The sequence below is a fragment of the Globicephala melas genome, chromosome 7 (genome assembly GCF_963455315.2).
Source record: "Globicephala melas chromosome 7, mGloMel1.2, whole genome shotgun sequence".
In the NCBI taxonomy this organism is placed as follows: Eukaryota; Metazoa; Chordata; class Mammalia; order Artiodactyla; family Delphinidae; genus Globicephala; species Globicephala melas.
Window position 1 is genome coordinate 109,844,178 of NC_083320.1, and position 71,479 is coordinate 109,915,656.

Consider the following 71,479-nt stretch of genomic DNA (forward strand, 5'->3'; position numbering starts at 1 on the left):
TTGTTTTCCATAGTAGCTGTACTAATTTACAGTCCCACCAACAGCACACAAAGGTTCCTTTTTCTCTACATTCTGACCAATATTTACCTCTCGTCTTTTTGATAATCACCATTCTCACAGTTGTGAGGTGATATCTCATTGCGGTTTTGATTTGCATTTCCCTGAACAACTTTTCGTGTACCTGTTGATCTTCATTATATCTTCTTTAGAAAAATATCTGTGTAGGTCTTTGCCCATTTTTAAATTGGATTATTTGGTGGAGTTTTTCTTAATTTTTTTGCTATTGAATTGTATGTGTTCTTTATATAATTCAGATATCAACCCCATATCTGATATATAATTTGCAAATACTTTGTTTTCCGTTCTGTGGGTTGTCTTTTCATTTTGTGAATTGTTTCTTTGGCTGCACAGAAGCTTTTTAGTTTGACGTGGTCTCACTTGTTTATTGTTAATTTTGCTTTAGGTGTCATATCCAAAAAATCATTACCAAGATCCCTGTCAAGGAACTTTTTTCCTATGTTTTTTCTAGGAGTTTTATGGTGTCTGATATTACATTTGGGAATACTCAATGGGGAAGACAGTCTCTTTAATAAATGGTGCTGGAAAAATTGAATTTACACATGTAAAAGAATGAAACTAAACCCCTACCTTACCCACTTACAAAAACTGACTTGAAATAGATTAAGCATATATACTTTTAACATGTCAACAAGTCTAAAAGTAATCAGCCCCGCACCCTGTCCCAGGATACTAGGAGGACCTTAAGAGTGCTTTCGCTCTAATCACCCCCCTTCTGCTTAACTTATTTACTTGTTGCCTGTTAGCTCTTTCATCCCTCCAGCTTTCCTGGTTCCTGCTGCACTCACAGTGCCTAGAACATGTTCTGACACATGGTAGGAGCTCAGTAGAATGCTGAATGGGCATGTTATTATTCATCCTTTAAGCCCATTTATTTTATATTTCCCATGTTAGTCATCAGTGTTATTACTGTTTTATATCCTTATTGAGTGACTGCTGTTTGTTCTCTTCATTAAAGACACAGCAAGAAATTTGTCAATGAGAAGAAATGCATTCTCTCCCAAACTAGGGTAAGACTTATGCTTTGATGAGTCCTTCGTCGGGTCTCAAGGTTACTGTGTCTTCCAGTTGTGGTTTTTTCATTTCAAAAAGCACCTGCTGTTCAGGGCCCTTCGAGGATTCTAGGCTGGAAGAGAGTCCGCTGTAGTGTGCCGGTTTGCCTGTCTGTCACGGGAGGATGAGCCTTCAGCGTAGGTGCCAGGGACTCTGGGACAGGGCTTCCTGTTCTCCCTGTCTTTCTCCCGTCATCCCTCTTGCTACTGGATGGTTCCCGGGAGCATACAAATGTGCTGTATTCTCCCATCTGGGAAGCAGCCCTCCCTGATGCCGCGTCTTCCTCTAGATCGTGCCAGAGATGGGGCATGCTTCCAGCCGGAGCTGGCAGGGCTGCGGGTGGACTGGCTGCATCGCGGGGTGTTTGGTTTTCTCTCTCTGCTCTGCAGGGATCTGAGGCTGCTCTGTGGGAAGCTTGTGTTCCTGAGTAGGAAGGATCATGGCTGGGGAAAGGCCCAGGCTTCTTGGACCATCATTTGTCATCCTTGAACAAATTAAGGGAGCTTGGGACATACCTTCACCTGGATCAAGATCTACTTTCCCCTGCTGCATCCAGACCTCTGGGGTCTGCAGGGAGGGGGGCTCACCTCGCAGGCACACAGCCTTTGTGGGAGAAGCCCAAGGATGCGTTGAGGGACATCGAGACCTAGGTGGCCTAAGGCCGGTAGAGCAGTAAGACGAGGGGGCCTGGCTCAGAGGGACATCAAATCCCAGGGCAGGGATAGAAGGGTCCGGAAACAGGCTGTGGACAGCTCTTGTCCCTTTGACCGGTCACTGCTTCAGGTGAAGCCTTATGTCACTGGCACCAAGTCTCCAGGGTCTGCAGCACGCCAGGGCTTCACTGTGGTTCCCCTCAACTTAGCAGGCTCAAAAAGCCAGGGGCTTCCCTTCTAAGCAGTGGGTGCCCATAGTAGGGACAGCTCGCCAGGGGGCTGCCTGACCCCCACAAAGGGGCAACTGGATAACTCTCGCCCTCGGCAGGCGTGCCCTGTGAGCTGCGCTCAGCCTCCCTGAGTCTCACCTCCTCTCCCATCCCATGGGGACGCCTCCTCCATGAAGCCAGGACAGTGAGTAGAGCATGTGTGCCAAGTGTCAGGGGAGAGCCTGGTGCACGCTGAACACTGTCTAAGGTCTGTTCTCTCCCTGTCACCATGTTTGCTTGCGATCTCAGCTGAGTCAGGGCCTTTGTCTGATCATTTGCTGAGCAGAGTTAATAATCCACATTCTCCTAACCTCCCAGAACTACCGAGAGAAACACGTAAAAGGGTGGACTTGTTTTCCAACAAGGCCCAGCATCTCCAGTTTAGCTCCCAACCTGTCAGGCTGAGTGGGATTGCTCCTCTTCTACGTTCGGAGCCCTTGGAATCCACTGTGCTCTTTACGAGGTGACAGTGTTTGGCTACTAAGAGTCAGCCCGTGTGTCACCTCCCCTTAAGAGTTCCCCACCTCTCCCCTCAACAGGAGTAGGTGAGGCCCTCCCCGTGACCCCCCCTCCCCAGTCCCCATGCCACCTTCCACACCAGAGCTCGTCACCCTCTGCTTTGCCTTCTTGTCTGCCCTCCTGAGCAAGGTCAGGGTCCAATTCTGACCCAAGTCTTTGGATACAGTACAGGTCTGACCAGAGCCCGTGATGCCTTCTTAAACAAATAGATGCATGAATGGATAAATGAGGTAGAAGACGAACTGTGAGTGGCAGCCAGCTCACGGAGGGAAAGCTGAAACCGTGGGCTTACAGCGGGTGGGTCCTCTCTGGGTGTGAAGATGCCCCAGGGATTTCAAGTTTTCAGCTACCCTCGTGCTTAGCCCGGGGCAACCCTGAAAGCCGCCCAGGTCCTGAGTGGAAGGCGGGCTCCTGGGCTCACACTCAAACTCCTGTCCTGCTTTGGTCTCCCTGCTCTCACCTGTTTTGAGTCTCCTCTCTGTAAGTAGTGACATTTTGCACGGACTGGAAGTTCAATGTTGAAAATAACATGGGCTCCATGTTGGGTTCATTACTATTCCTTATCACCATCAGGGCTGTTTCTGATACTGACTCTAATTCCTCACCACCCATTCATCCCGCACCCTGCTCACTGGCCTTGCTACCCAACCGCCTTCACTGAACCTGGCCTTGAGCTCCCGTGTCGTCAAACCCAGGCTGCCCATCCTCTTAGGAGCGTCACACTAAGTGACTGGCTTCCTGGGAGCCGTCCCCCCTCTTGGTTCCTGGGGTCCCACTCTGCCTGCGTCTCCCCTCTCCCTTCTCAGACTCTCTTTGCAGCTGTGCCCATGTTCCCCTGGAGCTCACCCATTACCTTGGTCCCAGCACCACAGCAGGCGTGTACTTGTGAGCTGGCCCTTCTCTGGGTCACAACTCAGAGGCTACCCCTGACTTCTCAACCTTGACATGCCCCAAACTCAACTGCTAATTTTTCCCTTGAAATCTGCCCTCTCCTGGTTTTATTCAATTCTGTAGACAGCACCCAGGTCCTCAATGCCGACTCTTAGAAGTGGTCTTGATTCCTCTCACCCTCTCACACTCTACATTTGACCCACCAGCAAGTCCCAATGCTTCTGCTTTCACCTGGGCCTCAGATCTGTCCACATCTCCCCATTATTGTCTGGGTGCCCCCATGAGGTGTAAGCTCCATTTGTTAAACAAATGCCTGAATCTCATTTCACCTACCAAGGAACTCTGTGAAATAGGAAGGGTAGAGTTTAGAAATGAGGGCCCAGAGAGACCTGGGACGGGGACACTGCCTCAGGCCAGAGCCTCTGTTCCTTCTGCAGTTTGCACCACCTTCCTGGTAATGGGCTCAGCATAGGAGCACAGGTTTAATCTCACCCCAGGGTACAAGTTCAGACACAACCCACCCTACATTCTTAAAGGCTGTGAGGCTTTAACTGTTGTTTGTGCCGCAGTCTCCTTGACTGTGGTTCAGGAATGTCTGTCACACTTTTAAATTTTTTTTTAACATCTTTATTGGAGTATAATTGCTTTAGAATGATGTGTTAGTTTCTGCTTTATAACAAAGTGAATCAGTTATACATATACATATGTTCCCGTATCTCTTCCCTCTTGAATCTCCCTCCCACCCTCCCTATCCCACCCCTCTAAGTGGTCACAAAGCACCGAGCTGATCTCCCTGTGCCACGTGGCTGCTTCCCACTAGCTATCTATTTTACGTTTGGTAGTGTATATATGTCCATGCCACCCTCTCACTTTGTCACAGCTTACCCTTCCCTCTCCCTGTGTCCTCAAGTCCATTCTCTAGTAGGTCTGTGTCTTTATTCCTGTCTTACCCCTATGTTCTTCATGGCATTTTTTTTCTTAGATTCCATATATATGTGTTAGCATACGGTATTTGTCTTTCTCTTTCTGACTTACTTCACTCTGTATGACAGACTCTAGGTCCATCCACCTCACTACAAATAACTCAATTTTGTTTCTTTTTATGGCTGAGTAATATTCCATTGTATATATGTGCCACATCTTCTTTATCCATTAATCTGTCGATGGACACTTAGGTTGCTTCCATGTCCTGGCTATAGTAAATAGAGCTGCAAGGAACATTGTGGTACATGACTCTTTTTGAATTATGGTTTTCTCAGAGTATATGCCCAGGAGTGGGATTGCTGGGTCATATGATAGTTCTATTTTTAGTTTTTTAAGGAACCTCCATACTGTTCTCCATAGTGGCTGTATCAATTTACATTCCCACCAATGGTGCAAGAGGGTTCCCTTTTCTCCACACCCTCTCCAGCATTTATTGTTTCTAGATGTTTTGGTAATGGCCATTCTGACTGGTGTGAGATGATATCTCATTGTAGTTTTGATTTGCATTTCTCTAATGATTAATGATGTTGAACATTCTTTCATGTGTTTGTTGACAATCTGTATATCTTTGGAGAAATGTCTGTTTAGGTCTTCTGCCCATTTTTGGATTGGGTTGTTTGTTTTATAGGGCCGTTGTGGGGATTACGGGAGCGAATATGCAGAACACCCTCCGTTCTGTCAGCACACTGACCGCCCCAGAGTCGGGTGTTTTATCACCACAGTTGCTGTCCGCTGCGGAGTCTGGCACTAGACTTCTCTGTAGAGATGTCTACCCTTGCTGGCTTGCTTCACTTCCCTTTCACTTCTCAGCCCACTCACGTATGGTTCTACCAGTTCTCTGCTAGGAGCTGCACCTGGGGTCATCAGAAATGTCAGTGGCCATTAGTCCTGTACACTGGTCCTTGCATCTTACCCTGTCTCACAGAGCACTCAGCTCCGTCCCTCCTGAGGCAGCCCCTCTCCGCTGTGGCCGGGATACTCCCAGCTTTTCTCCACCTCTCCCTCTCCCTCCCTCCCTCCTTCCCTCCCTCCTGCTCTCTCTCTCTCTCTCTCTCTTGCTGGCTCCCCCGCCTCCACTGGACCCTAAGGACTGGCCTCTGTCCCCCTTCCTGGCTCAGGGTCTGTTCTTCTGGGAGACCTCATCTAGCCACATAGCATCACCCGCCAGCCATTCACCACCCTGTCTGCAGCCAGCTCTCCCCTTTACTGCCCAGCCTGCTCCTCTAAGCTCCAATCCAGACCTCCTTGTGGGGTCAGCAGTGCCACCACTGAATATGTTTCAACTGAGCTGGACTTTCCCCTGAAACTGACACCTTTATCTTTCCCCAGGGACAGGACACTGTCCTCCCTGCCCCAAACCCAGGAATCCTTCTTAACCCATCCCCTCTCCTTCTATACTCCATCACTTCCTATGCCGTTTTGCCTGCTTCATGGTTCCCAGACTATCCACTTTCCCCATCTCTCCAGACCTCCCTCTAGTCCAAACATGTAATTTCTCACCTGGATGGATTACTTTGCCATTCTAATCCATTCTCCACAAAGCAGCTTATTCAAGCCTTTAAAAACTCTCCTCGATCGTGTCACTTTGTGACGTAGAACTCTTCAATCCTTGCTGGTAGCTCTGCTGATAAAATCCCAGGTCCGTGGTGTGTTTTCTCACGACGGTGCCCTGGCTCCCTGAGTCCACTCACCACCAGGCTTTTCCTGCTCCTTGAAAGTCCCGTGCTGCTCCCTTCTCCAGGCCTTTGTCTGGCTGGCTAGCCCAGCCTCACCTTGCTGTGCTTCCCAAGGTCACGTGCTGTGCCCTCAGACTAGGCCAGGGATTCTGTTCTCTGAAGCATGTCCATGATACCTTAAAGAGCTGTACCTGTGATTTTGTTATTTGCCTGAGGCCACACCCTCCAGTCTCTTGGTTTTAAATCCCAGGGAAATACTGGTGTTTCCCACATTACCCTCTCCTCTGGGTATCTTTCCACCCACCTGAAACATCCACTAGTATGTCCAGCAGGTACCTCAACAGGGAACATGTCTGAAAAGCAAATTCCTGATTCCACCTGGGCCAGACCTGCCCCTCCTGCAGTGTCCCAGTGCAGCCCTCCATGCTCAGGCCACCCCTGACGGCTACTCTCCTGCTTTCACACCTGGATTCAGTTCTCACCTGTTGGCTCTACATCCAAATTCCAGGACATTTGACACTGACAGATACTCCGTTTTTTAGTATTGCCCTTGTGTGAACTAAATGTTTGTGTCTTCTCCCAAGTCACATGTTGAAGCCCTTATCCCCAGTGTGATGATGTTTGCAGGGGGGGGTCTTTGGGAGGTAATTAGGTCACAAGGGTGGAGCCCCCAGGATAGGATTTGTGCCATTTTAAAAGAGGAAGACACATGAAATGTCTCTCTCTGCATGCATTCACCGAAATGATCAGGAAGAGAGCCCTGATAGAGATCCAGACTATGCTGGCAGCCTGATCTTGGACTTCCAGTCTCCAGAACTGTGAGGAATAAACATCTGTGGTTTAAAATCATCCAGGTCTATGGTATTCTGTTGTCGACTGAAAAAAAATGCACAGCCTAAAAGTTGAGAATTATGCTTTATTTGGCGGACAAAACTGAGGACTTAAGCACAGGATGCAGACTCTCAGATGCTCTGGGAGTCTGAGCAGTTGCGCCCGAAAGGAAAGGGGGGAACCAGGATATATAGGAGTTTTTGCAACAAAGACCAGGTCGTCAGAACATCAAATGACTACTGTTAGTTAAAGAAAACCAGACATCTCAAGTTAATGAATTTAGCGCTTTTCTACGTATGGGAAGATGCAAGAGTCTGGGCTTATTGAAATCATTCCTTTGATATGCACCTTAGCTCTCTGGGGCCAGCATCCTGTGATTTCTCATCCCTAGTCTCCTCAGGGTGCACCGTTGTCAAGGGGTGGCTGCAGCGGCTGACTGCTGGATGGTGGGCATCCTGTTCCACGCTGAGGTCCCTCAGGGCTCACCTTGGGGGAGGCTGTAATGTGATGGCTTGATGGCTGCAACACCCTTCGTTTACTGATATGTCAGGCAACATGTTTTCATTGACACTGTTATGGCAGCCTGAACTAACAGACATCCCTCTTCTACGTGACAAAATTATTTTCAGTAATAATCGTGAAATAAAGCAAATAATAAGGTCCAAGAAATGAAGTGCAGAGTGCAAATTTTCTTAAACTGAACTTTGTGTATATAATCATATAAAAAATTAGTGAATTTCAATAAAGCAGAATCAGCCCAAAGAGGTACAGTGCAGACAAGATATCACAAGATGCCACAAGATATCAGTGATGCAATGTTTTATTTCCTTTATTAATTCTTTGGTTTTAAGACAATCACTTAACAATTATAAAAGGCTAAATTTCAATTTAAAATATATTATTTACAATTGGTAATAGTTCGTGTATAAATTAAAATATGTTCTTGTAAAACAAAAATGTCACACCTCACAGTTTGCACTGTTTTAAATACATTTTAAACACAAAAAAACCATATTTTAAACAGAAAAAACTATCCCAAGTGGTCACAGGGAATGACAGAGTTGAAGGAACTCACATTCTGTGGCCTTGTCTTCGTAATTGCTGTGCTGTCAATATTTGTTTCAACTCTGCAGTTTAAACTCAGGGTCTGGAGCCCTCATCTGGGCCCTAAGTGAGCTTGTGTGGTTGGGAACCATGGAAACTTATGCGTGACCTGTTCCCAGAAGTTGGGGGCAGTCAACCTTGCAACTGACAGTTCTCTGAATTAACCTCCTCGTGGAACACATTGCTGACTAAAGAATACATCATAAAATGTGCAAATTTGAAGTTTACGGCTGTACTAATAAAACGCAATAGTAAATGCAGCATTCTTTGAAAATTAGACAAATAAAATATTATTGAAGGAGAACTCTTTTCTCAGTGATAACATTTAGAATTGCCCATTCTTGGATGTTGAATTCTCTCAGGGCGATGCACCCCTTTTGCCTTCACTGGGGGCAGACTGCTCCCACACCGGGCCTCGGCACCTGCCTGCAGGCTCAGACTCCCTCTCACAGTCCACCCTGCCCCTGTGGTGGTCCCAGCCCTGATCTTTCACCTGATTCCTGTCACTGTCACTGTGTGGGCTGAACCGTGTCACCCTCCCACTTCCCTCCTACAAAGTTCACACGTGGCAGTCCCCACCCCAGAACCTCAGAATGTGACCATATTTGGAGATGGAGACTTCAAAGAGGTAATTAAGGTAGAATGAGGTCATTGGGGGTGGGCCCTAACCCAATATGACTGGAGTCCTTATAAGAAGAGATTAGGACGCAGACACATGCAGAGGGAAGACCACGTGGAGACACAGAAGACGGCCGTCTCTGGGGTTTGCTCTGGCGGCCGAGTTGACCACTACAGTCACCTAAGAGGGTCACGTGCTTCTGTCCTCACCCCTCTGCGGTCCTTCCCCATCACAGCAGCACAGTGATCCTCCAGGTCGGACCATGTCCTACCTCTGCTCCGCCCCTCCAGGTTCGCCTTGCCCCAGGCTCTCTAGCAGGCTTCTGACTTCCTCCCCAGCCCTGGCTTCCCCTCCCCCTGCTCCCTGCAGGCCTCAGGGGCCTCTGCCCTTTGCTGGTTACTCTGCAGGATACCTCCCGCTCAGGTGTCCACACCACAGCTCCACCACGACCTTCTCTCTTAAAAAGCCACCTCCTCATGGGGCATTGCAAAATTCATACTCTCCATCCCACACTTCCTCTCTCTCCTGCCTGCTTTGCCCCTCTTATTAGCACACAATCTCACATTCCTGCCTGCCGTATCTCACCTGGTGGCGGAATGAGGTCACCTGTCCTGAATTCCAGAGCCTAGGACAGGGCTTGGCACAGAGTACGTGACCGGTAACCATTCATCGATGGAAAAGATGAACACGTGAATGAATGTCCAGCCCCTTGCAAGCCCGTCTGCCAGAGCAGGGAACAGCCCTGACTGCTTATTAAATAGCTCCATCCCTGGGGCCCGGGCTAACAGCTGGCACATCTAAATTTTGAATTCAAATGTGCTGATTCCCTTGGATTTCACCACACTCTCTGAGCAGACTTACAAATACAGCTAAGATGGCAGAATTAGTCCCCCAGGACTTGGCTCTGTCAACTGGGAAGTGAAATGGGATTTCAGAGCAGGGGTGGAAATAAGAGGCTTGGGGGGCTTTGCCAGGGATACAGGGTTTGAGGAAGCTTCTGGAAGTTAATTCACCCACAAAGCTATCTATTATGCCTAAAGTCCAGACCCAAGGGTGTGGGGGTGGGGCTGTCTGAGCCGCTGTGCATTTCCCTTGGGACATGCAGCCTGGGGAGAGGCCCACACAGCTCACTGATTCACCAGCCACATTTGGACACCCCTCCCCAGCCTGGGGCCTGGATGGGAGACAGGATTCTATCAAGAGCCAGTTGTCTCCCCCCAGTCCAGGGTCTTTATCGGTGAGTAACCCTGAAACTCGCCCCCTCCATGGGGTCCCCCACCCCTCCCTGGACCTTCAAGCTTTGGCCAGGCTAAGCTGCCAGTGGCCTGGAAAGGCTCGTTGGAGAAGGTACAGCTTTCAAAGCTGTCAGTTCAGGCTTCCCAGAAAGGGCTTTGAAGTCTGACACGCCGGCCCCTCCCTTGGCTAAGGACTGGCACGTTCTTTCCTCCCCTGCCTCAGTTTGCTCACCTATAAGCTGAGGAGGGCCATGCCCACCTGGCAGGTGCATGTGAAGGTCCAGAGCAGTGTAGAGAAGCAGCTGTCCTGGAGTCAGTTAATGTGGGGAAGCAGCGCGACCTAGGACAGCACTGAGGGGACACAACCCCAGAGGCTCCAGTCCTGGAGTCCAGGCAGGACACTGAACAGAGAGGCAGAGGCACTGGCCACCGGCCTTGCTGCCTCTGCCTTCCTGCCCAGCAGCTGGGCCTGAGGCCCGCAAGGCAAGCCCGTGGGCCGTTAGACCCAAGGGCTTGAGAGCAGCCATCCTGAGGCAGCTGACGGCAGGGATGGGGGGGGGACCTTTGTGTCTGCCAGTCCCCTCCTGAGGCTGGGGTCACTCTCCTCACCAGGGGCCTCTGTTTCACCAGGCAGTTTGTCCATTCCAGTCCAACGGCCCATCATCAAAGAGCATTTCATGCAAACTGCTGAGTGTGTGGGATTTATCCAGGATGTGCTTTCTTTAAAATAGTATCAGGGTCTCCTTTTGTTAATTGCAGAGCCATTACTAAGGGAAGGGAAAAGGGCAAACTTCCTTTTCTGGGGGCAAAATCTACTAGAAGTGAAGAGATTCTCTCTTGTAGGTGATGGGAAGCTCACAGGGATGGGGAAATCTCAGAGGGGACCCCAAATGGTTCTGCATCACTTTTGGCTGCACTTGACCATCAGAATGGCCTGTCCGAGCCTGAGGAACACTGATGATGTCCAATCAAGGCCACAGTGATGTGGTGGAGGCCTCTGGGGCCAGGACCTCAGAGAGCCACGAGGGTGACAAGTGTCTCAGTTTGCCTGCCCAAGGTTTAGCTGGACGTTCTGCTCACTCTAGAACAGTGTGGCCTCTGCACCTCTGCACGCTGATCCGTCATCCTCTCTGCTGCCACCTACATGCCCTCTGACCCTGTCACACCTTTGCCCTTCCTGACCAGGTGGGAGGTCAGGGGCCAGGTTTCCAGGGGACAGTGTCAAGTAGGCCTGTGGTGAACCCATTTGTGCCCCCTGGCCCTGGAGTGCTGCCTGGGGCTGGGGAGCTGGCAGCCAGGGGTTAAATGGCTTCCGCGTTGACCAGAAGGCAGGGGGTGCAGTTTCTAGGGAGCGAAGCCACTCCTCCTGGGGCGTGGGGCACAGGAAGCTCTTCCAACGTCTTGGGAGAAAAGTTGTGTAACTACCTTCTGGGTTAAGGAATTATTTAGTCTACTTCTTCCTTTACTGGCCAGGCCCCGTGCTGGGGGCTGGGAAACGCTGACGCATAGAACGCTGTTCTCCTCCTGGGGTTCTGGGGTTCAGGTCTGTGGGAGGGACAGGCACTTAGCAGAAAGGACACTGTGAGGGCTAAAGCCCCTGAGGGAGAAGGGAGGTGCCGTGTGTGAGTGCGTGTGTGTGCACACGTGCATGTGTGTGAGTGCACGCTCTTATGAGGCACGCGGCCCAGTCTAGGGGGCGGGGAGGGAGACAGAAGAGGGCCCCAGGGAGAGGGCAAAAGTCAGAGCCAGGGAGACACAGGGATGGCCTTGACCGAGCTCAGCCATCCTGGGAGGGTCCCGAGTGGCCTCAAGGAGACACATGAAACCCAAGAAACTTAGAGTCCATTGCAGACTAAGACTTGGGGCTGCCTCTCACTCACTCTTATGCCTTCATTCTCTCTTTCTTTCTCTCATTTTCTCTCTCACTCGCACCCACACACTCTCTCTCTCTCTTTCACTGTGAGGCAGGCACCCAAAGGTTTTCCACATCCTCAGATGTCACCGTGAGACGAGACGTGTTAAGAAAGGGGAAATTTTGTGCCTGGAAAGCGATGGAGCACCCTTCATTTACTAACAGTGAAGAAACTGGGTACCAAAATCTTGCTAACTGCTTTGATGTACTAGACACAGAACTCTCTTTTTGTACGAAAACATTTCGGTGTATATTTTGAAAACTTCTACGTGAAAATTAAAAAAAATCTTATTCAAAAACCCACACAACTGGGCTTCCCTGGTGGCGCAGTGGTTGGGAGTGTGCCTGCCGATGCAGGGGACGTGGGTTCGTGCCCCGGTCCGGGAGGATCCCACGTGCCGCGGAGCGGCTGGGCCCGTGGGCCTTGGCTACTGAGGCTGCACGTCCGGGGCCTGTGCTCCGCGACGGGAGAGACCACAGCAGTGAGAGGCCCGCGTACCGAAAAAAAAAAAAAAAAAAAAATCCCACACAACTTTTATCAAAGTTATGAAAACATGGGGTTTAAAGAGTCTCACAGCCCAACAGGTTTTGTTATGCAAAGCAGCTGTCTCCTTGCCCCACCCCATTGTTTCCTGCTCCCCAGAGAAAACCAATTTTCAACAGTTCTTTTGATGTTATGTTCCCAATTCTAAATAAAATGCTTACATGACTAACTTTTAATTTTCCAGTTCTGGGCATTATTCTTTTACTTCTTACCATGGAAAGTGGGGAATTATTTTTCATTCACACTCATTCTAGGCAGCACCACACACATATTCTAACACGTTCCTTCCCCCATTATCAACAACATAGTTACAGCCTAATTCTGCACGGATTCTGCATGGATTGAGAACACAAAAGTTCCCACACTCCTAGGAAAAGACCCATTGTTCTGTAGCCATGGTAACAAATAACAGCGGGGGGGGGGGGGTTAAACTTTTTCAGTGGAGAGACAACAGCTGACTTCAAGGAACATGCTTTGCAGCCAACCAATCAGTGTCAGCTCCTAGCTGAAACTCAGCCAATCAGAGATGGACACAGTCAATTAAGTGGCCTCTGTGTGCCAGCCAATCAACCGTGTTGTGTCTCATCCAGTCACCTTCAAGTGATGCCGAATGACATCATCCCCAGTCTGGATGGATGGCCAGTCCTCGCACTCCTGGCTCCGTGCTCTGGGAGACTGCCTGAACAGCAAAGCCCTCCTTTTCTCAAGTGAGCCGTAAGTTCAGCTTTGCATTATATTTTAGAGTTGAAGGATAGCCTCATCGTCCTTGACGAGACGAACATTCATTATTTACAGTGTGACTAGGTTAAGGCTTTTCACAGGCAAGCCCTTTCTTGCGTAACATTTTGTTTTACCTGGAGTTAATGATTGCTTTATGTTTTTCATTTGCTTAGTTTTCTTTTCCTTTCCGGCATAACATTTGTTTTGTTTAGTTTTACCTGGGGTTAATGATTGCTCTATATTTTTCATTTGCTTAGTTTTCTTCTCCTTTCTTGCATAACTATTTTGCTAGACCTGGAGTTAATAATTGTTCTATATTTTACATTTGTTTGATTTTTTTCTGTACTTGTCTCTAATTCATCCCCAAACTCTTCTCTATTGTCCATGCTTCTTCCCTGTTGGCGTAAATTTCCTCTCACTGTGTTCCAATACATTAGCTGTTCTATCAATTTTGTTCTCCTGCAAAGTGTCCCTTAGAGCTCCTGACCTCCCCAGCTGCTCTGGCTATCCTGGCCCTGCTGCTAGATCATCTTAGGGTCTCCTTCATGGCCCACCTGGGAACCCCTTTCTGTTGTCTGTCCCATTGGAAGGGTGATGCCTCACTTTGGAGAAGCCCATCCCCTGAGGGCTTGCTGAGGAAGGGTGCAGGGGAGGACAACCTGAGTACTTGCATGTCTGAAAAAGTCTTATACTCTAACTCCTGATAAAACCAAACTACTGGTATAGAATTCTCTGATCAAGATTATTTTCCTTTAAAATTTTGAAGGTATTGCTCTATTTTTTTCTGGTTTGCAGAATTACTAATAAGACACTTGTTGCATTCTGACCCTCAAACCACTGCATCTAACTCATGTTCGCTTATTTTTAGATCCTCTCTGAGAGCTTGTAGGATCTCAGGTAGTCCTCAGTATTTGAAACGTAATGATGGCAAGCTCATTTATCCCACGTGTTCCCATTCCTTCAGGTTGACCTGTTGCAAGTTCAAGCTCATTCACCAACTTCTCTTTTTCCTCCCTCCCCCCAACCCCTGCCCCATACTCTGAGGTGCCCCAGACTCTGAAGTGCTGGGGTGGAGTTTTAGAGCCGGTGGGGAGGGGGCATTGCAGCAGGCCCCTCTGCTGAGTGTGTCTGGCCCAGCCTTGGTCCTGGTGATTGCCATCTGTCCCTGCCGGCATCTGATGGTACTTCCATGTCCTCCTTGGCCTGTGGTCACTGATACCCAACACTTAACTCTGTGTCTCCTTCTGTGAACTCTGAGGCCACCGGCCTGTTGATCCTGTAACAGACACAGGACACTGGGTGGGGGGCTGCTTTAGGCCTCTCTGCCACCTCCTGGGGTTCCCACAGGAAATGGGATGCACATTCCCACAGCTTTGGGGGTAGCCTCCATTTTCTGGGGGTTCTATCATCCCTGATTTGGGAAGTGACCTGGGGTGGGGGCGCTGCAGGGCAGGAGGTCTTTAGCAGCACCCAGCCCTGTTGCCTTCTTCCCTGCCCTCTCCTCCCCCAGCCCAGGAGCCCCCATGGTTCTGTACGTGTGTGTGTGGAGGGTACCTGGTGAGGTGGTACCTACCCATCCTATCACTCATGCAGGGACTCCATCTCTTTTTTTAAAAAAATAATTAATTAATTCATTAATTTTTGGCTGCATTGGGTCTTCGTTGCTGCATGCGGGCTTCCTCTAGCTGTGGTGAGCGGGGCTATTCTTCATTGCAGCGCGCGGGCTTCTCATTGCGGTGGCTTCTTTTGTTGCAGAGCTTGGACTCTAGACGTGCGGGCTTCAGTAGTTGTGCCTCGTGAGCTCTAGAGCGCAGGCTCAGTAGTTGTGGCGTATGGGCTTAGTTGCTCCGCAGCATGTGGGATCTTCCCAGGCCAGGGCTTGAACCCGTGTCCCCTGCATTGGCAGGCAGATTCTCAACCACTGCGCCACCAGGGAAGCCCCAGGGACTCCATCTCTTATGGGTCAGACCCCGTTGCTCCTGGAGCGCTGTCTCTGTCCTGGGCTCGCGCATCCCTTTGCGACACTGCAGAAGGCTGCCACATGGTCTCTCTGCTCCTACCCCTGCTTGGAGCAGCGCCAAGGGGCTTTTTTTGTTTGTTTGTTCAACTTGTAGCCCAGGTTGGTCCCTTCTCCTCTCCCTGTCTTCCGATGACTTCCCTCCAATGCTCGTGTTCAGTGTCTACTTGGCTTCTGTCACCTCCCCTGCCCTTCCCCTTGTCTCCTTCCTCCAGTGCACTGGCTCCTTGGCTGCCCGTTAAAGCTGCCAGTCTGGCCTTGGGGGCTTGGTGTTGAATTCCCCGCGGGGACGTTCTCCCAAGCCCTTCCTACCCACTCATTCATGTCCCTGCGAGTTGTCACCAGAGTGCATCCTTCTCAACCCTCCCAGAGTTTCTCTTCCCCTTCCAGAGGACAGTGGAAGGGAGCCCATGATACGGAGAGTGTGGGATCGTGTGTTATTTCACGAGGGTTTCGCACTGGCTGCATGTGGGCTTCAAGGCAGAGACTCCCCTGACCGGTCTTCTCATCTCTAGTCCTGACTGAGCTGACGTGGGGCAGGCACTTGGTAAGTTGTTTGCATGAATGTGAACCCGGGGCTCAGCACTGACTCACGCTGCCATCTTCTCCATTCTGCCATGGAAACCCTTTGCTGTGAGTGGGGCCCACACCGAGCCCTCCAGGCTGTGTGCTGAGCCGGGGAAACACACACGGGCCAGAGAAGAAACATTCCTTTACCAGAGCAGCCTAAATTCAGTGTGTGCTAATTAGACCTCTCAGTGTCACCCTGTTTCCTCTAAACCTCTGAACCAGGAGGGGTCCTTGGTTCCATCCCCTCCCATCCCCAGCGAGGCTCTGCCTGTCTGCTAACCTGTTCCCCCGGTGTTCTGCCGTGGAGAGCGGGGAATTAGCAAAGTGCCAGGCACCCGTGCCCAGCCCCCTGAGTCCCCTTCTCCTGGCCCCGCCCAGCCTGGCCTTACCTGGACCTTCATGCTCTTCTAGTTTTATTTGAGGGCTTTATCTGCAGTCACGCAGGCTGCCCTGTCCCATGTGTGGGAGCCAATGGGAATACAGGGAATTAAACTCCCCTAAGTGGCCCTCAACAAGTGAGTCTCAGGACTTCTGTATAACTTCTCCAGCTCCCTCACCCTGAGGTGGGATGAATCTGAGGCCTGTGTTTTACACTGTTTCCCAACAGGAGGAAGCTGGTGGTGTGCTGTTAAGTGTTTATCAACCAGTTCTTGGGGGTGGGGGGGGTGGGGGGGGACGAACCGGATTTGTAGTGTTTGCAGATTTCCATGGTGTGAAAACTCCCACCATGACTAATATCAGCCAGCACGTGACATCACTGAACGTGAAGCTGGGAGGAGATGCACCCCATGAACCAATGTGAACAAAAGAGCAGGTGTGAACCCAGGGAAGATGTGAGCAGAGGGCAGGTGTGAGCCTAAGGGCAGGTGTGAGCCTGAGGGCAGGTGTGAGCCGGCTCCGGCTAGCCTGGGACCGAGGTCTCGTCAGCACATCTTCCTGCCTTCCCTTTCCTGTCTCCCTCCCCTCCTGCTGGGATCCCTGCTCCTCCCAAATAAATGATTTCCACTTGAATCCTGTCTCAGGGCCTGCTTCTGGGGAACTCAGTCTAAACAGCCAGAGTTAGCTCCAGAAGGGACCGTGGATGTTGTCCATTTTTAAGACGAGGAAGCGGAGGCCCAGAGAGGGGAGATGACTCCCCAGGGCCCCAGGCTGGGTAGCAGCAGATCCAGCTTCAGAATTCCCAGGGTCAGGGGTCATCGTCAATTACCATCTCAGCAATGTGGAGTTGGGGGTCACACCCAAGAGTGCATTGCTGTCACGTGTCTGTGCCTGGAGACAACCCCTTTGCAGGGAGGTACTGGGCAGTCCTGCAGCCCAGGGTCACGGAAGGACAGAAGGGGAAGAGTAGGGGCTCAGGGGGTGAGGCAGGCAGGGTTCAGAATTCTTGCTGTGCCTTTCTAGGGTGAGCCAGGATGTCACTTTTACATCAGCAGCCTTTCCATCTCTGTAAGGTAGTGATGGTGATTCTGACCTAGAGAACCTCCTGCACAGTAGGTCCTCAGTGAGTGATGATGTGGAGAATGGTGATGAGTATGCCAGGTAGAGGCAGTCACAGTGTCCCGCCATAAACTGGGTTCCTCATCTGCACAGAGGGAGCAGGGAACAAGCCAGCAGCTGGCTGGGGGCGTGTGTGAGGTGACCTGAGGGATGCAGGTGGGCCCTCCACTGGCAGGCACCCTGTGGAGCCCCATGAGGCTGCCACGTCCAGCGTGCTCCGGGGGCCAGGGCTGTCCCGGGCCCTGAAGGTCATGACTGTCTCTCCACATTCATTCCTCACCCAGCTCCTCCCAGGAGAAATGGGCTCAAGCGCGACGTCACCTCAGTCATGGAGCTGTCGCAGCTACAGATGTATGGTGGTGCCGTGGGCTGATTACTTCTGCAGGTAAATGCTGGGAAGGGGTGTGGAGGATGGGGGTTAGGCTGGATTTCTGTACTGCACATTTGCAGAAAATAATATTATATTTTTTGAAAGAATTTTCGTCCAATTCCCCATGGCTGGTTCCCCTTTGTTCTTCTATTTCTTGGTGAGATGTTATGCAATGATTGGTTAATTTGAATTTTTGAACTTTTATCGAGGATAATTATCAAAAGTTAGCCATTGGAATTAGTAAGACTTTTTTTTTTTTCAATCAGATGGAGTGACAGCATTTTGAGATGAGGCCATTCTGGACAGAGAGGCAAACTCTCCTGGGAGCTCTGCACTGAGGTGAGAAGGACTCGGGTTCCCCTTGTAGCCAAGGGCCCTCCCATCACAGGGACTGTCCCCACGTTCTGAGGACTCCATGTGCCCCAGCCTGCTCTGCAGGTCAGTGCATGGCAGAAGATCAGCCCATGGTGGGAGGTAGGTGGATTCGGGCTCGCGCCCTGCCTGCTCTCACTGCAGTGTGATTCGATGCCTTTTGGTTTCTCTGGGACAGTCCCCTTTCCTGTTGGGTGGGCTGTGTGTCCACCTTGGGTTGTCATACAGACTCGGGAAATCACAGGCTACAGCTCCAAGCTCCATGCTGACACAGGGTGGGCACAGGGTGTCATAGTTCCCTCTGCCTCTTGTCAAACTGCCTGATCGCAGTTTTTATTGAGCACCTATTGTGTGCATATCCCTCTGCAAGCCTGGCCCCTGTCCTCTGGGGACTTGGATTCCTTCCCTGGCCCCTTCCTGCATGAGGAAGAGTGCAGGGTGATGCTGACAATAACCCACCTATAGGAGTGACTCCTACCTGCCAGGCACTGTTCTCAGTATCTATGTGAATTACTTCATTTAACCTTCCCAGTAGTCTTTCCCCCATTTTACAGGCATGGAAGTTGAGCATAGGGAGAGTAGGTAACTCATGTGAGGCCCCAAGACCAGACTGATTGATAATGGGGGGGAGGGGTTGTTGATAATGGAGGAGGCTGTACACGTGGAGGAGCAGGTGGTTTATGGGAAATCTCTGTACTCTGTGCACAAAATTGCTATGGACCAAAGACTGCTCTAAAAAATAAAGGCTATTTTTTTTTTTAATGGCTGGCGTCTTGCAGTGCCTGGTCATGGTAGAAGTTAGGCATAAAGCAGAGGACCTGGGGATTTAACTCAAGGGCTCTAGGAATCCATGGAAGAGTCCACAGCAGAGAGGTCATGATGGGATTTGTTCTTTAAGCAGATGCCTCTCATCAGCAGGCAGGGAACACTGTGGGGCCCTGTTTGGCTGGGGTGGGGATTTCTGTGTTCCTGTGTGGGGAAGATTTTGCAGAAAGCGTCTGCCCTCCCATTCCTACCCAGCCCTGCTAAGCCATCTGAACCCTCTGAGGTATCACTGGATGACCCTCCCAAAGGACTTCATCTCATACCCACTCCATTCTCTAAATGAATTTTTCTCCAACCATACAACTTAGTTTGGAAAGTCTCATAGAAAAATATTTTCATCTATTAATTATGTTCTCATGGGTTCCTTGGAATGCAACAAGAGATGAGAATCCTTTGAGCTCAGCATCTTGCCTTTTTCCTAAAATTTCCCCTAGATTTAGGAGCCCACTTAACAGAAGGTGTAGTCTAAATATTCCTATTACCCATCACTTTCCCATCTGAAGAAAACTAAAAACTGGACAAAATATAAAACAATGGTTTTCCAGCACTGGACTGTGATCCATGGGGAAGAGTAAAGAAATGAAGTGAACCCTAAGACACGTCACTTACTGCCTGTAGGGAGTTTCAGCCACTGTTCAGGGAAGTTGAATCCAAGCAGAGCCTTGTGGTCTTCCTGAATTGAAGAGACAGCTGGACCTGTGAGAGGCTAAGGCAACTGGAGTTTTCAGGGCAGGTTTTGGAGAAGAGATCTATGGAGGGTCCTCTTAGGTCTTGAGCTGAGTACTGGTCAGCGTATTGTATGTCAGGAAACAACCTAAGTCCAGGGAGGGAAAGAGCCACTTGAAAGGAACAGAAGGAACAACCCTCAGAGGGGTTGGGGATAGTTTGTGTTCCCACCAGCTGGTGGAAAACCTTGTAATTCATGGGGAACTGGATAGAGTACCTAGGAGGGTATATTCTCTGAAGTTAAACAAAATTAGCCCTAGAATAATGGCTGCTCTAGTTCTGCCTAACAAATCTTAAAGGTAAGCCTTGACAAGGTCTAACTGCTTCCAGGTAACTAAACTGTATCTTAGACAAAAGTTCAAGAATATTTAAAAATAAAAATATTCAATAAACAGAAAAGTAAAATTCACAATGTCTATCTAGTCAACAATTACTAATTATTCATCAAAGCATGAAAATATGATGCAGGACAAGAGAAAAACTAATACAAACAGAACTGCAAATGACACAGATAATAGACTTATTAGACAAGAGCATCAAAAAGGTTATAACTTTGTTCCATATGCTTTGGTAGGTGGAGGAAAGATTGAGCATGTTAAGTAGAGGTACAGAATATATAAAAAAAGTCAAGATTCTAGAGGTAAAAGTGAATATATCTGAGATGAAAAATACATTGGACAGGATTAATGACAGATTAATGCTAAAAGACTGATGAATTTGAAGAAATGGCAGTAGAAACTATCCAAAATGAAACAGAAGGAAAAAATCAGACTGAAAAAAATATGAACAATGAACTGTGGGAAAACTTCAAGAGACCTAAACATGTATAATTGGAGTCCCCAAAAGAGAGGAGAGGGGGAAGGACAGAAAAAATATTTGAAGGAATAATGGCTGAAAAATTTCCAAGTTGGATGAAAGCTATAAACCCACAAGAAGCTCAATGAACCCTAAACAAAAGAAATAAGAAAATTACACCAAGGTATATCATAATCATTTTGCTTAAAACCAGTGATAAAAAGAAAATCATAAAGCAGTTGGAGCAAAAGACCTGTTATGTACAGAGGAACAAACATGAGAATGAAAATAGACTTATCACTGGAAACAATGCAATAGAGAAGACAGTGCAGTGACACCTTAAGAGTGCTGAAAGAAACACCCTTGTCAACCTAGAATTCTATGCTTGGTGAAAATACCTTCCACAGTTAAGGTGAAATAAACTTTCTTGGAATGGCAAAAGATGGAAGAATTTATTACTAGAAGACCTGCACTACAGGGTATATTAAAGAAGTCCATCAGGAAAAAGGAAAATGATTCCAGATGAAAATGTGGATCCACAAAAAGAAATGAAGAATATCAGAAATTGTAAAGATGTAGGTAAATATAGAATATTAAAAAAAAAGCTTTTAAAAGGAAAATTGACAGTTCAATGTAAAAAATGATACCACTGTATTGTGGGTTTTATAACACATGCAGAAGTGAAATATATGACAAAAGGAGCAAAAAGATGGGAGGGGGAGAAATAGAAAAATGCTGTTCTAAGGACCTTTTACTATACATGGAGTGCAATAATATTACTTAAGAGTAGATAGCATACCATAAACTCTAAAGCCACCACACACAAACACAAAGAGTTATGGCCAATAAATTGACAAAGGAGGTTAAATAGAATCATTAAAAATATTCCATCCAAACACTCCCAAACTCATTCTGCAAGGCCACCTTCACCCTGATATCAAAACCAGACAAAGATGTCACAAAGAAAGAAAACACAGACCAGTATCACTGATGAACAAGGATGCAAAGATCCTCAACACAATACTAGTAAACAGAACCCAACAGCACATTAAAAGGATCATGCACCATGATCAAGTGGGTTTTATCCCAGGAATGCAAGGATTCTTTAAAATACGCAAATCAATCAATGTGATAAACCACATTAACAAATTTGAAGCAGAAAAACCATTTGATCATCTCAATAGATGCAGAAAAAGCTTTCAACAAAATTCAACACCCATTTGTGATAAAAACCTTCCCGAAAGTAGGCGTAGAGGGAACTTACCTCAACATAATAGAACCCATATATGACAAACCCAAAGCCAACATCGTTCTCAGTGGTGAAAAACTGAAACCATTTCCACTAAGGTCAGGAACAAGACAAGGCTCTCCACTCTCACTACTATTATTCAACATAGTTTTGGAAGTTTTAGCCACAGCAATCAGAGAAGAAAAAGAAATAAAAGGAATCCAAATTGGAAAAGAAGAAGAAACACTGTCACTGTTTGCAGATGACATGATACTATACATAAGGAATCCGAAAGATGCTGCCAGAAAACTACTAAAGCTAATCAATTAATTTTGTAAAGTAGCAGGATACAAAAGTAACGCACAGAAAACTCTTGCATTACTATAGACTAATGATGAAAAATCTGAAGGAGAAATTAAGAAAACACTCCCATTTATCACTGTAACAAAAAGAATAAAATACCTAGGAATAAACCTACCTAAGGACATGTATGAAGACCTGTATGAAGAACAGTATAAGACACTGATGAAAGAAATTAAAGATGATACAAACAGATGGAGAGATATACCATGTTCTTGGTTTGGAAGAATCAACCTTGTGAAAATGACTATACTACCCAAAGCAATGTACAGATCCAATGCATTCCCAATCAAACTACCAATGGCATTTTTCACAGAAGTAGAACAAAAAATTTCACAATTTGTATGGAAACACAAAAGACCCCGAATAACCAAAGCAGTATTGAGAAAGAAAAATGGAGCTGGAGGAATCAGGCTCCCTGACTTCAGACTATACTACAAAGCTACAATAATCCAGACAGTATGGTACTGGCACAAAAACAGAAATATAGATCAATGGAACAGGATAGAAAGCCTAGAGATAAACCCATGCACATATGGTCACCTTATTTTTGATAAAGGAGGCAAGCATATACAATGGAGAAAAGACAGCCTCTTCAATAAGTGGTGCTGGGAAAACTGGACAGCTACATGTAAAAGAACGAGATTAGAACACTCCCTAGCACCATACACAAAAATAAACTCCAATGGATTAAAGACCTAAATGTAAGGCCAGACACTATAAAACTCTTAGAAGAAAACATAGGCAGAACACTCTATGACATAAATCACAGCAAGATCCTTTTTGACCCACCTCCTAGAGAAATGGAAATAAAAACAAAAATAAGCAAATGGGACTTAATGAAACTTAAAAGCTTTTGCACAGCAAAGGAAACCTTAAACAAGACGAAAAGGCAGCCCTCAGAATGGGAGAAAATATTTGCAGATGAAGCAACTGACAAAGGATTAATCTCCAAAATATAGAGGCAGCTCATGAAGCTCAGTATCAAAAAAAAAACAACCCAATCCAAAAATGGGCAGAAGACCTAAGTAGACATTTCTCCAAAGAAGATATACAGATTGCCAACATACACATGAAAGGATGCTCAACATCACTAATCATTAGAGAAATGCAAATCAAAATTACAACGAGGTATCACCTCACACCAGTCAGAAAGGCCGTCATCAAAAAGTGTACAAACAATAAATGCTGCAGAGGGTGTGGAGAAAAGGGAACCCTCTTGCATTTTTGGTGGGAATGTAAATTGATACAGCCACTATGGAAAACAGTATGGAGGTTCCTCAAAAAACTAAAAATAGAACTACCATACCACCCAGCAATCCCACTACTGGGCATATACCCTGAGAAAACCATAATTCAAAAAGAGTCATGTACCACAATGTTCATTGCAGCTCTATTTACAATAGCCAGGACATGGAAGCAACCTAAGTGTCCATCAACAGATGAATGGATAAAGAAGATGTAGCACATATATACAATGGAATATTAGTCAGCCATAAAAAGAAGCGAAACTGAGTTATTTGTAGTGAGGTGGATGGACCTAGAGTCTGTCATACAGAGTAAAGTAAGTCAGAAAGAGAAAAACAATACTGTATACTAACACATACATATAGAATTAAAAAATATATGGTTTTGAAAAACCTAGGGGCAGCAAAGGAATGAAGATGCCGACATAGAGAATGGAGTTGAGGACACAGGGAGAGGGAAGGGTAAGCTGGGAAGAAGTGAGAGAGTGACATGGACATATACACACTACCAAATGTAAAATCAATAGCTAGTGGGAAGCAGCTGCATAGCACAGGGAGATCAGCTCGGTGCTTTGTGACCACCTAGAGGGGTGGGAGGGAGATGCAAGAGGGAGGAGATATGGGGATATATGTATATATTTAGCTGATTCAGTTTGTTTTAAAGCAGAAACTAACACACCATTGTAAAGCGAGTTTACTCCAATAAAGATGTTTAAAAAAAAAAAGAATAGACTCCTAGGGAGGGCGCTGTAGAAGGTCAAACAGTGATCCAATGCCCTGCAGACCGCAAGCCCACATACAGTAGCTGGTGCTTCGTGGTCAACACTGACTTGTCCTCATTACTTCTCCCTTATTTCTTACAATAACCTCATGAGGTGGTTAACAGTTACTCCCCTTTACAATGAGGAAGTTCAGGCCCAGACAGGTGGGCCAATGTGTTTCTAGCAGTACAGAGCTACGAAGTGAGGGTGCTGTCATCCTAACCCCACAACCAGAGTCTCTGAAGCATCTTGGAAACAACTTGCAGGCAGAGGCTACACAAAAGCAGAGGGGATGGGTGTTCATGGCTGGAATTGTAATTCATGGTTTAGGTATACGTATGATTTTAAGCACTTAACCAGACTCTCCTTTGTGGTCAGCATTTATTCTCTGGCCGAAGAAACATTCAGAGTGGGTAGTATTTTTGTAAAGAAACAGTGATTGCTGGCAGCCTTCATGGGTTCATTAAAAACAAGTCATGGCTTGATGACATTTAGTTTCATTGGGCAGATACACTAAGCCATAAGACCCAGTACTCTTGAATAAAGGGCATTGTGAATTCTATAAAACATTTGGCATCGTTTTTAAATATGCTACTGTGGACAAAATGGGAACAGGGGTCTGAAGGAGGGTGACTGCAATTAGATGGGCAGAAAGTGGGTTGAGCTCCGTGCCCTCAGCCTGAATGATGAGCCTCGTTGGGTGCAGATGCATTTTCTATACTGTGGCTGCAGGCTCTGGGGCTGTAAGAATTCATTTTAATCAACGACCTAAATCATGGCAGGCTCATTTATGCTGTGCAGATGGAAAAGAACCTTGGGGAGAGAGCTCTTGTGTTGAATGAGAGGTTCCAAGGAGTACTGGGATGGTGACTGCACCAGGAAGGTGGGTCTCAAAGGCACAGTTGTAGGCCTGCTGTGCCCACAGGGAAGCCAAGCCATGGTTTGTCATGGGACTTGGACGCAAGGATTATGATGTGAAGTTTAAGCTTTCACAGAAGGTTCATGGTATTTTGTAATGAGTCCTACTACTTAGACTACAGACACCCTCCTCAGGGTCTCAGAGGACTTAATCCAGAGAGCTTCTGATGGATCTTTCTTCTTTCACACTCACCACCAACCCACTTTCCCACTAGCTCACTCAAGTGTGCCCCATCTACCCATCTACTGTCATTCACCAATCTGCACACTCATCACCCATCATCCAACTACCTATTCATCTATCTACCCAATCTTCATTCACCCATCCATCCACTTACCCACCATTATCCATCCATCAGTCCGTCCCTCCATCCGCCCATCCATCCATCTTCCCACCCACCAACCCACCCACCTGTCCATCTACCCATCCTCCTAGATACAGTATCCAGCACGTGTCTGCTCTATCTCAGGCAGTGTACCGAGTGCTGGAGAGCTAACAGATAAATGAATGCAGTTCCTACTATTAAAGAGCTCATAGCCTGTTTATGGGTGGGCGTGTGTGTGAGTGGGAAAACAGAGGACAGAGAGTCAGTGAGGGCATTATAAAGTGTGGAAGCAAGGTCAGGCTGAGGATCTGGGCAGTTCAGGGGCTCTAGAGGCCCCAGACATGACGATTGCCTGATAAATGTCATTCTCTTATCCCCGAGGCCTGGTGTTCTTCAATTCTCCCTCTTTCTACCATCCTTGCTTCCCCTTGAGCCACCCTTCCCTTTTCTAGAATTATGAGAGCTGACAACAGCCAAGGGTTGGAGGAGAATAAATGAATTTCCGGCTTGTATATCATTGCAGAAGCACAGACTACTCTTTGCAGGTTTCACCCTGACCAGTAGCCATTTATCAGGATAATACATTTATTTATTGCTTCTTGACCATTTTGCATTGAGATATATGTGCAAACTTAAAGCGCCAATGATTTGCTTACAAACATAGAAGGTAGGAAAAGAAAATGAAATTGGGCATATTAGATTATTCGGTATTGAATTCAGCGTCGGCAGCCTCCCATTTTTCTCCATCTCCCGCTTTTTGTACAAATCAATTTACATGACTTTTGCTGGAAATATTTAGCATCAAAATCTACGGGTAAATCCCAGCAGTGGTAATCATTCTCGTACCAGCAGGCAGTGAAATGTGGAGCAGCGTTGCTGCTGGGCTGGTGCCCGGGTGGCTGTACCGCACAGACCTTCCTCCCATCCCTCATGCCCACAGACACATGCACACGGGCAAATGCGTGCACACACACGTGCATACATGCACACACATACATGATGCACCAAAGTCACTGTATTGCGATTGGGGGGATTAAAAGAATGAGTCATTGACGACTAGTGAAGGTCAGGCTTGTCTGCAAAACCTGCCGGGGCTTGGGGAAGTCACAGTGTGGGGGGCCTCTGGGTTCTTTCCTAGGAGGCTGCAGGGGGATTGACACCCCGTCTTGGGTGTATGAGGATTTGAGCTCCAGCGTGGAGATGCACGTGTTCAGCAGTGAAGCTCTCCTAAACCTACCCCACCACCCGGCCCCCAGGGATGCGCAGGCCACGCATCTAGTGATGAGTGTGGGAGGGCGGCCACTGTTCAGGCAGCTGTGCCGACAGACCCCCCGCCCCTACTACCCGCAGCACGTGCGGCCAGGGCTCCTTGTTCCTCTCCGTGGGGCCCCTGCACCCGCTCCTGGCAGCCTTCCTGCCTTCCTCCAAGTTCAGCCCCTCAGCTTCCTTACCCCTCCCTGAGTGCCCTTCTGTTACCAAAAGCTCAGCCTCTCTGTTCACCGGGGCCAAATCAAATCTCAGAGACAGAGTTTTGGGTGCAGTGGGAAAGAATAGCTTTATTGCTTTGCCAGGCAAAGTGGGCCACAGTGGGCTGCTGCTCTCGAAAACTAGGTGCCCCACCTGGAGGATTTGATGAGGGGTTTACAACAGTGGTTCAAAGGTGGGGTCTCTGACGAGATTGGGGGTGAGCAGGGCTTCCACTCCCTTAATCTCATCTCAGGTGGCTGGTCTCCTAATCTTGAGGAGTTTCTCTGGTCCCTTTAATCTTGCCTCAGGTGGTTTCTTGGCTGCTACCCCCTTGATTAGCAACTGTTCGAATCTGCCCTTTGGAACATGGAGGCTGGAATCTTGCCTACGGGAAGTGGGGGACAAAAGGGCCTCTGTGCCCGGGAGCCCCTCAGGGCCCCTATCGGTTTTAATCCTTCTACCCAAAGTGATTTCTCTTCTAACCCAGCCTCCATCCAGTCACAGTATCACATGACCCCTATTAATTTTTTATCTTTTTTTAAAACTCGCTTTCATAGGTAAGTTTACCTGGCAGGGTAGAATGACATATAGGCCAAGACATGGAATATTTAGGCTCTCAACGTTCTAGCTGGCTTTATCTCTACCTGGTTTGTAGCTCTGTGCAAGGCCCTATGTGGGTCTCAGTTTCCACATCTGGTAAGTGGGGTAATTCTGGCCTTGCTTACGTCATCAGGTTTTTTGGTTGGTTTTCTTTTTTTAATTTCTAAAAAATTTTGGATGCATTAAGTCTTTGTTGCTGAGCGCGGGCTTTCTCTAGTTGTGGCGAGCGGGGGCTACTCTTCGTTGTGGTGTATGGGCTTCTCATTGTGGTGGCTTCTCTTGTGGAGCATGGGCTCCAGGCGCGTGGGCTTCAGTAGTTGTGGCATACGGGCTCAGTAGTTGTGGCTTGCAGGCTCAGTAGTTGTGGCTCACGGGCTCTTGAGTGCAGGCTCAGTCGTTGTGGTCCACGGGCTTAGTTGCTCCATGGCATATGGGCTTTTCCCAGACCAGGGCTTGAACCCGTGTCCCTTGCATTGGCAGGCGGCTTAACCACTGTGCCATCAGGGAAGTCCCATGTCATCGTCATCAGGTTTTATAAGAATCGCAAGAAGGAATGAATGTGAAAACAGTCTGCTAAGTTAATCCACATTCTAGAGCAGTGATTAAACATGGACCTGGCAGGGGCCCCTGTCTTCCACCCCATTTACTGGCTGTGTAACTCTGGCAAGTTGCTCAGTGTCTCTGATCCTAGGATTCCTCCTGGGTCACACTTACTTCAGAGGGTTGTTCTGATGAGGGGTGGGGGGCAGTAACCGTTAACTGTGACCTGGTAGCCTCATGCTTGGCTCAGGGCCTGCTGCATTCTCAGCCTTTAGTGGTTGGTAGGGATCACTCTGCAGTTTTAAAAGGTTACTAAAGCATGTGGAAGTTGGATGATTGAGAAAATGGGATTTTACTTTATGAATCAGGAAAAGTTCTGAAAAGCTGGAATCTTTCCTAGGGCTCCCAGAAGAGGGGAAAAGGGTCCGTTTTCTACGTGGCATCTCCTGTCCTCCTCTGGGGCAAAAGGAACACGAGGGAGGTAGGGGAGATTCTCAGAACCAGCCACCCAGAACCTGGGGTCCCACGGGCCTGCACCTCCTCCCAGGGCTCCCCTGCCCATCCTCTGGCTCCTGTTCCCCAGGTGCGCCCTGAGCAGGCAGGTAGTGGTGCAGGGCCCAACAGTCCCTCCCAGTTGTCCTGTAAGCAATCCCCCCACCCCAGCTGGGTCTGCGACCATGCCTCCGCCTCTCCCCCCCTCCCACCCCTCCTCCCCCGTGGCCCGCAGGAAGCGGGTCTAATGAGGGGCCCTTGGCTGCCTGCTGGGGTGGGCAAAACTGCTCTGTCAGCATTTCTTCAGCTTCCAATAAACCACAGAAAAGTTCCCTGCAGACAAAAGCTCGGCACTGAGGCCCTCTGCTTAGAAAGTAGTTTCCTCTTGAAGTTAGAGTGAAGTCAGTTTCCAGGGCTGTCCCCCACCCCACGGTTTCCTTTTGGGAAAGGATGTGGAGGGCTGAGGAAGGAAGAGGGCAGGAGACAGCCACTTGGAAAGTTCAGGCTTGCCCTCCCTTCCCTCCCCTCCCTGCCCCCTCCCTCCCCTCTCTCCCTCCCTCCCACTTACAGGGTCTGTGGCTGCAGTGGTGTTACGGTTTAGAAACCTGCAAACTCCACCATCACACCTTCTGCCAGAGTGGAGTGTGGTATTTTGTTGGTGCAAAGTGTTCCAGGCCCTGAGACGGCACACCTGACATTTGTGGACATGTTGCCACTTGGTTCTGGCTCGAAACCATGGAGTTTTTGGAGTCCGGTGGACCTGGATTATGTTTCCAGATCTTCCTCTGAGTAGACTGGGGGCATGGAGACTTTCACATCCCTGTACACAAGTGTGCACGCAGTTGGTGCCCAATAAAGGCATGTGTCTCTGTAGCTTCTCTACAGTGTACAGGGGGCTCTCACACACATCCTTTCTTTGGGGCACTGCCCAGCCATTAGGAAACGACCTATCAAGTCTGAGGTAGCGTCCGAGATAAACACAGTGGGACATTGGTTAAAGCGGTGAGAAGGTGAGAAGGTTTTCTTGTGTTAGTGCTGCTGTGGGGCTGGTGGGGGGAACGGGGGGCAGCTGAACTTCATTCTGACCTAGCAGAGGTTCCCAGTGTTCTAAAACGGGAGTAGTGGGGGCGGGTGAGTGGGGGTCTGAGCAGAGTCAAGCGAAACACTGTGAGAAGCAGGTGAGAGGTTGGGCGGTGTTGGTGCCGTGTCTGCTGACTGGCACACATCACGCTGGGACAAGGGCCCCAGCCTGCCGGACGATTGCGTTTCAAAGGCTTGGCTGCAGGTCCTTGAGAAAGACACTCCAGGGTGGTAGGAGATATCAGTACATATACATCTCAACAGAAGGATGGATGGAGGAAGGATTTACAATTTTAAGCTTTCTAAAGAAACTAGGGGTTCAGGAGTCCACAATCAGGTGTTGGCTGAAACAAATGGCAGATCCTTTGGCGGCCTCAAGCTGTCTTCAGTGGCATTTTTTAGGGGACGTGGCCTGAGGCTGCTAGAAGCTGTGTTAGAGTTTCTTCAGGTTTCCTAGTGTGGGTGTGGGCAGGTGGAGGAAATTGTTTATGTTGAAAGTTGCAGTTCTCCTCGGCCCAGGTGGAAGCCTGGTCTCAGAAGGCTCAGAGGACCCTGGCTAGAGTCAGTCAAGGAGGGAGAAACAGTGTCAGCAGGAGGCCAGGAGTTGCTCTTCCTCCCATTTTACTGCGGAGCAGACGGAGGCTGGGGGAGACCCACCCCGGTCACACACAAGTGATCAGGGTACCACCAGGGCCTATGCCGGGTTTGCGCCTCTGGATGGAAGCAGATGTGACAATTCCATTTGATACTCCAAGGAAGGGCAATGAGCGTTTGTCCACCAGGCCCTGAGCCTCCTGTGCCCCGTCCTCTGAGTCCCGAGGAAGGGCTCTTTGCTCCCTTGTTTATTCCCTGGGTGGGTTTGTTTTCCTCGTAGTGGGGAGAAGGCAGTGAGGTGGCCCCTCTAAGTCACAGGAAGGTGGCTCTGTGCTCACAGCGGCCTCTTCCTTCGGAGCCCTGGTGTGGCCTCCAAGTTTTCAGGCTAGGACAGGCGGGACGGGGCGTGGAACATCCTGAATCCTGCCCTGGGTGGTCCCATCACGGGCCAGATCCGGGGTGTGTGCTAGGGCTCTCGCATCCCTCTCAGCCTCCAGGGCACTGGGCTATAGTGCTCTCTGTCTGGTCTGGGCTGCCCCACCTCACTGGTGAGCAGATGGCCATGGAGCTGACCTGTTTCGGAAGAAGAACGCAGGGCGCAACTGGCTCCAGCACGCCGGGGTCTCCTGGGCCTCTTTGGCGACAGCTCTGTGTGGTGGGTGCCACTGTGGCTGGGCCCAGGTACCCGCCTACGGGAAGCTCTGGGGTGGTGAGGGGTGCAGTTTCCTCCTCTGTGTCTTCCAGCATTGCCCTAGAGTTCCTCTGTGTCCTGTTCTCCATCTGAAAAGCTTTCTCCTTGACGCTGCTCACGTTACACCAGCTCCCACACAGCTGGGGTGTCCAGTGCAGGACCAGACGTGTCTGCTGGAGGGAAGTGGCCCCCGATGGGGGCGCTGAGATGGCCAGCTGAAGTGGGTGTCAAATGGGAGTGCTGGATGAAAGCAAACACGGAGGCTGTGCCTGAAAGGGGCTGGTCCAGTGGGGAAGAGTGGGGTCCCAGCCACAGGAGGGTGGGACGGGCAGAGCAGAGGGGGCTGGGAGCCAGGGCAGAGAGTGAGTGCTTGGGTAAGGCAGCTCAGAAGTTGGACCCCAGGGCTGGGCTAACAGGGTGTCAGGCTGTCACCAGGCCATGGTCCAGGGTCAGGTTCTCAAAGATGACCGGCTGGAGGGAAATGAAGGACGTCATGCCTCAGTCAACAGAAGAGCAGGTGGTTCAGACGCTGGAGGTCCTGGCTGGCAGGAGCTCCCCTTGTTAGAGGTCTCGTCTGGTGCTGAGCCCTTTCCTGCTCTGGGTCCACTGACGGGTTGTTCTCTGGGCTCCAGGGACCTTTTGAATAAAACTCCAGGGCCCGCTGTCTGGACTGGTGGGCACAGCGGAAGAAAGTGGCATCAAACTCCCGCCGCGTTGCACCACCAGTTATTCCTTCTGGATCATTAGTCCCTGGGGAGCTGGCTTCCCCAGGGCTGGAGGGCAGTGGGGGTGGGGAGAACCCCATTTGTTGTTCCCTTTCTTCCCAGTGTAGGGGGGCCCTCCTCCTTGAGCCCTCACTCAGGGGGCAGTCACCAGCTCTGGGCCTTCCAGGACATACTTCACTGTGACCAGGTTCTCACGGGGAAGAAAACAGGGGTGCCAAGCGGTGCTGTCTACAAGCAGGAGATGCTCACAGCGGGGTGGGACTCTCCCTGTGCTGGGGTTCATACCAGCTTGAAGATGCCCGCTGGTAGTAGGCGTCAGACGCCTGCATCAGAACTCCCTGTGGCATTGTTTAAAACACAGACCTAGGGACCCACCCCAGGCCCAAGAACCTGCATGGAATCAAGTAGCCTTCAGGCTTGGGGGCCGGGAGTAGAGAGTGGCAGGCTCGCTCCCAGCCTGAGTCTGAGGCTGGCCTGGGCATGGGTGGCGTGGGTGCTGGACCGAGAATGTTCACCCTTGAACCTAGCCCAGCACTCAGAGGGACCCTTCCCGGTGCAGGGGGCATGCACAGAAGTCAGGGATGGGGCGTCTTTCCTGGTGTGTTTCTCCAGCAGGGTTCTGGTTGCTCCCAGGTCTGCCTGTCTGTCGGTTTCATTCTACGTGTCTTAAAAGCACCATTCCTTTTCAGAGGAAGTTATTTTGACTTCAACATCTGGGCCATTATTATTTTTTTCTTCTCCTCCTCCTTCTTTTCTTCTTCTTCTGGGATTCAGGAAGGAAACTCCTCCCTCCTTTCCTAAACTGCGGCGTCCTGAGGACCATTAATCCATGACCGGAATGGGCAGGGGCCCAGCGTCTGCACATGGCTGGCTGGGGAGACAGGCTCCCAGGACCCACCCGAGACGATCATTCTGTTTCCTCCCCACATCTTGGTTTCCCTCTTCTCGTTCCAAGGCCAAGGGCACAGGTTTTAGGCCCAGCTCAAAACTGGCTGACTTTGGACCTTCCTGTCTCAGATGGGGAACACCCTGAGGCCCCCCCCCCCCCCGACGCCTCCTTTGAGAGCTCGGCTTGCCCTTTGACCTCCAAGGCTCGCAGTCCCAGGATCCAGGCTTCCTTCCGGGAGGGGCTTTGGGTGTGTGGCTCTGAGATGAAGGGTGGATCCATCAGCAGGCTGGGCCTCCTTTTCCCTGGATACCAGTAAGAGGTGGGTCTGGGCTCAACAGGGCCCAATCCTCTGGGAGGGATACGAGCAGCCAGCCCCCCGATCCCCTCGGTTCCATACATGTCTTCCCCAGGCCTCTGTGGGGAACCTGCAACCCCCTGGAGCAGGGCAGGACCATCCTCACTGTCCGGGTGTCATGCCTCTTCCCTTGGCTCAGGAAGACAGACCACCGGGGTGGGGGCCACACCTTGTCTGCCTGAGCCTTTGATGATCCCTCCGCTTTCCCAGCTCAGACCTGGGATAATCAGAACACTGCCCTCAGGGGTGGTGGGAGGGCTCCTTGTGCCCCAGATGGATGTCAGATCCAGGTCAGCACCCTTCCCACCTCTTCCTGCTAGGAGGCATTTTGATTTGGGCTGCAATCTTCCTACAAAATCTCCCTTTTTTGTGCTACGCTGGCCTCTGGCTCAGCCTGGAGGGAAGCAGTACAGTGAGGTGGAAAGAGCCCAACGCTTGGGAGGAAGCTGACCTGGGTTTGAACCCAACCCCGGTGGTCACTCTCCAGAGCAGGGAGTTTGCATGTTTTGCTCATTTGAGAGCCCCCAGCCCCTAGACCACGTGGTGGGTGCACAGTGCATATCCACTAAATTCACAAACACACGCTTACATGGTATTGTTACCAAAGAACAGATTGGTAAGAAACAAACACCAAGATAAGCCCAAACCTCCGGCTTCTGCCCAGCCAGCTCTCCCTCACTGTGTATCTGTGTATTGAAGTGTAAATCTGGGGGACTTAAATATGATCTCGGGTGGCCTCAGCCTGCAGCGGCTTGAAGCAAGATTTCGGTTCCTGGTCGGAGATGGAAGTCAGGCTGTGGCAGTGAGAGCACTGAATCCTAGCCACAAGCCCAGTGGCCAGCGACAAGGCCCCGGCCCGTACGGCTTTGCAGAAATGAATTCGCACGAAGATGGAAAGCAGTGAAACAAGTAAAGTGCTCATTAGGAGGAAAAGGAGTACGTGTGGGGAGACACACAGGTGGGCTCACCTTGAGAGTCGCGCCCTTGCGGTAGTTTGAATCACTTTTGTGGGGCATTTCTTCTGGGTTTCCTTCGGCCAATCACCTTGCTTTGGCTGGTTCTAAGCCTGTATTAGGCTTATCTCAGGGTTCTCCCATGTGTGCACACGCATCTCTTAGCCAAGATGGCTTCCAGCCAAGGGGCCAGTGGGTAGGTTGACATCACCAACTGTGGGGTGGAGACCCCTCCCTTTTTGACCTTCAAGGAGACTTTCTGTGCGTGTGTAGTCGAGGAGGTCTCCTTGACTTCGAGAATGAGGAATGTGTGGCCTTTTATCTCTTATCTGGGCAGGGCTCAGCTTCTCCTCCCTCCTGCATCTGGTCCACAGGGGACGAACTCCAGCTGCTCAGCCTGGGGCCCATCTACCTCCTGCCTCAAATCCAGGCAGACAGACGCCTCCTGGGCAGCCTCTCAGGAAGTTGCAGCAGGGCGGGGGCTCTCCACCTTCTCAGTGATCTTAAGTCCCTCCTGCCCGGTCCGCAGTCAGCCTGCCCGGATTCCTTCTCCTGCTGGGTCTGGTACAGCATGCTGCCTGTTCTCAGGAGCCCCCTTGGGGGGCCCCTGGCCTGGGCGCCCTCACAGTGCCCAGCAGCTGGGCCTGGCCCCTGTGCACCAGGAAAGCCCGGCTAATCGCACACATGGGCCCCTCTGCTCGCAGGCCGATTTGCATTGTGGGTGTATCCCTGGTCTCACAGGGGTCTGGTTCTGGCGCTCTGCCCTCTACGTTCCTCCTAAGCCATTGCCTGCTTCCCACTCTGGCTCCTTGTCTTCTGGAAACTATGAATTTGGGGCCTTCGGGTGGTGCTTAGGTCACGAGGGTGGAGTCTTCAAGAATGGGGTTCATGCTCTTATAAAAGAGACCCCACAAATTCCCTAGCTCCCTTCTGCCAAGTGAGAGTCCTAGAAATCTGTGAACAAGAAGAAGGTCTTCACCTGACTATGCTGGTACCCTGACCTTGGACTTCTAGCCTCCAGAACTGTGAGCGATGCACCTCTGTTCTTTATAAGCTACCCAGCCTGTGGTATTTTGTTGCAGCAGCCCGAACAGACTAAGACGGTCTGTCTCCCTACCTGCTGGGCCCCTGAAGGCAGCTGCTGTGTCCTGTACTTCTTTGAATCGGCCCTTATGTGAGCGTGTCCTGCATTTATGTTGAATGACCTGAGTACAGAGTACAGAGGGTTTCAATGACTTGAAATCTAGGGCAAATGACTTTTCAAGCCTCCAGATAGGAACACTAATCTTTTAATCTTAGTGTGGCAGTATGCAGGGTTTAATTGAGTTGTGTTGGGACAGTGACAATCCAGCCAGCTTAATAAATGCCACGTGGAGTGGAATCTCAGGCAGAACTTGTTCTGTGAGCAATTATGAACTATCACGAGGAGGGAGGTAATACAGAATGAGCGTGGGGCATGGTGTCTGGGGCTGGAATGCCCAAGACCCAGCCTGGAGATCCCTTTTATGGGTCTAACGGTGCTGGTTTGGGTGGACACACTCAGACAGCAGGCACACAGAAAAGCTTGAGTCCTTGGCGAAGTGAAGGCTCATGGGTGTTTTTAACTTGTGCCTGATGATGAAACACAACGAATCCTAGAACCCACTGATGATGGATGCTTGGTTTCTCTGCACATGGAAGTAAAGGATGGACTCTTTTGACCCAGGACCTCAGGCAATGCCCAGGGTGTGGGAGAGGAACTCCTCCAACAGAAACGGCAGCTTTTCATCCGAACGTGCTTCTTAATGCTCATCCCAAGGCGGCCTTCCGTGGGCACCCTGGCAGCGAGGGGCCCCTAGGGCAGGATGCCAGTCAGAACCTGCTGGGAGGGTGGTTACCATGCAGATTCCCAGGCCCTGCCCAGGCCTACTGAACCGGAGACTTTGGGGGAGGAGGTGGGGCATTCCTAGCTTTTGGAAGGTTCCCAGGTGTCTCTGAGGTCACCGGCTCAGCCGGCCCGCAGAGTGACATTTGGGATCTACTGCCAGGGCAGGAGAACGCCCAGCAGATTGACCTTGGAGGCAGTGTGACTTTCATCAGTGATGTTTGACAGTGTCACCTCCCTCCCTCAGCTAGTGACCTTTCTGCCTAAAGGTAGAACGTATATTGATTGAATGCCTACTATGTGCAAGGCCTCTGCAACTCTGTGAATTAGGAAATGTCATCATCCCCATTATACAAATGACACAGCTGAGGCACAGAGGGGCTTGAGTGACTGGCTCGAGACGGAACCAGGGCTGGAGGGTGGCAGAGCCCGGCATTCCAACCTGGCCTGCTAACTGCACGCCAGCTGCTCCCTGCGCTCTGGACTGCCTTCTAGATGCGGTGTCCTGCAGTCCCCAGAGGGGTGCTAGCAAGGGCTGGAGTAGCATTCCAGCTACATTCCAGTCCTTGGAAGGCCACTCCCCGCTCAGGCCCTGGCCTCGTTACTCCACGGCTCACTCTCAGAGCTGCCCCTCAGGCCTGAGGCCCCCCACTTCCTTTGCACTTGGTTTCTTGGTTCTCCAGGGAACTGAGATGTCATCCAGGTAAAGAGATGGGGCCGCCTTGTTTTCCCTTTCTAATTTGGGCTCCAATCTCTGAAGAGAAACACCTTTCCTGCTTCCTCATTTTGTAAAAATAAGTTTTAAATTAAACTGTATCTGATACTGTGCTCATTGTAATAAATTTGGAAAATCAAAAGTGTAATGATACAGAAAATTCACTCACAGTTTTCCCATTCGCTGTTAGCATTAGCACATTTTTCTATCCAGTTTTTTTTTTTAACTTGTTTTCTCTGTCTTTTTTCTTCTTCCAGTTTTATTGAGATATAATTGACATACAGCACCATATAAGTTTAAGGTGTACAGCATAATGATTTGTTCTTTCTCTAAACTGAGCTCATACTGTAAATAAAGTTTTGCATTCTGGTTTTGGTTCATTATTAAATCAAAAACATTTCCCCACATCATTAAAACAGCTTTTTTGTTAACATATTTTTCATAGTTGCTTTATGTCCCATTGATGTGATAATTTATTACTTAACCACTTTCTATGTCTGGGTTGCTTTCCCATTTCTTGCTTGGATGTGAATGCTTGTCAGACATCTTTATGTGTCAGTTTTTATCCACATCTTTGAGAGATTATGTAGAAGCATTATCTGTGGTTGTTACAAAGGCTTTTAATACAAATTTGCAAATTGCTTTCCTGAAGACTTGTGCTAACTCGCCTTCCTGCCCTTGTGAGTTAATATTTGACCTCAAAGAGATGCTATGGGTCCTCTATTCTGAAGTGACCTTCCAAATTAAATTGGGGCAGAAAGGACAAGGGAGCAGCCCATTTCTCCATGATGGGGAGCCCCCAGGATGTTCAGCCTCTATTAAGGGAGCACGTGCTCTGTTGGATTAAGAGGATAAAGCTCACCTTTAGGCAGGTTGGGCAGGTCGTATTTGCCTGTTAAGCCTGCTCTTTGTAATAGACTTCATTTTAGACGGTCCATTGCCCACCCAACGTCAGAGAGTTTCACATAGGAATGGCTTTTAGATTTTGATAATGTTTCTGCTCAATCACTTAGAGGAGTCATTATTTTAATTTTTCTTTTTAAGTGTTCCAACTTTCCATGTCCCTTCCCCGCTCAAGATCCAGCCCCAGAGTGCTCGAAGGAGGAGCGGAGGGCTGAGTACCACTGCCGGTGTCATCTCAGCGCCACGCGGGCCCCAGGCTGTCTTGGCGTGCACGTGCGCACACACGGACACACGCACGCATGCGCGCGCACCACCTGGAGAGTGTAGGAGAAAGTGAGCTGGAATCTGGGCACTGCCACGCCCCCTCCCTTCTGTGCTTGGGATGGACTTATCCGTTAACCCAGCACTGGTTTTCTGTTGGACCTGAGCACCTCTTCAGAAAACTACTCAACGCTTTACCCCAGGAAGTCGTTGCCATTCAAAATAAATTAAAATGACCGATACTTTGCACAGAAACCTGAAGCGCATCTCCATCCCCATCTAGCGTACCTCCTAGGCTGTTGTGCTGTTAGTTCGTTGTCCCCCTTCCCCACCCCCGTCCCCTCCCTGTCCCTTCCCCGAGCTTCTTGCAGGAAGGAAATGGAAATGAGAGACTGGGTGACCGCTGGTGGGCTTTACGTGGCCCTCGGTGATACTTTGAGGTGTAGCGGTCCATCCATGCAGAACCTTTCAGCTCCCACTTCACCAATGGCTGTGTTACCTCCTTGTGCTTCAGGCTGCTGTGCCCCTCTCCATCCTGAACTCAGCTGGAGCTGCTGGTAAAGCGTCAACTTTCATGTCTTGGACTGTCCATGTCTCTTTTTGCCTGCCTGTAGTGGGCTTTTTTTTTTTTTGCTATCGGCTCCTGTAAGGAGTCATTTTCCAAGGGTAAACTTAGGAAGCTGATGGGAGCCGAGGGAGCTTTTGAGGATGGGGAGGCAGGTGGCAGGTGGCCCTCTGGGGGTGAAATGCCCCCATTGTCTCCCTGCTCCTGCCTGCCCTTCACCAGCTCTGCTCCACGGGGGACCCAAGCCATTAGCAGCCACAAGTTGGGCCCTGGCTGATGGGTCTTCTTGAGACCCAGTGGACTCTCTCGGGAAAGTACGCGGGGTCCTCATGTCCAAGGCCTCCTCCCCACGTGCACTGTGAGGGCCTCACAGCGGGGACCACCCCTGACAATGCTGCTGCTTCCCTTGGTGCTGACTTTTGGAAATGCACAACTGGCCATGTTGCCGGTCGTCGTTCACCAGTAGTTACGGAACTCCTCTGAGCAGGCACCGTTCTAGAGCTTGGCATCCCTTGCTCTCACGAGCCTACATTCTTGGGGGAGGCAGAGGGATTAACGAGAAACACAACGTGTTTCATAATTCATAGAGTGTGGTGGAAGTGATTAAGTGTTTGTAACAGAGACGACGTAGGACCGTGTCAGTGGCCTGGGGGTGCCAATTGTAATTTTATCTAGGTGCCACGGCGAGCTTCTGGCATTTCGGCAGAGTCTCGAAGGAGCTGAGAGTGTTGGCCGCGCAGATGTCTGTGGAAAGGAAGTTCCAGGCAGAGGGAGCAGTAAGTGCAAAGGCCCTGGGGCAAGCGTGAGCCACAGTGAGGCCACGTGGCTGGAGAGCTCAAGGGCACCTGAAGGGAAGGCATCGGAGAGAGCCGGGGCCAGGCCCACGGGGCCTGCGATCCTTCGCACAGACTCGGGCTTTCACTCTGAGCGAGGCAGGAGCCTGGCTGGGGTTGTGGGGATGAACTGTGGACACCCCGTTGGGAGGAGTGGGCAGTGATCCAGAGGGATGCTGATAGCAGATGGGACAAGGGGGTTAGCTGTGAAGGTGGTGAGAAGAGGCCAGATGCTGAATGCATTTCGAAGGTTGGGTTTTTGACCCAAGCAGTCAGAAGCATGGTGTCGCCATCAACGGAGATGGCAAAGGCTGTGGGTGGCACAGGTTTGGGGGCAAGGTGGGCACGCAGAGCTGGAGGAGGTGCTCACCGGCACCCAGGAAGCTGGGCTGATGGATGGGTGGCCGGCTGCGGGCCGAGGCTGGTGTCAGCCTGTGGATGCTCTCTGCCGAGGCTTCTGTTTCCTCTGTGCAGCGGGACAGTTGTCAGGCGAGGGTGAGGTTGGTGAAGGTGTTGGAGCATCTGGGGAGAGACAAGCAGGAGACAGCACCACATTGCTGTGTAGAAGAGGGCAGCCCTGGGGCACGGTGGGGACACACGTGAGCTTCGTGCCATGGTGGGTGGATAGGAGAAAGCCGCAAAGCAGGGTAAGGGAGGGATGAAGGGGTCACCCGGCAGGCAAAGGGCATGGTCAGCAGGTGCTGGCGTGCGTGGAATGTATGAAAAGAAACCTGTAAAGACAACGGGGGCTGGAATGGCCAGGTGTGAGGTCTTCTTTGCTTTATTACGTAGCTGTATTTCCCCACTTCTTTCTTATCTCTCATCCACTCCTCGCTAATATAAAACACAAATGATAGCACCTCAAATGGGAATGGTGACTGAGCTGGAAAAGGGATGCATGTTCTCCAGAGACAGAACCATGGCCTTTGCCCCTTCCCTTCCGAGTGGGTTTGCTGAGGGGTGTGGGGAGGTGAAGCCGCCTTGCCCCTGTGGCTTGGATGAGGCCTAGTTGGCAAAGGTGGAGACTTTCCTGTCCATTGCAGGCTCTGCATCTCTCCTGCATTCTCTTCTGCGTCGCTGCAGGTCAGGCGCCCAGAACTATACTTCGTAGGGTCCCATTTCTCAAGGTCTGGCAGAGGCAGCTGAAGGGAAGCCCTGGCGTGAGGCCCGGGAGGTGGAAGAGAAAGGGACCCTGTGCCTGCAGGGTGGCAGTGGGTGACAAATTCTGAGAGCTGGCTGCTCAGTGAAGGGGGCACCAGGACAGTTTCTGTGGCTTCCTTGACCCTCTCTCCCAGCCTTCCAGCAGTCGTGAAAGCCTTCAGTTCTCTGCTAATATGTGGGATACCTCGAGAGGCTCCTGGGATGTTCACCAAACCCCACCTGATGCACCCTGGAAGGCCGCTCTTGCGGGATGCTGGGCCACGTGCCCCGACTGTGCCAGGGAGGGGAACACGGTTACTGATAATCCCTGGACAAGTGGACACAGGCGCCCCACCTGCCCTCTCTGTAGGGAGGGGTGGAAAGGCCATGCGGGGCTCCGGGGTCCCTTAGGGAATGGTACAGCGCCTACGTGCCGAGTTAGATGGATTTACAGATGGTTTTCTCTATGTCTAAGGTTTCCTCATAAAACCGATGAGTAGTCTTAAAATATTTCTACTAATAAACTGTGGATTGATGCTAATAGTAATAACAAAAGCAGAAGCCATAAGAAATGGCAGAACAGGCACTTGTACTCCCAGCAGGGACTTTTTAAAAAAATTTTAACATCTTTATTGGAGTATAATTGCTTTACAATGGTGTGTTAGTTTCTGCTTTATAACAAAGTGAATCAGTTATACATATACATACATATATGTTCCCATATCTCTTCCCTCTTGTGTCTCCCTCCCTCCCACCCTCCCTATCCCACCCATCCAGGTGGTCACAGAGCACTGAGCTGATCTCCCTGTGCTATGCGGCTGCTTCCCACTAGCTATCTACTTTACGTTTGGCAGTGTATATATGTCCATGCCTCTCTCTCTCTTTGTCCCAGCTTACCCTTCCCCCTCCCCGTGCCCTCAAGTCCATTCTCTTCGTCTCCAGCAGGGACTTTTGTTGCTTCCGCATTATGGAGTGAAAACGTTGCTGAGCCGGTTAGATATTATATATTTGTATCATTAATAAAATTGTAAGAAATTATGTAATTTTAAAAGAATTGTCTATGTAATGTTTATCTCACCAATCAAGATGATCTTCTCAGTGTGTGTAATTGTCCAGCAGGTTAGGAGAGAAGTACATGGTTATCAGCCTTGGATGGACAAGCGCATCTGTGTCCTCCCCTGGTAGGGGTGCGGTGGGGGGCAGCTCTGAGGAGTGGGTTGTGTGGACATGGGGGGAAGTTAGATGCCGAAAGGCTATCTTTATCTTTCCAATGTACTCTCTAACTGGTAGTTTTCTACCGAAAGCTAATTATCGTTGGATATAATTCTATGTTTAGACACTTAACTAAATTCTCTTATTGTTCAAATAGCTTTTCAATGCATTCTCCTGGTCCTTCCACGTATACAAATAATAATAATTTTGCTTCCTTCTTCCCAGTTTATATAGTGAGCCACTAGCCTCAGATTGAACTCTGTATCAGCAAAGAATAGAATTTGAATGCACGTGTAAGCTATTCTAGAACTTAAAAAAAGACAACACCAAAATTATTTCATGGAGCTAGCATAAAATTCAGCCCCAAACCTGATAAAAACAACACAGAAGTAAAAATTCATATTAATTGAGGCAAACACTTGAAATTAAGTTTTAGCAAATGAAATCTCTAAAAATATTTTTAAAATAATGCAGTACAACACATTCCAAGAATGCAAGAAGATTTTACTGCCAGGAACTAATTAATATTAGAAAAAAGAATTGGGAAGTAATTTCCTGTATTAAGGAGTCTCTAGGAGAATAAAACACCATCTATGATTATCTCCATTAAAGCCAAAATGGCATTTGATAAAAATGTACAGTCACATCTAAAATAGGAATAGGTAGGGCTTCCCTGGTGGCGCAGTGGTTGAGAGTCCACCTGCCGATGCAGGGGACACAGGTTCGTGCCCTGGTCTGGGAAAATCCCACAAGTCATGGAGCGGCTGGGCCCGTGAACCATGGCCGCTGAGCCTGCACATCCGGAGCCTGTGCTCCGCAACGGGAGAGGCCACAACGGTGAGAGGCCCGCGTACCGAAAAAAAAAAAAAAAAAAAAAAAAAAAAAAGAATAGGTAGACACTCCTTCCATGTAGTAAGAGAAAGAAACTCAAATAAGAAACCAGCTTCCATGGAACAGGGACACACTGAGAGCCTGTCATTAATGGCAGACACAGGTAAAGATGGTCATTTTCATCATGATTCTTTGACACTGTCCTGAAAGGACTAGTTAATAGAGCTAGAAAATAAAAAGGAATAAGATATAAAAATTGGGAAGGAGGGAGCAAAATTGTCATTATTGCCAGGTGACTTAGCTGTGTACCTGAAACAAGCAGGAGAACCCAGTGAGAACTTTTTGAAAAATAAGGGAATTCAGTAAAGTGTGTGATTATGGAATGGAAACACAAAATATTTCCCTAAAAGAATTCATTTGCTAATTTCTTCTAGATTCTACATATTTTTCCTATATTCAAATTAGATGACTCCTGTTTTCCTAGAAAGTCATCCATTTCTTCCAGGTTTCATATGTTTTTGCATGGGTTTGAGCAAAGTTTGCTTTTATTATGATTTATACATTTTTTCTGTGGTTATTTCCCATTCTCACTTCTCATTTGGGGCAAAAGTTTGCTTTTGCTTTTCTCTTGACTGGCCGTGTGCTGCCAGTTCTCTCTTTGCCCCTCCCCCATCTGTTTTTCCGCCCAGTTCTGTCCTATCCGGTTCCAGGAGGCCGAGCTGTGCGGCTGAGTCAGCTGAGCAGCCTTGCCGGCGGCCTGGCGCCCATGTAGGTGGGGCAGCAGGAGGAAAGCAGTGTCACGGCCTTTCTAGGCCCGGTGCACTGCAGCCCCTGCCCTCACCTGGTTCACATCTACATGTCACTTCCTTATTTCTTCAGTTCCGGGGCGGGGGGTGGGTGTGTGGGACGTGACTTCACCTGGAGCTTGTCCCAGGTACCTTTCTTCCCCTCACCCTGCCCACACCTCTGGGAGTAGGTGGGCCCTTGAGGTCTGTAGGTGCCACTGTTTGTGAATGTCCCATGGGTGTTGAAAAGGCGGGAACGTTCAGTTTGCTGGGCAGGGCTCGAAACTTGTTGATTCGTTTTGTGACCTAGACCCCTACCCTTAACCTTCTGTCATTGCATTTCTGTGATGGATTAGATATAGGCGGAGAGAGGTGAGTTCAATCTTTCTGCTACTGTTGTGTTTCTATTTCTCTGCGTATTTACTTAGTTTCTCCTTTATAATTTGGTGCCGCATGTGTTGGCACATACATTTTCCTGACAGTTACGGCTTTATTGCATATTATCCTCTTGATCGTTATAAAGTGTCTTCCTCTCCGTAATGCGTCCCCTGAACTGTCCTGACTGATTGTGCTTTCACAGCCCTGGCTTTGCCCATCCACTTACTCTCAGGCTTCTCAGCGGCTTTGCTTACTTAGGTGCGGCTCTTTTTTTTTTTTCAGCAAGTAGATTTTTCAAATATAATCTTAAAGGTGTGGATGTATCCAGTTATTGAATATCTGTCAAGTTTGATCTTAGTTCTGTTGTCTTTTTTATGTTACTTTACTGAGTATTAATGTTGTGTGTGTGTGTGTGTGTGTGTGTGTGTGTGTAGTTTGAATGTTTTCTGCCAGTAGTATGGAGGTTGATTGTCTTACATTTTAGTTTTATATTTGTACAAATGTTGAAAACTCCATTTCTTGATTTATCAACCTTCAGCCAGTTTTTGACAACCCAGAATGAAACATGAGAAAGAGAAAAGATTTAGACTTTCTTCCAAATCCCTTTCCTGCCTATAGCTCCAAGTTTGGTTAGTTTATATCATTCTCATGTGGCTAATGTCAGAATCCTGACCTGCTGGAATCATATTCTGACTCTCTTTAGCCCTGATTCTGTAAGTAACCCACTGCCAGGCTCTCTCTAGTTCTTGTACCAGGCATCTCCAAGTATGTCTTGGCTGGCTGGCTGGTTGTTTTTAGGACTTTCTAGAGACCTTCATGGGTGCAATATTTTGGGTACTTGCATATTTGAGGTTGTCTATTGCTCAACTTAGTATACATTTTTTAGGTCACATTTTATTTCCCACAAAAGTTGAATACATTCCTTTGTGGTCTTCTGGAATTTAGTGGTGCTGGGAAAAATCTGAAGGCAGCCAAATTTCCTTCTTTGTAAGGAGTTACATGTTTTATTTTTATTTTTTGCCTGGTTGCCTAAAGACTTTCTTTTCTATCCTTGATAGAGCTTACTAGGATATGCTTTAGTGTTGCTTTCCTGTATCATTTTCTTCCGGAATATGGAGTACCCTTTCAATCTGTAGCTACAATTCTTCCTTTTTCCCCCCAGAAATATTTCCTTCTCATTTACCTTTGACTATTTTTATTTCCATTTGGTAGGTTCTATTTTAGGGATACCAATTATCCATAAGTTGGCTACTTGTTGTTTGCTCTTCATGTCCACTGATTTTTTTTTAAAAAGTACTTTAATCAATTTGTCTCTTTATTCTGCATTCTTTTTTTTTTTTTGCGGTACGCGGGCCTCTCACTGCTGTGGCCTCTCCCGTTGCGGAGCACAGGCTCCGGATGCGCAGGCTCAGCGGCCACGGCTCACGGGCCCAGCCGCTCCGCGGCATGTGGGATCCTCCCGGACCGGGGCACGAACCCGTGTCCCCTGCATCGGCAGGAGGACTTTCAACCACTGCGCCACCAGGGAAGCCCTGCATTCATTTTGATTATATTCAGTATTTCCTCTTTGCCGGAAATGTGATAATCTACCCTGTCTTTCCTTTGCTATTTTTTTTTTTTTTTATAAATTTATTTTTGGCTGTGTTGGGTCTTCGTTGCTGCATGCAGGCTTTCTCTAGTTGTGGCGAGTGGGGGCTACTCATGGCAGTGTGCAGGCTTCTCATTGCAGTGGCTTCTCTTGTTGTGGAGCATGGCCTCTAGGCACGTGGGCTTCAGCAGTTGTGGTTCACGGGCTCTAGAGCCCAGGCTCAGTAGTTGTGGTGCACGGGCTTAGTTGCTCTGTGGCGTGTGGGATCTTCCCAGACCAAGACTTGATCCCATGTCCCCTGCTTTGGCAGGTGGATTCTTAACCACTGTGCCACCAGGGAAGTGCCCTCCTTTGCTATTTTTAATTTATTTATTGGTTCAGAAAGTCACTCCATTTGTTTCCTTATCTCTTTAATCTCCCCTTGTAATGCTGTTATACCATTTTAATCATTTAAACAATCTGAAAATCCTCTATAGTGTACAGAGCCCTTCCATATTCATTATCTCGTGTAATCCTTATGATAATTTTGAAGAGTAGGTTTTACCTGTTCCCCTCAACATTTTATTCTAAAAAATTTCACGTATGGAAATGGTGACAAAATTTCACAGGTAATCTCCATCTATCCACGCCAAAATCCATCTACATTGTCCCATATTGCTTTATCGCTGTTTCTCTATCCCTCTTTCTTTCCACCCATCAATCCTTCTTATTTTTGATGCCTTTCAAAGGTGCAGACATCAGTACACATCCCCCCAAATACCTCAGCAGAGTCATCTATTTTGGAGTTCTTTCATTGCCTTTCATTGTGAAAGCAGTCTTTGCTGTTCCCTCCAACCTGCTGGGCAGAGCTGCACCCAGAGTGATTCCTCCTGGCTCTGAAGAGGGATGCCACCACAGCACTCCGGACTCCTGCATCTCCTCTCCTTCCCTGCTGTCCTCATCCTCCCTGCCCCCCATACTTTCTGTGATTAGTCAGTTGGTTCCTTAGCCGCTAGGAGCTGTGCCACCGTACCAATTCCAGCTCATGTCACTTCTCCCTTTTTTCTCCTTTGCTTTCTGAAATTTATGTTACAGACCTCAAATTCATAATAAGTTAAACTAAGTTCTATTCACTTAGTAGTTATTAAATGTGACACGGGCCCCTCCTGGTTGCTGCAGTGGGCGAGGCTGGGATGGCCAGCAAGGTCACTGTGCATCCACGTTTCCAGCACCGCAGAACCTCTCAGAGCAGGCGATGGTCCTCTGTTTCACTGCCTCTGAAGAGCCAGGAGCTGGGGAACTAATGCTGAACACCAAGGTACAAATGCCAATGGAGCTGTTCTCCACCCCTGCTCTGAGGGAATATCTTTCTCGGCCCACTCAGGACGCCACTTCAGTTCAGGAAGGGACCTACCAGAGAAAGGAAAGGAGAAGAGAAAGAGCAGTGTTTTTCCTCAGCTCATCCAGGTGAGCCTATCATCCAAGGAGAGAATCACGTGATACAAAAGATAAGCAACTTTAGAGAGAACTGGTCACAGGACAGGACCCTGAATTTCTTAGAGCACAACATCCCCAGTGGTCAAACAGGCACAGAACAGTGTGCTCAGTGGCCATGTCTGGAGAGTTGCCACTTAACTCAACCAAGGAGCACAGCTAGAAGGGGCATGACAAGGACCAGGGTGACCAGGGCAGGTGACACAGAGTCTCGCTCCCTGCTGGGAGGACTGCACCTCAGCCCTACCTTTGGAGGCCAGTTGGGCCCTAATAAAACTGAATAAACATCAAACCTATAACCCAGAAATTCTCCCGTGAGGAACCCTTCCCCAGGGAACTCCTCCGTGGGAAGATGTGAACATGGCCATGAGCAAGCATTGTTTATGGTACTGAAAATTCATAATGTCCACCAGGAAGGAACTGGCTGAATAAATTGTGCTATATTCACATGCACACATTCGAACAGCAATTAAAATAAATGAGATAGCTTTATAGGAATCAACTGCATGAGAGCTTAAGGCTGCAGTATGAATACAGTGAGTGAAGAAGCATGTTTCAGAATTATAAATTCAGTACGACTTTATGGAAATAGTAAAAACAATAAAGCTTTGCTATCTCGTCTTTTTGGACGCATAGCCATAGAGCAAAATAAGACTGTTAGGATGGGAAGAACACATACCAACTTCCGATGGGGTTTGCCTGTCAGACCAAGGAGAGGGAGTGGGGCTGGGGGAGGGGTACCCAGCAGATGCAATCGTAGCTGCATGATTTTATTGCTTTAGAAATCTCCCAGGCACTTTTGGAGATGTTAACATCTGTTAATTGCAGGTGGTGGGTACACAGGCAGTAGTAGTTCTCTTTGTAATTTTTCATAGTCTGGAAGTATCATGTGTTCTCTTCCCTCATTTCAGTAAAAAAGGCCTGGAGCCCTTTGTGGTGGAGGAACATGTGGCTGAGCACAGAGGTGGAGGCAGAAGAGCTGGCTGCTGAGTTCCTGGAGGGCTGCGTGTCCCCTGCTGGGCTGTGAGCCCGTGAACCCAGGACCAGGGTAATTCATTTCTGATTCCCTGACCTGGCCCGGGGTAGTACGGCAGCTATGCTGGTCATCTTGTCTGGAATGAACAGAGTGGTGATAAGGGTGGTGTCCCCCTTGCTCCTGTCTGCAGGGTCCACCTGGGGATCTGGCTCGAGGGGCCATCCACGTGCCTGTTGAATGTATAGGCCATGGGCACGGGGTGGGGGCAGGGTCCTGCAGAGGGTCGGTCCCCTCCTGGGCCCTAGCCAGGGAGGGCTTGACAGGGGAAGGAGTGGGCACTAGCCCAGAGAGGGGGCTCGGGGAGGGCTGCCTGCTTCTGCTACCCGTCCAGGCCTCTGTGACAGACATTGGAAGGGAGTGGTCCCAGGACCACAAGTCCTCATGTCTCTCCCTGCCTCAGGGATGCAGGAGTTGAGCTTCAAAATGCTTCCAGTGCCTGCCCTGGGCTTAGATGTGGGAAGGAGGGCTGGCGGTAGGAACCACCACCACTGTAACAACAGTACAATGCTGGAATTTTGGATGCAAAATGTCACAGCTGTAATGGACCTGGCATCTCCTCATTCAGGAAGCTGATTTCATCAACTCCTGGGCGGGGGTCAGAAGGGGCGCCTTTGTGTGAAGTTTGAAAATAGATATTGGCGCCTTCAACCTAGAGCCCTGGGGAGGGCGTTGGCGGGTATTTGCATGGGCCAGCTCTGGGCAGCTGGTGAGGCCAGGAGGGGAGCCCAGGTGGGCTCTGTTTGTATTTATGGGATCTGATCTTTAAAATAAATCATCATGAGTCTTATTGACGCATAAATTCATGAAGTAGGCCTCCATTTCGAGTTGACGCTGTGCCAGGCCCTGTGTTGGGAGGCTGGAAGGAAACACAGGGGTCCCCACCTCTGTGAAGCTCCCTCTGGGAGCTGGAAGACACTTTAGGTTAGAAAGAGCTGGACAGAGCCTGCAGGGAGGGGATTGTGGGCAGGCCCAGGAGCAGCCCGTGTGGGAGGAAGGCCAGGGGGCTTGAGGGAGTGCAGGCTCCAGGAGTGTGTGTGTGTGTGTGTGTGTGTGTGCGCGCGCGCGCACACACACAAACGCTCTGGCGGGCCTTGTTTGCCGTACGAGTGTGCATGTGTGTCCAGAAGGACCTTGGTGACCTGCAAGATGGCCAGGCTGGTCTCCTGTGGGTGGGCCGGTCACTGAGGTAGTGACAGGGTCAGACTGGCTGGGCCGGAGGGCAGAGCAATGGCAGAGGGCGTGAACTTGAGTCAAGGCTACATGTGGGTCTGGGCTGTGCCAGTTGAGACCCACCGCTGGGCCACCCTGGACCTGGGCAGCATGGGCCGTCCAGTTTCTGATGAGTGTGGAATCAGTTCCTCCCTGATTCTGGAAGCAGGACCGAGCCAAGTTGTAGAGGGCAGGGGACAGGACAGGCTGACGCAGAGTGATGGAAGGGACCGGCCCAGGACTGTTCTTTGCAAACAGGTTTATTCCTCATAGGGAGCCGCAGGGCCCCAGGGCCCCGGGGGTGGCCCAGCAGGGAAAAGCAATCACCAAGTCAATGAACCCAGGTCTCTGGTTCGATACCTGCTGTGAGGGATACACATTATTTTTAGCTTTAAGGAGGCCCTTTGCTTTGAAAAGGGCCAGCTTTTGAAAGGACCGCGTGGAAAGAGTCAGAGGCAATGGAAAAGGCAAGCTTAGAAATGCACACTTGCACGCCGAGATCCAAACACACTTCTCCAGGATGGAGTGAATTCAATATAGGAAGAGACTCTCACTCAAAGAAGTAATTAGATTTGGAGGATAGAGAGATAAATCTGGGCCCAAGGAAAGATAATTATGTTAGCTTTTGTATAACACAATTTATGTTTACTTAAAAAAGTAAATGACAATTCGTTTCTTTGTGGATATTTGTATCTTCTCATATTTGGGCTCCGCCATTGTCTGCACAACCCCCGAGGCAGTGTGGTGGAGCCGTAAAAAACATCAGGGAGGATTCAGACTCATTTCTAGTCCTGCTGTCTGACGCTGGGCAAGCCTCTTCACCTTTCTCAGCCTCGGTTTCCCTGCTGCTTAAATGAGGGGTTGCACTAGATAATCTCTAAACGTGTGGCCTGGTTCAAAGATGAAATAGGCCACGTGCAGGAAGCACCAGATGTGTGTAGAATGGTACCTGGCTGTGCTTTGCCGTAGAATTGACATAAAGGACAAACATAAACATCAAATAAAATAGGAATAGAAAAGCGATACTAAAATCTTTTAATCTCAAAAGTTTGCATCTCCTGAATTTCTAGTTCTTTTTTTTTTTTTTAAGAAAATCTGCTGTCAAATCCCAGCATGATTCACTTCTTGATTTTCCCCTATGCCTGACTTCAATACCAAGCTCTGCTTTCTACAAAAGCCCGGAGGCATGAAGTGGATTAGCTCTTGGAAAACTGGGAGGTGAGTCTATTTTTTGACTGATTATAAAAGTCGTATATTTTAATAGGGAAATTTTTTAAAGGACAGAAAAACCTGAAGAAGAAAACAAGAATTGTCTGTAACATTACTATCCAGAGGAAAGTGTGGTTAATATTTTATGTGCTTCTTTTTAAACTTTTCTGTGGCATATAAGTTCAAATACAGACATCTTAAAATAGCAGAAAACTACAAATACAACAAGCACTATACATCCACCATATTGAATTAACAACTGTCAATATAGATCAAATTTATCACGTTTATTTTACTTTCCAAAGAATTAAAAAGCAGCGTATAGTTGACATCGCCTTGACCCCTACCTCGGGCTCATTGCAACAAGTACCGTAATTCTATGAGTATCTTTTCAATCTGTTTTTGGGGGGCTTGCATATTATGTACTGGTATCTGTGAATAATTTAGAATATTGTTTCCTATGCTTCAAAAAATGCATATAAATAATATACAAAAGTTTTGTTTTGCAACTCTTCGTGATTAAACACTGTGTTTTTGAGAAATGTCAATGGTGACATAGAGATCTAGTTATATTTAAGTGCTGAATAGCATTTTATTGAATAAGTATTCCGTGTTTTATTCATCCATTCTGTGACTGGTTTGGGTGTTTACATATGTATGTATGTTATTTTTTACTGTTATGCTTTTTTCAAGAAATATTTCATGATGAAAATTGCCTTGTATCATTGACAATTCTTAAAAACATTGGTTTTGAATGTTGAATATTATTCCATTTAATGGATGCAGTAAAATTTATTTAACCATTAAAGGTGTGGTCTAGCGTCGTTCAGGAGAATCATTGAGCTGTCTAATATCGTGGACCCACATGAGTAAATTTGAATTTGAAGGAATCCATGACATCTATGGGATTTGGGCTGACTTAAATACATTTCCAGCTTTGCCTTTTACAAGCTGGGTGAATTTAGCAAGTTCCTTAACTTCTGGGAGCCTCCAAGTTCCCACCTGGACCGGGGGGGCCATAATAATATAATCAGTTCCCAGGGCTCTGGGGAATATTGCAGGCATGGTGCCAGGCATATCACCCACCAGCACTGCTCATCACAAATAGGGTTGTTATTGAGAGTTGTTGAGAATTACGTTTCCTCTCTGGAACTAGCTTTCTCTTGGGAACCTTGAAGTTACAGGTGCTTTGTTCTGGGGATATACACGTAGCCTAGTCCAAAGTTTTCAAACTGCAAGGTGCACAAGCATCTCCTGAGGGGCTCATTGAAATGCAGATTCTGATGGATAGGTCTGGGGCTCCGGAGAGCCTGCATTTCTAAGCAGCCCTGTGGGTGGGTGATGCTTGCTGAAGCTGCTGGACTGGTCAGCAGAGAGGGTTTGACCACGTGGTCCTCTTCCACTGGCTCACTCTCCCTGGGTTCGGTGTTCTTCCACATCTGTGGGCGGCTGCACGTGGGTGGGGGCTGTGGTTGGCTGAAGCCACAAGAAGAAGACCCTCCCTCCCTTCTCTCCTCCCTTCGGGGGGGGGGTGGTCTGGGGGCCTTCCTGTGCCTTAGAGTTGCTGAGGAGTGCACGTGGTGATAATGAAGTCCTAAAGAAAAGCTCCTTTTCCTTTTCTCTGTAATACCCCTAAATCAATTCGTTTTTGCAATCAGGGATACAAGGTGGAAAAAAAAAATATTGCCTCGATTAGGTGGTGTGTCATCCTGTTGTCAGTTATGAATAGTTACTTTTACTTAACTGAATGGGCTCAGTAAACATTGTGGTATTATTTAATATCCTGAAGGTTTTTTGACCACTAATTAAACATAAAAGAACAAATCTAACCTACGGATCAAGGATGACGACTGTGCTAACAAGATGTTACAACATCCATATAAAAATAAGAGATTCAGGGCTTCCCTGGTGGCACAGTGATTGAGAATCTGCCTGCTAATGCAGGGGACACGGGTTCGAGCCCTGGCCTGGGAAGATCCCACATGCTGTGGAGCAACTGGGCCCGTGAGCCACAACTACTGAGCCTGCATGTCTGGAGCCTGTTTTCCGCAACAAGAGAGGCCGTGATAGTGAGAGGTCCACGCATCGCGATGAAGAGTGACACCCGCTTGCCACAATTAGAGAAAGCCCTCACACAGAAACGAAGACCCAACACAGCAAAAATTAATTAATTAAAAACCAAACCAAACCAAACCAAACCAAAAAACATGCCAGGGAATCCTAAAGACCTTCTAATGGATAATAAAGAGAACTTTAAAAAAAATTAAAAAAATAAAAAAATAAGAGATTCAGTCAGCCAGAGAACAAAATCCTTGCTGTCTGCATCTGCTGGAGGGGGTGGGGAAGGGAGTTTGCTTCCTCACTTTCTCCCCCTCGCCTTCCATCCACAGACACCCTTTCCCCAATTGTTGCATGGTTGCCAACTGGCCAGAGGCAAAGAAATGAGAAGTGAATCCTGCTGTCTGCACTCCATCCCCTCCTGTCCCTGCCCCTCTGGAGATCCAGGTGGCCGGGACCCCGGGCAGAACCATGGCCCTCCTCTATGACCCCCACCCCCACCGCCATCATCATCTGTCCCCATCCCTCCTGGACCCTGTTCCTGAGCTGTCTCTTGTTGTAACCCTGCAGGTCTTCCATCCCCTTTGCTCTCCTTTACTGTGTTAATTGAGAACACCAAGACTCTCCTTCATCTTCGGGTCCCTTCCCCCTCCTGCTTCTCCCTGACCACACTCAGCCTCGTCCCTTCATCCTCCCAAGAGGACGAGAGCTCCCATCTCCACTCAAGGCCACATGTCTTGGCCCCTCCCCTGATGCTCGTGAGTAAGTACTTAACGTCTATTCTCTCCGCTCCACCACACCCTGTGGGCTCCGGAAGGTCACGGACTGATTTCTTATTCAAGGCTTATTCTTAGTCAAGAATCTCTTATTCTGATCCTCATGGCCAGGTAGCCTTCAATAAATATTTGTTTGCTGAATGAGTACTCTCAACCCTCAAATCCATATTGTTAAATCTGGCCTCTTCTCGACGGCTCATATACCAGTTGGCATCCATGAGACGTGCCACGAGCAGCCCAGACCCAAGGTGTACACAGCTGAAGCCATTGTCCTCTTTCTTCAATTGGCATGAGTCCACTGTCCTCACTGCTTCATTATAGAAATCTGGACTTATGATTGGCTTTCATTATAGAAATCTGGACTTACGATTGGCTTTCATTATAGAAATCTGGACTTACGATTGGCTTTCATTATAGAAATCTGGACTTACGATTGGTTTTCATTATAGAAATCTGGACTTACGATTGGCTTTCATTATGGAAATCTGGACTTACGACTGGCTTTCATCATGGAAATCTGGACTTACGATTGGCTTTCATTATAGAAATCTGGACTTATGATTGGTTTTCATTATAGAAATCTGGACTTATGATTGGCTTTCTCTTAACTGAATGAGTGTCCTGAGACTCAGTCCCACTCCATGCCCCACCAATTTACTTCCGGTCTGTTCCCTCCCCTAGGACTCAGTGATGGGTCCCAGACTAGCCTTGAACCCAGAACCTGGTTCCCAGAGCCAAGGCGTGGTCATTAGCAGCCATGCTTCAGCCACAAGACCTCAGGGAAAGCCAGGGTCAGGTGCCCACCCAAACTCCACATCGCTGTCTTGCCAAATAAATGAAGAGGGCAGGTGGATTCCCCCTCCATCATGGTATCCAGGTCTCCTCAGTGCCAGCAATAATTTGGCAAGTAAAAATTCCAAGGTCGCTCTATTATTTATAGTAGGAGCTTCATCTATTCTAGACACCTCTGCAAATTGAAACATTAATTCCACCAATTAAAAGAAAATAAAGATCACAAAAACATTACACAAAAGCTGTCTGCAAAAGGACATAAATAGTGTAGTCTCTGAGACAGAGAAGCTGCCCCACTCTTCCATAATACTTAATAGTGAGGAATGTCCAATGCTCTAAGGCAAATAAACTCACTCCCTCAAACGTTAAACTCAGTACAAAGATCAGCGTTCATCCCATCTCCATCCAGAGCCCCTTCAGCCTCAGTTCAGGTGCTTAGAATCTGGTTTTCCCTTTTCTTTTGGATTTTTCCCCTTGAGAATGTCCCCTAATTTCTTACAAGCTCAACTGTCCATTTAAAAGGATATCACCTCTCCCTTTCTCAACATTTCTAAGTACTTTATATAGCAGGATGATTTTTCTAGTTCACTAAAGTATTCTTAAATGTAAGCATGGATTAGATCGCAGATATAAGTACAATAAATAAATCTGATTGACAGACAAAAAAAAAAACAAAACACTTAAACTCAGGACGAGGAGTGGATGGGTAGAGGATCCCAGACTCCAGTTCTGGACCATTATCAGAAAGAGCTTTAGAAATACGAAAAAGAATATTATATATCTGGCTGAATGTGTAAGCTCAGTCCCCAAATTTAACGAAGATCAAATAAAGCCACCCATAGAACCATTAATCAAGTCCAAGAAAATAGACAGGGTTTGGGGAACCAGCATTCTCCGTTGGAGACAGCCTAAACTCACGCTCTTGCTTTGCCAGGGAAAAAGCTATTGATAAATGATTCGGGCTGATGACTTCTCAAGGCAAAGGCACCTGCTTTTACTTTTTACATGTTCTCTCATTTCAGCTCCTTGGCTCGAGGCTCCCACAAGAGCCCGTTTTGTGTCTGAACTGACGAGATGGTGAATCAAGGAATCCTGCTGCGCCAGGAACCACCCCGTGTTCCACAGAGAGCGCAGTGCTCCCATAATCTAAATGGTGGGCTCCATGCAGGGAGCCCTGCAGACACAGCTTAGCTTCCCCAAGGGTCAAGTGAGGAGGGAAGGGCTTTCAAAGGTTTGCTGCATCGGCTGTCAGCTGCAAGCTCCTTTGTTTCGGCAGGGCCAGGAGAGCACTGCCGGAGGCCAAGCTCTCCTAACTCAAGCTCAGGCTCCCACTTTGGTGCCAGTTCCAATCACAGGGGGCACGGGGTGGCCAGGAGCTGTGGCTGCCAAGGTTGGACAGCAACCAGAACTTGGGGTGTGGAAGAGGGGTTGTTGAGAGCCTTCTGGACGGCACTGTGGGCCACTTTGTTTCTTTCTTTGGGCAGTTCTCTGCTTTTACTGTCACATCTCCCTTGGCCCAGGTACGAAGAAGAAAAGGTTGCCCACCATTCCAGTTCTACAAGGATCAAGGCATCCTCTACTGCTGTCACCCACCCCAGGACAGTGCGCCCTGAGGGGGATTCAGGATAGAGCTAATCAGGGAGTACTCTGTGCTTTGGATGAATGGGGCCCCTAGCTAGCTAGATGCATACCTCAGGAAGAATTTCAATGACCCCAGATCTTATATCTTCCCGGACATAGAAAAACACTAAAATCATTAACTTGAGATGTCTGTTCTTTGTGATTAGCAGTTGTCTTTTTATGCTAGACTGCATGTTTTTCTCAGCAAAAAAGTTCATATATGTCCTGGCTCCTTCCAGGAGCCTTCTGCTTCCTCTTTGGGGCAGTTCCTCAGAGCTACTGAGAGACTGTCTCCCAGGTTGTAGTCCTCAGTAAGGTCTCCAAATAAAACTTAACTCACTGCTCTCACGTTGTGTGTTTTTCTCAGTCGACACTGGAACGCCCGCCCTTTACTCTGAACTAGGCCACCCCGCTCCAGTGCCCACTGCCTCACTTTCTTCCTCAGCTTCCTCCCATCACTGACCTCATAAAGCAACACTCTGCCCAAAGGGCTGCAGTCTGAACAGACTCAGAGTTGTCCGTGAGGACACAGTTTAATGCTGAGGCAGGAGATAGATGGGCCCCAGGCTGAACATTTTCTCCCCTGTGGACAGAAACTCCATAAAAGCAGGATGATGGAGGAGGCTGGGTCCTGCCCAGATAAGAGATAAAAGACCACATATTCCTCATTCTTGAAATCAAGGAGACCTCCCCGACTATACATGTGCAGAAAGGCTCCTTGGAGGTCCAAAAGGGGGGGAGGGTGCCACCCCATAGTAGGTGATGTCAACCTTCCCACAGTCCTCTTCACTAGAATCCATCTTGGCTAAGACATGTACACACAAACAGGGAAGGACCCTGAGATGTACCAAATACGGACTCAGAACCATGCAAAGCAAGATGACTGGTCAAAGGAAACCCAGAAGAAATGCCCCATATAAATGATTCAAACTGCCACGAGGGTGCAACTCTCTCTGAGCCCGCCCGTGTGTCTACCCACACATACCCTTTTTCCTCCTAATAAACACTTTACTGGCTTCATTACTTTCTGTCTCTATGTGGAAATTCATTTCTTCACAGCTGACAGGGCCTTGTCACTGGCCACTGGTCCCTGGTGGTCTGGTGGCTAGGACTCAGTGCCCTCACTGCCGCTGCCTGTCCTCAGTCTCTGGCTGGGAACAGGAATCCTGCTTCGAGCCACTGCAGGCCAAGGCCACTGGAGATCAATGCCACCTCTCGGGACTTCATGCCCTACCTTGGCCAGTTAGGCCCTTGGGCCATGGCTGCGGCAGCATCACACCTACCCTTCTGCAGTGCTTTGCTTGTCAACCTTGCCATGGCATGTTGAATTGTCTCCTTTACCAAACTGGAGGCTCTGTGAGGTCAGTGACCTGCTTCTAGCAGCATCACGGTGGGCAGGGCCCCCCAGCCTGATCCCTCAGTTTCCTTCGCATGTGTGTTACTACCCCAAACGTGTTCTGTGGTGTGGGAGACTGTGCTCACTCTCTTGCTTGCCAGGGGGACTACCTACCATGGCAGGCGGTCATGTTAGGTAGTCAGGCGTACCCAGAGCCGTGTGTCTCACGTGGGGCCCAGGGAGGTCTCTTGGTCACATGAATACACAGGACTTTAGGACCAACAGCGGGTCAATGGCACTAGGAAGTCAAGACCCTGGGACCCTGGACTCTTTAAATACAGAAGGCAGGGAGGAGTTGAGTTACTGCCCTTGGCCTCTGGGTGGAAAGGCTCATGCTGGCGGGGGCGGGGGTGGGGTGGGGGGATGTGGAGGTGTTTGAGCTGCACCTGGATCATCCCGCCATGACGCACTGCTAAGGCCCTTTTCACGGCTGCTCGGGATGGGGCTCTGTCTCTGTTCTGTCCCATTGATTTATTTGCCTGTTTATGACAACACCATCCTGTCTTCAAATTACCGTAGTTTAGAGTAAGTCTTGAAATCAGGGAGTATTTGTTACCTGACTTTGTCCTTCTTTCCAAAATCATTTTGGATATCCTAGGTCCTTTGCTTTTATGCATGAATTTTATAATCAGTTTGTCAATAGGTACACAAATCCTGTTGAGATTTTGATTGGGATTATGTTGGATTAATTTGGAGAGAACAGATATCTGAATGATATTGAGACTTCTGATGCATGAATATGATATATGTCTCCTTTAAATTCTCTCAACGTTTCATACTTTCCAAATCTTTTTGTCAGATTTATCCCCAAGTGCTTAATATTTTCTGATGCTATTATAAGTGGTATTTTAAAAATCTCAATTTATGACTTTGTATTGTTAGTATATGGAAGTCAAATTGATTGGTTTTTTTTTTTGGTATATTGCTGTTGTGACCTACAAATGTATTAAGCTCACTTCTTATCTAGTAATTAAAAAAAAATTCCATTAGATTTTCTACATAGATAATCATGTCATCTGTGAATAGAAATAATTTTACTTCTTCTTTTCCAATCTGGATGCTTTTTTTTTTTTTTCCCCATTGTACTGACTTGAGCCTCCAGTGCAAAGTTGATAGAAATAGTGAGAATGAATATCCTTGTCTACTTCCTGATTCAGGGGGAATGTATTCAGTTATTCTCCACTGAATATGATGTTTTTGTAGGATTTTTGTGTATACCTTTTATCAGGTTGAAGAAGCTCCCTTCTTTCTATTCATGCCTTGCTGAGTGGTTCTTTTTTTTTTAATCGGGAATGAATGTTAGATCATTTCAAATGCATCTATTGAGATGAACATATGTTTTTTCTGTTTCAGTTTATTAATATGGAGATTACATTGGTTGAGTTTTGAAGGCTATACCAATCTTGTATTCCTGGGATAAACCCCACTTGGTCATGATATGTTATTCTTTTTATATATTGTTGGATTTGATTTACTAAAATTTTGTTAAGAATTTTTACATCTATATTCACAAGGGATACTGAGCTCTAGTTGTATTCTCTTCTAATATCTTTTTGCTGGTTTTATTACGTCAGGGTAATGCTGGCTTTATACAATCAATTGGGAAGTACTCCCTTCTCAGTTTTCTGGAATAATTTGTGTAGTACTGGTATTATTTTTTCCTTCAATTTTGGGCAGAAGTTATTAGTGAATCCATCTGGGCCTGGAGTTTTCTCTGTGGAAAAGCTTTAACTACAATTCTCTTTTCTTAATAGATATAAGGGTAAATAAATTATCGAATTCTTTTTGAGTGAACTTTGGTAGTTTGTTTCTTTCAAGAAATTTTTCCATTTCATCTACATTTTCAAATTTATTGGCTAATTTAGAAAATGGCTTTCTGTAACAAATTACCATGGCTTAAAACAACAGAAATGTGTTGTCTCTCAGTTCTGGAGGCTAGGAGTCCAAAATCAAAGTGTTGGCAGGGTTGGTTCCTTGCAGCGGCTCTGAAGGAGAATCTGTGCCATGCCTCTCTCCTAGCTTATGGCGGTTGCTGGCATGCCTGGGCCTTCCTTGACTTATAAGTGCTTTACTTCAATCTCTTCCTTCCACCTACACAGGATGTTCTTCCTGTGTGTTTCTCTGTGTCCAAATTCCCCTTTTCTTATAGGGACACTGGTGATTGGATTTAGGGCCCAATCCAATCCATTATGACCTTATCTTAACTTGATTACATCTGCAAAGACCTTATTTCCAATAAGGTCACATTGACAAATATCAGGTAGACAGGACTTTTTGAGAACACTATTCAACCAGCACATCCTTATCACACTTCTATTATCTGTAGACTCTATAGAAATGCCTCTTCTCTCACTCATGATTTTGGTAATTTGCAGCTTCTCTTTCTCTCTCTCTTTTTTCTGATAAGTCTGATTAGACATTTAATAACATTATTACTTTTTTTCCAAAGGAAATGGCTTTGGTTTCATAGATTTATTTCTATTGATTTTCTGCTATGTTTTTATCTGATAAGTCTGATTAGACATTTAATAACATTGTTACTTTTTTTCCCAAGGAGATGGCTTTGGTTTCATAGATTTATTTCTATTGATTTTCTGCTGTGTTTTTATATTTCTATTATTTCCTTTCTTCTACTTACTTTGGGTTTAATTTTCTTTTGTTTTCTATCACTTCTATCAGTTTTACATTCATGTAATTTCAAGCTCTGGTGTTTGGGGCATAAATGGGTACAATTTTTATGTCCATGTGATGAAATGATGGCTTTATTATTATGAAATAATCATTTTGACGTATGGTAATATATTTTGCTCTGAAATCTACTTTATCTGATCTTAATATAGCCCCTCCAGCTTTCTTTTGCTTAGTGTTAGCAAGGTTTATCTTTTTTCCATCCTTTTATTTTTAATGTATTTTTCTCTGTATTTAAAACATATTTCTTGTAGGCAGTATATAAGCGGGTATTGCTTTTGCATCTAGTCTGCCATTTAACTGTGAATATTTATCCATTTATATTTAATGTGATTATAGATTTTATTGTTTATTATATTTTTTATACATCTTTATTGGAGTATAATTGCTTCACAATGCTGTGTTAGTTTCTGTTGTACAACAGTGCGAATCAGCCATATGCATATATGTATCCCCACATCACCTCCATCTTAAGCTTGCCTCCCACCCTCCCTATCCCACCCCTCTAGGTCGTAGCAAAGCACTGAGGTGATCTCCTTGTGCTCTGCAGCTGCTTCCCACTAGCTAATCTATTTTACATTGGGTAGTGTATATATGTTGATGCTTCTCTCACTTTGCCCCAGCTTCCCCCTCCCTACCCCACATCCTCAAGTCCATTCTCTATGTCTGCATCTTTATTCCTGTGCTGCTACTAGGTTCATCAGTACCACTTATTTATTTAGATTCCATATATATGCATTAGCATACGGTATTTGTTTTTCTCTTTCTGAGTTACTTCACTCTGTATGACAGATTCTAGGTCCATCCACCTCACTACAAATAACTCAGTTTCATTTCTTTTTATGGCTGAGTAATATTCAATTGTATATATGTACCACATCTTCTTTATCCATTCATCTGTCAATGGACATTTAGGTTGGTTCCATGTCCTGGCTATTGTAAATGGTACTGCAATGAACATTGGGGTACATGTCTCTTTTTGAATTATGGTTTCCTCAGGATATATGCCCAGTAGAGGGATTGCTGGGTCACATGGTAGTTCTATTTTTAGTTTTTTAAGGAACCTCCCTCCCTACTGTTCTCCATAGTGGCTGTATCAATTTACATTCCCACCAACAGTGCAGGAGGGTTCCCTTTTCACCACACCCTCTCCAGCATTTATTGTTTTTAGATTTTTTGGTAATGGCCATTCTGACTGGTGTGAGGTGATACCTCATTGTAGGTTTTTTTTTTAATTTTTTTTTTTATTTTTATTTTTTGTGGTACGCGGGCCTCTCACTGCTGTGGCCTCTCCCGTCGCGGAGCACAGGCTCCGGATGCACAGGCTCAGCTGCCATGGCTCACGGGCCCAGCCGCTCCACGGCATGTGGGATCTTCCTGGACCGGGGCACGAACCTGTGTCCCCTGCATCGGCAGGCGGACCCTCAATCACTGCACACCAGGGAAGCACTCATTGTAGTTTTGATTTGCATTTCTCTAATGATTAGTGATGTTGAGCATCTTTTCATGTGCCTCTTGGCCATCTGTATGTCTTCTTTGGAGAAATGTCTACTTAGGTCTTCTGCCCATTTTCGGATTGGGTTGTTTGTTTTATTGATATTGAGCTGCATGAGCGCTTGTATATTTTGGAGATTAATCCTTTGTCAGTTGCTTCATTTGCAAATATTTTCTCCCATTCTGAGGGTTGTCTTTTCATCTTGTTTATGGTTTCCTTTGCTGTGCAAAAGTTTTTAAGTTTAATTAAGTCGCAGTTTTATGCATAAAATCTGCTTAAAATCTACCTGCAGGAGCTACATGGAGAAGTTCAGATTCACATCCTCTTCAATTTATCCCATCAGAAATATGCTCTCATCTTCCAAAACCCTTGAAACTCTAATTTTGTTACTTGAAAGTCAGAGCATAATTTTTCTATTGAGATTTAAATTTTTCTTTTACCTTTAGTGCAATTAATTTGTCAATGAGTCATGACAAATTCCAATTAGTGGTTTCACTACATGAGTAAAAATGATCACTTTTGTAAATGTTTTATTTACACACTGTAAATATATTTATCTGCTTACTTCTAGTGCACACAAATAGTGCATCATACTTAGGGATGTTGAAAGATCGAATGAGGAATTCCCCAGCAGTTCAGTGGTTGAGACTCTGTGATTCCACTGCAAGGGGCATGGGTTCGATCCCTGGTCGGGGAACTAAGATCCCACAAACTGAGCGGCAAAAAAAAAAAAAAAAAAAAGCATTGGCTTTTGAATAGGGCACATTAGCTTTTTGGAATCCAGCCATGTCAACCAAGCTCCCCTTTCCTCTTAACCCCCATTTTGTAAACATTAAATAAGATATGTGAAGTACTAGCAAACACTTAGTAGGTGTTAATAACCCTCACTAACCCACCTCTTCCCATCCTCCCTGGAACCTGTCTATTCTCCCCCATTTTATGTAGTTTATTCTAACTGAAATAAGCCGCGACCATCAGGGTCATTCCTGAAATATGTTAAAATCCCTTTATGGGGTGAGCATTGGGTAGGTAGATTAACAATGACTTGTAGTCAGTCCTTTGGGCTGCATTTTGCCATATGGAGTTGTTTTGCTTCAGGGAATACATTTTTCCTAGTGGTGGATCTGAGTCACCAGCACATTTATGGAGTCATAGCTCCTTAGGGTAGCAAAGATCTCAAGGGAGCCAAGAGATGGTACAGCTCTGGCTCCCTATAGAGAAAGGGCTGAGTTGGCAGAGCCTGGGGAGGGAAGGCAACTGGAATGGGGTCACGGCGCTGATTGTGCGAATGCTGGATTTGGTGTTCCTGTCTCCTGGTTTCTGACGCTGTGCTTTTTCTTCTGCTGTGAGGAGTTCCACCCTCGCAGAGAAGTGTTTCACACAAGTGACAGGGATTATTAGAATCATCTGAGTTTCCTCTGGACTGTGACTCAAGTCGTGGGGGACTCAAAATGCTTTTAGCATCATCTCAATTCTGTTGGCAGCAAAGAGAACAAACAGAATCACCCAATTGTGTCCATTCTCTTCTCACGTGTGAGACAAAGCCTGCCAAGTTAAATTACGCCCTTAGTCCCTGCTGCTATGAATTCATAGTTCAATGTCTCCTTTCCCCTTCATTAAAAAAAAAAAAAAAAAAAAACCAAAAAAACCCCACATGTTCTCTATTAACAAAAATGTAAAAGCCAGAGAATTAGAAAGAGGAATTTTAAAATTCCCGTAGTCCCTCCTGCCAAAGACTATCACAGTGAACATTTTGGGATACTTTTCGGAATTAAAAAAAAAAAATCTAGTTATGATTTTATTGCTTTCTGCTTTTCATATAAAATTTCATATTCTGCATTTTTTCTACATTATAACAGAAGTCTTTTCCATAGTTATTATAACTTCATAAAAATAATTTTAGTGGCCGCAGCGTGTCTTATTCAGGCAATTTAGTAGGTTACTTAACTGATTGGACATTTAGCTTTTAATGTAACTGAACTCTAGAACTGAAATTAATAGAAAAAGTTTTAGTATATTTAATACTGTTTTCAATCTTAAAACAATACATGAACATTATAAAAACATAGACAAAGAGAAAGGCTCAAATCCAAGAGAACAGAAAATAAAAAGCAAAATTCTTCACCTGGCCTATTTCAGCACACACTTTGTAGCCCATCACCCTCTTTTAACCACTTAAGATTTTTGTTTCTCTGGAAATTTCCTCTCCGACTCTAAATAAGGGTTGTCAAGCATTCTAAACCTTTTCCTAGTAATTTAGTCCGAGTATTGAGTAACAGCAAAAGTTATGTCCAACTAGCAAAGTACCCTACTAAATTGCCTAGATAAGTATTATGCAGCCACTAAAGTTATTTTTAGAAATGCTTTCTAATAAACCAAGCATGCTTCTCTTCTTGATTTGTCAACTAAAAAGCATATACCTAGTCTTCAGTGTTACACTGAGGAATTTAGCTCACTTCAAGTATCCTGTACTCACCTTTGCCTCCTCTCATTTTTTAATATTTATATTTATTACCTGAGATATACTTGTTATTCTGGTAAATTCAATTGATGGGCTTATACCTCTATTTCTTGGGCCATCCACTCTGGGAGGATGACTCCTCTCTCACACCTGAGGGAAAAGCTGACACCCCTCTGCTTCTTCCCATCTTCTTGTCCTCTGTCCCACTCTCAATTTCTTCAGGTATTCCACTTCTTCACATGACAGGTTGATAACATTTACATTTTGTTAAGCTTTCAGTGAGGTTGCTCCTGACCTGAGATTGTTTTTGGATCTGTGGTGACCGGAGTTGCACTAAAATGAAAAATCCAGGAGTCGAAGGACCAATACTGTGCATTTATTTATTTATTTATTTATTTTTGCGGTACGCGGGCCTCTCACTGCTGTGGCTTCTCCCGTTGCGCAGCACAGGCTCTGGACGCGCAGGCTCAGTGGCCATGGATCACGGGCCCAGCCGCTCCGCGGCATGTGGGATCTTCCCGGACCGGGGCACGAACCCGCGTCCCCTGCATCGGCAGGCGGACTCTCAACCACTGCGCCACCAGGGAAGCCCAATGCTGTGCATTTAAAGAGAAGGTGGGGCTTAAGCAAGCCCTCTCCATGACTGCATCCCCTGAGGTGTGTTTGCCCATCACAATGGGTCCAAGAGCAAGAGGGGGAAGCTGGGTGGATAGTGGCTGTGTTCTCCGCTGCCTGTCATTTGGGACTCTCACGCTGGCTGGAGGAAATGTCATTCGCACTAGGATAAGGAAAACACTGGCAGCGGCTCCCTTCTGCCTGCCTTCCCTCCCTGCCGGCGCAGAGGGTCCCTCCTTCTCAGGGGCTGTGCACATGGGCTGGAGGCGTCCTCTGAGCTGGCTGCTCCGCGGGCTGGCTGTTATGTGCCCAGGGGAGAGGCTCAGGGTTTGATATCCGCAGCACCCTGGTCTGGAGACCAGAAGAGTAACGCCTCCCTCTGACAGCTCACATGGGGGATGTGTGTGGGACGTGTCCGGGGTGAAGCCTGGCAAAAAGTTGGGGCTCCTTGTGAGCAGAGCCTGCCCTTCGGCCAGTCCTGGCTCCCACCAGGCCACAAGGGCGTCCAAGGCTGCTGTCACTGCACCGGGCCCTGGGTTACGGCCGTGATCAGAAGAGAGAAGACCCCCTCTCCTTAGGGTGCTGGGAGTCCTTAAAGGAAGGCAGACAAGAAGCAAAATCAATTCCATCAATTGTGTGGACTATTAGAAGGTGGTGAGTGTGATGCAGAGAAGGTCTGGGAAAGCCGGGGTTGGGAAGCCTGGATCCTGCCCTCCCCAGGGCTCCCACCTCCCTGCTTTCCCAATCCCTCTCTCCTGCATCCGTGCCTCTTCTATTTCCTAATCTTCCCAAGCCCTGCACACGATGCTCCTGGCACTGTCCCGGGGGAGCGATGCTCAGACCGTGGCAATGAGAGGGAGGGAGCGATCGCTGAGCCCTTGTTGGGTGCTGCTGGGCAGGGATGGGGGAGGGAGAGGAGAGGAGGAACGCTGGGCTCCTGCACGAAGGTCTTCCGGAGGGTGACGACGGCAAACCCCTGGCCTCCAGGAAGGTTCCCCTGTGCGTCAGACGACCCTTTCCTCCCTGGTGGGTGCTGGCCGTGGAGAAAGGGTTAGCTGGGGCAGGTCGCCGTGCAGCCGGGGCATGTGCGCTTGCCACCCTCCAGCCTCTCGGCGTTGCTGGGAAGCTGCCGGCACAGGCCTCCCCCGCCACCAGCTTTGTCACTTTAGTCCTCTAACCCAGCAAGCCTGGTTGGTGTGGCAGCAAATCCACGTTCCTCCGGTTGCTGTGCCTGGCGCGAGGCTGCTCAGACATTCCGTAGGCGCCAACTGAAGGTGCCAGGCCCTATGGTGAGACCCCGCGCTGCACGCCCCCTGCACAGAGGCCGGTGGTTATAACTGGCACCCCTCACTCCTCACCACCACAGAGGAGACAAGCGTGGGCGCGGGCTCGGAGCACGCCAGGGGAAGATGGGGGGTGGGGACAAGAGGCCACCGGGCAGGGCAGCGTGGTGCCTGCCGGGGGAGCACAGAGCGGGGTCCCGGCACCCGGGCTGGTGGGAATCGGGCTGTTTCCAGGCCAGCTGGGGATGTCTTTTCATTATTCTTTCTCTCAAAATGGAATTATCTTTCGAAATCAATTTTGACCGGCAGCCCAGGCATCTTGCCTGGGCCGTCTGGAGGAACTGGCTTCCTTGCCTACACATACTTTCCTTTCCTTCCAAAGGAAGATGGAGGTAACCTTCTGCTGGTTTGGAAGAAAGTGGGAGAGGAGGGAGGAAGGCAAGTAGGTGAATTTAGAAGACGGGACAGGAAAAGGGGGAGCAGGGGAAGCTGCCATGAAAGCAAGGGGCCGGCAAGCCCGAGGCCAGCACCTTTGCAGCTGGAACTGCAGACCCGCGGTGCTGAGCGCTGGCCCACTTAGCTCTGATTGCAGGGCATCCTGGCCTCCAGGGCCGCCCCGGACAGTGAGTCTGTGGACCCCCAGGAGCCCCTGGGGCGCAGCGCACAGCACAGGCGTCATTGTGAAAACCAGAAGAAGAGTCAAGGTGGAAACCACGGGAAGAGAGCAAAGGGCAGAGAGAGGAAGAGAGTGATGGGCGTTCGATGGGGGAGGGAGGGGTGGTCATGGACAGCAGTCGAGGGGCTACAAGCCAGACAGCAGGATCCCAGGCCCGATTGCCACTGCCGTGCTCAGTTTCCCCATTTGAGAGAGTGAGCTGGCGGGGACCCTTCCCGCCCTTGCTTGGGTGGTCCAGGCAGCAGAGGCTCTGCACTGTCCCTGTCACCCTCTATGGCTATGTGCCCTCCGTCTGCAACAAGGACAGCTGTAGCCACCTGCCCTCACCGTTCTCACTGGGGTTGCTCTGCATAAGCCTCCAGGCCAGGGGGGCTCCTCTCTGCCAGGTGGGCAGCCCGGAAGCTAGAGCTTCTCCTCTGTGGAGGCGCCCAGAGTGGACCAAGCCCCCTGCCCCGGCAGGGCCAGGAGCTGGGAAGCACGATGTGGGCAAGTTATTTTACAAAAACAGCAGTGCCACCCTTGCTGGGTCTTGAAGCAGAAATGAGGCAAATCCCGCCCATGTCCCACCTCTAGTGAAGATAGTCCACTGAGTGCTCAGCACAGCGCTCAGTATAGGGTGGACTTCCCAAGGGGAGAGCTAGCACCCCAGTGACCACAAGCTGCTGTGTGTCCGGGGCTGACAGACATCCCACCCCTTAGTTACAGAGCCCTGAGTAGGGGCTGGGCCGGGGAGACACGTCCAGCCCCTCGATTGCCTGCTGGCTCCGGCCTCTGGCTCCTACTGTCCCGCAGTCACCTGTGCTCAGCGCGAGCCAGCCACGCCTTGCCCTCTGGGCACACCAGCCAGCCGCTGAGCTCCAACTGCATGGTCCTGGAGAATGGCGGCTTTGGGGGGTGAGGATGACGTGGGCGGACAAGGACGGCTCTGCTGGCCAACGGTTGGGCAGAATGAAGCACACGGGCCTGTGGGGTCAGATAGGAGGGTGTCCAGGTGCGCAGGGCAGAGCGGGACATGAAAGAAATGGGACTGTCATGGGCAAGGGGGACACTGGAACAGCAGGTGCAGAGGCTGGAGGTGAGGCAGAGCGAGGCAGAGTTCTGCGGTTGTAGAGTCTGGGGAGAGGATGGATGAGCTGCCAGGGAAGGCGGGGCTCACATCCCAAAGGCAGGGTGGGCGAGCCCGGGGATCTGACTCAGCGCACCGCATGGGGCGGGCCCGGGGGGAGTGTGCCTGGATGGTAGGCTCTGGAGCTGCTCCGTGCTGGCCCGGCCCCCAGGCCACCTTCAGCTCAGAAGAGAGTGTCTGCCCCTTGCCAACCCCCACGGGGCTCCTCCATGTGTGTGCACTGAGCTGCCTGTCACCATCTGTGCCATCCCCACCCCCCTGGGCTGTGAGTCCCTCTGAATCCCCCCCGCACCTGGCACAGTGGCCCCTCTGATGTGTGTGTGCTGAATGGATCCACACAGCCATCAAAAACTGAAAACTTTAGGGAAACGTTTCCAAAAGGCAAGAAGGGGCTTCTTTTTCTATCCCCCAATCCACTTTTTTTTTTTTTTTAAATAAATTTACTTATTTATTTATTTTTGGCTGAGTTGGGTCTTCGTTGCTGCGCACAGGCTTTCTCTAGTTGCAGCGAGCGGGGGCTACTCTTCGTTGTGGTGCACGGGCTCTAGGCACATGGGCTTCAATAGCTGAGGCTCGCAAGCTCTAGAGTTCAGGCTCAGTAGCTGTGGCTCACGGGCTTAGTTGCTCCGCGGCATGTGGGATCTTCCCGGACCAGGTCTTGAACCAGTGTCCCCTGCATTGGCAGGCGGATTCTTAACCACTGCACCACCAGAGAAGCCCTGTTTTTAATTTTACTTTTTTAATTTAATTAATTTATTTTTTAAAATTTATGTATTTATTTATTTGACTGTGTTGGGCACGTGCAGCACATGGGATCTTCGCTGCGGCATGGGGGCTCTTAGCTGTGGTGCGCAGGCTTCTCTAGTTGCTGCACGGACTTAGTTGCCCCGCCACATGTGGGATCTTAGTTCCCCGACCAGAGATCGAACTCGCATCCCCTGCATTGGAAGGCAGATTCTTAACCACTGGACCACCAGGGAAGTCCCAAAGGGGCTTCTTTTAAGCAAGGAAAATGGGACTTACACAGAATTCTGTCTCCTCTCAAAATTTTATTTAAATGACAAGGAAAGGAGTAAAAAGAGCATAAATTCCCAAGAACAAGAAGAGGCCAGGAAGGACACGATCCTAGGCAAGAGGAGTCTGGCACACTTTGGAAGCCTGCACGTGGATGGAGAAGGGGTAAGTGGCTTTGCAGACCCGAGGAAGCTGAAAGCTGACCATCTGTTATTGGTACAAAACCCCAGAAAAGCTCTAGAGTTGAAGGAGGGGTTTTGGGAGGGACTGGAAACAAGAACTGGATGAAAGTTTAAGGAAAGCCACCCCCATTCGAGGCCTGATAGTGGCCCACCTTGACCGTCCCTTGACCTGGGTCTGCACTGCTCCTATCCCAGAGGGACGGGCTGTGGTTTCTGTGTCCGTGGAGATCTGGGAAGTAAGGCTGAGTGTGGTGAAGTCACCAGAACCTGGTGAAATCTGGGTTGTGGAAGCCAGATTCCTGTCGTCAGGCCCAGGGCAGCCACGGGGAGGTAAGCAAAAACTGGAGGAGAGCGCCCAGGGCTGCCCTGGGGCAGGGACGCTCTGCCCCTGAGAACTCCCTGGTAGCCGAAGCAGCTGTTGGTTAAGGCCTGCACTTTTCCTGGACCGCAGACGGCTTAATCCAGAGGAGTGAGACACGGGCGGGCCCCTTTGCTTTTTACCTCTGCACACAGCTGACTGCCAGAGCGTTTCAGCCGCCCTGGCCTGGCAGCAGCCGCTAAGTTGGTTATGCGAAAGTGCAGAACGCTAACGTTCTTGTGGGATTTTTCAGTAGAGATAAGCATTTGCCGAGATTGACTGCGAAGTAAACTCAGCATTCTCTCAGCTTTACCGCGCCCACGGCCCTCAGACCCAGTCAGTCCACGGTTCCCGCCAGGCAGAACCCGGGTCTGTGCGTGCAGCCACCCCCTCGAAGCAGCGTCTCACGTAAGACGACAAGGTGGGCAGCGTGGAGCTGGCGAGAAAAGGAAAACCGGGCCGTCCTTGAGAGCTCACCTGGCCAGCTGCCCGTTTGGGGAGGCTCAGATGCAAATGTGGTTTCACTGTTTCCAAGGCCAGGAGAGCTCAGGGTGTGGGGGAGGGGAGAGCACCTGCGGTGGATCCGGGATGGCCTGGCTCCCAGGGTCCAGTGGGGGCTCCCTGTACATGCCCATGACCCCCATGGATAATGTCCGGAGAAAAGGAATAGGATCTCTTAGGTGTTAAGTGGATCAGGGAGAACCATCCCCATCCTTCTAGATGCTCAGGTTGGAAGTCTCGGGCCATCTTGCCCCCTCTCCTCTGATCTCCCATATCTGCAAGTACATCCAGAATCGGACCTCTCCTCCCACGTCCCTCATTCGCCCTGGTCCACATGTCCAGCCACTCCGGCTAAGGTGACCGCCATGGCTGCCCACGCGGCTGTGCTGCTTTCGCTCTGTCCCCTGTGGTCTAAACCTGGCACAGCGGCTGGAGTGACGCTGTTCCACCTTGAGCCACATCGGGGCCCTCTTCTGCTCCCACTTCCTGAGAGAGACCCAAGGTCCTCAAACATGTGAAGACGGCCCTACTGGCCCTCCCTGAAGCCTGGCCCCAGCCTCAGGCCCACCTGCTCACGGTGTCCCAGGGCCTCTGCCCTGGTGGCCCTCTGCCGCGGACATCCACACGCTCGCTTCCTTCTCCCTTTGGGCCTCAGGAGGCACCAGGGGCATCTGCGCCGTTGCCCACCCTGCTTGCGCTCCCCATCACCCACCCTGTGTGTTTTTCTCCACTGCACTTGCTATTGGCTGGCCCGGCTTACATTCATTTGCCTGTTGGCGTTTTCGAGTCTCCCCGCACGGGAACGAGAACAGCACATGAACGAGGACTTGGTTTGTTCAGTCAGCTACTCTATCCCCAGTGCCTGTACCCCACACACCCTGGCCCCGTGGGTCCCCGCTGAGCACTCGCTGTGGGCCACTCTGCAGGCTTCCACACTCGTCCACGTGGCAGCCCTGTGAGGTCGCCTACAGCTTGGTGGCTTTACAGTCAAGGCTACTGGGAGGCCCAGCCACACGGCCAGAAAGGCCCTCCCCGCCACGTGCCATTCCTGATTCAAGCCTGGGTTCTGGTTCCTCGGCCAAGCTTCTTAAGCTCTCTTAGCCTCAGTGTTGTCATCTGTAAAAGGGGGCTGATAACCCACTTCCCTCAGTAATAGCAGTGCTAATGGGTGGCATCCAAAGTGGATGGGGCGGTGGGGTCAGCATTCCTTCCTCAGTCCTCAAGGGCCACTGCCCAGGGGGGTCTCTCTTTTGGATTCTGGAGGAACGTTCCCCTGAGCTCTGGGCGCTGGGCGGCTTGACACTCTGCCTTGTAAGTAGCCCTGAACATACCCACCCGTTCACGAATTCGGAGGTGGGTGGACTGCACAATCCATTTCCTACAGGCTCAGAGCTGACCTGCGTTACCTCCCCAGCTCACAGCTGGCAGGGAAGTGAGAGTGAGGAGCTGGCATCTCCATCACGTGCCCTGTGTGGCTGGCTGACTTCTCCACTTGGCACCTTGGTTTGACTAGCGGAGGACCAGTGGCCGGTGCTAGGGCCTCCCCTGTCCCCTTTGGCCTGCTGGGGAGCTGGGATCCAGGCCCCACTTCCTTCCCAGGGATGGACTGCTTTCCTTGTCCTGCTTAGTGGGGAGGGTCAGAGCCACAGCACTTTACTCAGGAGCACCCCCCACACCCCAGGGCATGGAGAGGCTGGCCTTTCGAGAACCTCTATCCTTCCCAAACCTCACTGCATGTTCAGACCATCCTATCTTAGAGGGGACGGTGAGAACAAAGAGCTCCTGAGCTTCTGCTGACTTAGCCGGCGGGACGGGTCCAGAGCGTCTGCCTGGGAAAAGCAGGGGGCGCTCCACGTTCCGCCGTCCGCCTGTGCTGGCTGGGCTCGGCTGCTTCTTACATGGCACCCCCCCCCCACTCCGCCCACCGCTGCTGTGTACGTGGTGGGACGTTCCACAGCCAGACTGAGCGGGTGTGGCTGGGCGCATTCCCCAAGAGGGGCCGCCCGCCTCCTTTGCTCATCATGGAAGGGACCCCTGTTCTGTCTGTGGGATGAATGCGGCCCTGGCCTCTGAGCGTCGTAGAAGTTGTTCTGAAATCATGTGGCTTGGGTAAGGGGGGCCTTTTGGCTCCTTTGTCCAGAGCAAGGCGTTATTGATTAGAGTGCCACTGGACTGGAAATCTACTACCTGGAAAACGGACGCAGACACTTCCTGTGTCACCTCATCAAACATCCATCTACTGTCGGCCCATGGGCTCTGTTCCTTAGAGCCTTGTGACACCTGAGAGCATCTTGCAAAGATCCAGGACACCACAGATATGTTTCAGAAAGACTGGAGAAGTGCTAAAAGGGGCAAGTCCAGGCCAGGGAGCCCTGAGCAGCCCAGGGGAACAGGGAAGTAGGGAGGGCGTGGAATCGGGCTCTAGACCAGGCTTTGTTGGGGCCAGACTCTTAAGGTGTTTTCTCATAGCCTTGCAGCTGGCCACTCTGGTCCTGCGTCTCTTGCTGAGCTCTGGAAGAGGCCATAGTCAATGAGAGAGACAGAGAAACAGAGGGGCAGGTACTGTGTCACGTGCTGGAGGCTGTGATGGAAGATCCAGAGTGGAGAGCTGCAAGAGGATGCGGGTTGGGCTGCCCACCCCAGTCTCGGGGAGATCTGGGAGGAGCAGACCAGGGAGGCTTCCCCGAGGAGTTGACAGCTGAGCATGAGCTGGAGCATGACCATGGGTTAGCCCAGCCCAGAGAGGCAGGCAGCAGTGGTGCAGAGCCCAGACAGAGGGAAGATGGGGGCAAAGCCTGGAAGTGCAGTCAGCATGTGTGTGTGTGTGTGTGTGTGTGTGTGTGTGCTCTGGGCAATGAAGAAGGGTGGAATGGAGTTGAGGTGGGAGGAGTCACACAGGGGCTGGAGAAGGGTGTCAATGAGTTTGGACTTTATACTGCAGACAGAGGGG

At 48.9% G+C, this 71,479-nt stretch overlaps 1 long non-coding RNA gene across 2 annotated transcripts; it reads left to right on the top strand.

Moving 5' to 3' along the window:
- The first annotated feature begins 15,099 nt into the window (after positions 1-15,099).
- On the top strand, positions 15,100-55,014 carry LOC132597575 (uncharacterized). 2 transcript variants are annotated; one of them, XR_009564477.1, is made up of 7 exons: positions 15,100-15,652; positions 17,457-17,557; positions 17,809-17,881; positions 45,925-46,007; positions 46,946-47,082; positions 49,370-49,497; positions 54,137-55,014. It is a non-coding gene; the product is annotated as an uncharacterized lncRNA (long non-coding RNA). The 2 variants fall into 2 exon arrangements; XR_009564478.1 differs by lacking the exon at positions 45,925-46,007.
- Positions 55,015-71,479: the final 16,465 nt, after the last annotated feature.